The sequence below is a fragment of the Hyperolius riggenbachi genome, chromosome 1 (genome assembly GCF_040937935.1).
Source record: "Hyperolius riggenbachi isolate aHypRig1 chromosome 1, aHypRig1.pri, whole genome shotgun sequence".
Classification (NCBI taxonomy): domain Eukaryota; kingdom Metazoa; phylum Chordata; class Amphibia; order Anura; family Hyperoliidae; genus Hyperolius; species Hyperolius riggenbachi.
Genome location: NC_090646.1, coordinates 343,844,594 through 343,916,682, shown reverse-complemented (window position 1 = coordinate 343,916,682; position 72,089 = coordinate 343,844,594). Strand labels below are relative to the sequence as shown.

The 72,089-nt window shown below is 45.1% G+C and overlaps 1 protein-coding gene across 1 annotated transcript; it reads left to right on the top strand.

The window, feature by feature from the left end:
- Positions 1–21,262: 21,262 nt before the first annotated feature.
- Positions 21,263–59,923, top strand: WDR18 (WD repeat domain 18). Its single transcript, XM_068271228.1, has 10 exons — positions 21,263–21,636; positions 21,777–21,887; positions 27,697–27,830; positions 33,991–34,132; positions 37,758–37,901; positions 39,486–39,544; positions 45,657–45,781; positions 45,865–46,031; positions 58,956–59,024; positions 59,116–59,923. Exons 1-10 carry the CDS (start codon positions 21,427–21,429, stop codon positions 59,239–59,241), a joined length of 1,287 nt encoding a protein of 428 aa, XP_068127329.1. The 5' UTR covers positions 21,263–21,426; the 3' UTR covers positions 59,242–59,923.
- The last annotated feature ends 12,166 nt before the right edge of the window (positions 59,924–72,089 follow it).

Genomic DNA, 72,089 nt, shown 5'->3' with positions numbered 1-72,089 from the left:
AAAATGGCTTACCATGAGACATGCTCACGCAGAAATGCATCTGCTTTCGCATGCCAAACTTTGCAGGGTCAAAAACCAATACCGCGAAGCGGTTGCCCTGCGGGAATTAGTTCATGCTATACAGCACTATCCAGGAGCGCCTCGGGGAGGCTTCCCATTGCCCCCATACAACCGGGGGGGCTGCGGGGCCCCAGGCTCTCTCACTGCCTAGGGACCACAGCAACACCCCGGAGGTGGAGGCTGGGTAGCGCAGACGACCCCCCAAGCGTGGCCGGCGCCGGGGGGGGGGCCATCCGCACCCATCTCCCAAAAATTTAAAAACAGGCACTTACCTGAACGTCCATTGCGTTCTGCTGCTGCGCATCGACTCGGGGCACTGCATGGGAAAGGAGTGACGCATGGGTCACCCCGAGCTGTGGGGCTCAGGGCTGGCTCACACACATCACTCCAGAAGGGGGGGGGAGGACAGGCACAGACAGCCCACTCATAGAGCAAACCATCCACCACCTGCCTCCAAAGGACAGAATGCAAATATGCTCAATCACAAGAAAATGTATGCGTGCTCTACACCAAGCTTAACCCTTTCAAGTCTAGCTGTGCAAATCTGGCTAAAATGGCTTACCATGAGACATGCTCACGCAGAAATGCATCTGCTTTCGCATGCCAAACTTTGCAGGGTCAAAAACCAATACCGCGAAGCGGTTGCCCTGCGGGAATTAGTTCATGCTATACAGCACTATCCAGGAAACGCCTCGGGGAGGCTTCCCATTGCCCCCATACAACCGGGGGGGCTGCGGGGCCCCAGGCTCTCTCACTGCCTAGGGACCACAGCAACACCCCGGAGGTGGAGGCTGGGTAGCGCAGACGACCCCCCCAAGCGTGGCCGGCGCCGGGGGGGGGCCATCCGCACCCATCTCCCAAAAATTTAAAAACAGGCACTTACCTGAACGTCCATTGCGTTCTGCTGCTGCGCATCGACTCGGGGCACTGCATGGGAAAGGAGTGACGCATGGGTCACCCCGAGCTGTGGGGCTCAGGGCTGGCTCACACACATCACTCCAGAAGGGGGGGGAGGACAGGCACAGACAGCCCACTCATAGAGCAAACCATCCACCACCTGCCTCCAAAGGACAGAATGCAAATATGCTCAATCACAAGAAAATGTATGCGTGCTCTACACCAAGCTTAACCCTTTCAAGTCTAGCTAGGGGGCAATGGGAAGCCTCCCCGAGGCGCTCCTGGATAGTGCTGTATAGCATGAACTAATTCCCGCAGGGCAACCGCTTCGCGGTATTGGTTTTTGACCCTGCAAAGTTTGGCATGCGAAAGCAGATGCATTTCTGCGTGAGCATGTCTCATGGTAAGCCATTTTAGCCAGATTTGCACAGCTAGACTTGAAAGGGTTAAGCTTGGTGTAGAGCACGCATACATTTTCTTGTGATTGAGCATATTTGCATTCTGTCCTTTGGAGGCAGGTGGTGGATGGTTTGCTCTATGAGTGGGCTGTCTGTGCCTGTCCTCCCCCCCCTTCTGGAGTGATGTGTGCGAGCTAGCCCTGAGCCCCACAGCTCGGGGTGACCCATGCGTCACTCCTTTCCCATGCAGTGCCCCGAGTCGATGCGCAGCAGCAGAACGCAATGGACGTTCAGGTAAGTGCCTGTTTTTAAAATTTTTGGGAGATGGGTGCGGATGGGCCCCCCCCCCCCCCCGGCGCCGGCCACGCTTGGGGGGGTCGTCTGCGCTACCCAGCCTCCACCTCCGGGGTGTTGCTGTGGTCCCTAGGCAGTGAGAGAGCCTGGGGCCCCGCAGCCCCCCCGGTTGTATGGGGGCAATGGGAAGCCTCCCCGAGGCGCTCCTGGATAGTGCTGTATAGCATGAACTAATTCCCGCAGGGCAACCGCTTCGCGGTATTGGTTTTTGACCCTGCAAAGTTTGGCATGCGAAAGCAGATGCATTTCTGCGTGAGCATGTCTCATGGTAAGCCATTTTAGCCAGATTTGCACAGCTAGACTTGAAAGGGTTAAGCTTGGTGTAGAGCACGCATACATTTTCTTGTGATTGAGCATATTTGCATTCTGTCCTTTGGAGGCAGGTGGTGGATGGTTTGCTCTATGAGTGGGCTGTCTGTGCCTGTCCTCCCCCCCCTTCTGGAGTGATGTGTGCGAGCTAGCCCTGAGCCCCACAGCTCGGGGTGACCCATGCGTCACTCCTTTCCCATGCAGTGCCCCGAGTCGATGCGCAGCAGCAGAACGCAATGGACGTTCAGGTAAGTGCCTGTTTTTAAAATTTTTGGGAGATGGGTGCGGATGCCCCCCCCCCCCCCCCGGCGCCGGCCACGCTTGGGGGGGTCGTCTGCGCTACCCAGCCTCCACCTCCGGGGTGTTGCTGTGGTCCCTAGGCAGTGAGAGAGCCTGGGGCCCCGCAGCCCCCCCGGTTGTATGGGGGCAATGGGAAGCCTCCCCGAGGCGCTCCTGGATAGTGCTGTATAGCATGAACTAATTCCCGCAGGGCAACCGCTTCGCGGTATTGGTTTTTGACCCTGCAAAGTTTGGCATGCGAAAGCAGATGCATTTCTGCGTGAGCATGTCTCATGGTAAGCCATTTTAGCCAGATTTGCACAGCTAGACTTGAAAGGGTTAAGCTTGGTGTAGAGCACGCATACATTTTCTTGTGATTGAGCATATTTGCATTCTGTCCTTTGGAGGCAGGTGGTGGATGGTTTGCTCTATGAGTGGGCTGTCTGTGCCTGTCCTCCCCCCCCTTCTGGAGTGATGTGTGCGAGCTAGCCCTGAGCCCCACAGCTCGGGGTGACCCATGCGTCACTCCTTTCCCATGCAGTGCCCCGAGTCGATGCGCAGCAGCAGAACGCAATGGACGTTCAGGTAAGTGCCTGTTTTTAAAATTTTTGGGAGATAGGTGCGGATGGCCCCCCCCCCCGGCGCCGGCCACGCTTGGGGGGGTCGTCTGCGCTACCCAGCCTCCACCTCCGGGGTGTTGCTGTGGTCCCTAGGCAGTGAGAGAGCCTGGGGCCCCGCAGCCCCCCCGGTTGTATGGGGGCAATGGGAAGCCTCCCCGAGGCGTTTCCTGGATAGTGCTGTATAGCATGAACTAATTCCCGCAGGGCAACCGCTTAGCGGTATTGGTTTTTGACCCTGCAAAGTTTGGCATGCGAAAGCAGATGCATTTCTGCATGAGCATGTCTCATGGTAAGCCATTTTAGCCAGATTTGCACAGCTAGACTTGAAAGGGTTAAGCTTGGTGTAGAGCACGCATACATTTTCTTGTGATTGAGCATATTTGCATTCTGTCCTTTGGAGGCAGGTGGTGGATGGTTTGCTCTATGAGTGGGCTGTCTGTGCCCGTCCTCCCCCCCCTTCTGGAGTGATGTGTGCGAGCTAGCCCTGAGCCCCACAGCTCGGGGTGACCCATGCGTCACTCCTTTCCCATGCAGTGCCCCGAGTCGATGCGCAGCAGCAGAACGCAATGGACGTTCAGGTAAGTGCCTGTTTTTAAAATTTTTGGGAGATGGGTGCGGATGCCCCCCCCGGCGCCGGCCACGCTTGGGGGGGTCGTCTGCGCTACCCAGCCTCCACCTCCGGGGTGTTGCTGTGGTCCCTAGGCAGTGAGAGAGCCTGGGGCCCCGCAGCCCCCCGGTTGTATGGGGGCAATGGGAAGCCTCCCCGAGGCGCTCCTGGATAGTGCTGTATAGCATGAACTAATTCCCGCAGGGCAACCACTTCGCGGTATTGGTTTTTGACCCTGCAAAGTTTGGCATGCGAAAGCAGATGCATTTCTGCGTGAGCATGTCTCATGGTAAGCCATTTTAGCCAGATTTGCACAGCTAGACTTGAAAGGGTTAAGCTTGGTGTAGAGCACACATACATTTTCTTGTGATTGAGCATATTTGCATTCTGTCCTTTGGAGGCAGGTGGTGGATGGTTTGCTCTATGAGTGGGCTGTCTGTGCCTGTCCTCCCCCCCCTTCTGGAGTGATGTGTGCGAGCTAGCCCTGAGCCCCACAGCTCGGGGTGACCCATGCGTCACTCCTTTCCCATGCAGTGCCCCGAGTCGATGCGCAGCAGCAGAACGCAATGGACGTTCAGGTAAGTGCCTGTTTTTAAAATTTTTGGGAGATGGGTGCGGATGGCCCCCCCCGGCGCCGGCCACGCTTGGGGGGGTCGTCGGCGCTACCCAGCCTCCACCTCCGGGGTGTTGCTGTGGTCCCTAGGCAGTGAGAGAGCCTGGGGCCCCGCAGCCCCCCCGGTTGTATGGGGGCAATGGGAAGCCTCCCCGAGGCGCTCCTGGATAGTGCTGTATAGCATGAACTAATTCCCGCAGGGCAACCGCTTCGCGGTATTGGTTTTTGACCCTGCAAAGTTTGGCATGCGAAAGCAGATGCATTTCTGCGTGAGCATGTCTCATGGTAAGCCATTTTAGCCAGATTTGCACAGCTAGACTTGAAAGGGTTAAGCTTGGTGTAGAGCACGCATACATTTTCTTGTGATTGAGCATATTTGCATTCTGTCCTTTGGAGGCAGGTGGTGGATGGTTTGCTCTATGAGTGGGCTGTCTGTGCCTGTCCTCCCCCCCTTCTGGAGTGATGTGTGCGAGCTAGCCCTGAGCCCCACAGCTCGGGGTGACCCATGCGTCACTCCTTTCCCATGCAGTGCCCCGAGTCGATGCGCAGCAGCAGAACGCAATGGACGTTCAGGTAAGTGCCTGTTTTTAAAATTTTTGGGAGATGGGTGCGGATGGCCCCCCCCCGGCGCCGGCCACGCTTGGGGGGGTCGTCTGCGCTACCCAGCCTCCACCTCCGGGGTGTTGCTGTGGTCCCTAGGCAGTGAGAGAGCCTGGGGCCCTGCAGCCCCCCCGGTTGTATGGGGGCAATGGGAAGCCTCCCCGAGGCGTTTCCTGGATAGTGCTGTATAGCATGAACTAATTCCCGCAGGGCAACCGCTTCGCGGTATTGGTTTTTGACCCTGCAAAGTTTGGCATGCGAAAGCAGATGCATTTCTGCGTGAGCATGTCTCATGGTAAGCCATTTTAGCCAGATTTGCACAGCTAGACTTGAAAGGGTTAAGCTTGGTGTAGAGCACGCATACATTTTCTTGTGATTGAGCATTAGGCAAGAGTAATACAAGGGCTTTCTCCAGACAAGCTGGGGCCACTTGCAGGTGAGTAGCAGAGGTCCAAGCAGGGCCACCTTCAGAAATTTCTGGGCCCCATACATGGCAAATAAACTGGTGCCACCACCCATGCCAAAAGAATCTGCAGAAAAAAAAACACTTTGAGGGCCTGAACACACTAACGCCCTTGTGTCTGCTTTTTCTCGTCTGTAACCACTGCGCATGTGCTGGCCTGGGGCGTGCCTCCTTGACTCCCATACCCAGGAGCGCTCTGCACATACGCACTACATTGAGACTTAATGCTCCTGGAAACAAGTGCACCACCAGCCAAGCGCATGTGTAGTAGTGCATGGCTTAGCTAAATTACACACTGTACTTGACCAAAAAGCAAATCGAGGATGGGGACCAGGACAGTGAGAGACCAAGAAGCCTACGGGGGCTGAAAGAAGCCCCAGGCAAGTAAAATAAAAAGAACACTATGACTGTCACGTGGGTATCCTTTAAAAGGGTGAATATTCTAACATAAGAGCCATATAATAGGGAGGCACTGCAAGTACTGTTTTAACAATCAAAGGGCAGGCTCTTGAAGAAGGACACTGGCAGCAGAAGCGGTCTGTGCAGAATCCTGAAGGGAGACTGTACTAGAGGTAGCTATCACAGTACAGGCTCTTGAAGTGTATGTTTGGCAGCTGGGGATAAGAGATGTCATTCTATAATACAGCTCTTGAATGGTGACAGTGAAGTGGAGAAATAAGTGACCAGCTGAATCTCCTCTCTCTTTGGAAAGTGTTCCACACTTCTCCTCTCAGGAAAACTAAACAGTGAAGGTGCCAGAATCCCGAATGACAGAAGAGACAAATGCAGGGGAAAAGCAGAGCCAGCCAGTCACTCTGCTGTCTGTTCTTCCGGGTGTTGGGCTGTGTAGAGCTTGCTGCAGCCTCTGATTGGAGCTGGGAGCAGGTCTCTGTCTGTACACAAGACCCTGATGCACACTGAATAGGGACTGTCTAAAAAATCTTGGTCTACAAAACTTTGTATGATCCCTTATCAGTGACTGAGCAGATGCAGTCATTAGAACAATTGTGCAGGGAGCAGAAAGTTTTTCTCTCTGCACCCTTAGTTTTCAGTGTCTCAGGACAGGGAAAATAAACCTTTTTTTTTCCTGGACTGCCGGAAAATTTGCAGTCTTTGTAGACAGCCCTACTCCAAGGGGTGCCAGGAGATCTGTGTGACAGATGAAAAGCCAGTACTGCTATTGAATGACTTTTACAATCTACATAATACCAGCAAGCATCCCTCTCTAGTCAAGTGTCTGATAAGTGCCTTCATGTGCTTCATGGTAGGACCCCCCCCCCTGGTGGGGCCCCAGGATTCTCTGGGCCCCATACACTTCTCCCCTCACTGATGGTCTATATGGGTCCAAGGCAGCCAGAGTCAGTACTGCTTCCAGCAGGCAGAGAGTGGCAGGACATGGTTCCTAACAGTTTGCTTGTGTGGTGACTAGCATAGGTAGAGTGGGGAACAGTTATAAGGAAGGAACTGTGAAGGGACGGTCTGGTCAAGAACAAAAGATAATGCAGTCTTTTTTTGAAAGAAATATCCTCTATTTCCAGCCTGTTGGGAGCGTGTGTTTTGAGTGCGGAGGGTTAATGACTGTTTCAAGAACTAAAAGCAGTAGAGGGATTATTAGGCGTGGGATTCAGTGATAAAGTGATTAAAATGTCAGAGGCAAACTTAATGAAGTTCTCTGTTAAACACATTTCTCAACAGTTTTAATTTGTCTTGAAGCGACCTTGTCATGTAAAGGATATGGAAGCTGTAATTTCTTTCTTTCTAAGAGATGTCCGTTCCTTGGTTGTCCTGGGTACCTTTTGGCTACAGAACTTTTTGAATCACACAACCTAAATAAGCGGTGAGGAGAGGCAGTTTTTAGTCACAGCCCTGCATCTGCATTTTGGTTTATGGATTAAAGTATTAGATGCAGAGAATCAGTAGAAAACCAGTTGTATACATTTTCAAAGATGGTTGGCTCCATACTGTGCAAAAAGCTGCACATGGAGCTGCTCATCTTTGCATCTTTGGAAGCACTCGGGGGCACCAGTGCTTCCAAAGCCTTCCAAGGACTCCCGAAGACGTATTCAACCAGTCGGTCGAAAAGCCTCAACGGTAGAGGTTGTGGAGAGAGGACCAGAATAGCTCTATGGAATTCCTTCTCCATAGGCGAATACGTTTTTTCTTTCAGGTCACTTCTGTTCTACTTTAATAGCATTAAAGAGACACTGAAGCGAAAAAAACTATGATATTATGATTTGTATGTGTAGTACAGCTAAGAAATAAAACATTAAGATCAGATACATCAGTCTAATTGTTTCCAGTACAAGAAGAGTTAAGAAACTCCAGTTGTTATCTCTATACAAAAAAGCCATTATCTCTACGACTTTCAAAGTCGTGGAGAGGGCTGTTATCTGACTTTTATTATCTCAACTGTTCCTGGACTATTTACTTTTCCTCTGGCAGAGGAGAGGTCATTATTTCACAGACTGCACTGAAAGAATCATTTTGAATGCTGAGTGTTGTGTAATTTGCACATATTGTTATAATTTAAGTAGGCCTCAGTTATTTGGACTGAGTTAGTCAAAAAGGCTTGATGAGCAGACCTGCCCTTTAAGGGGATTTTCTCTTAGAGAGAAAATCTGCAGTTCTGTCAGCAGAACTAGAACATACCAAGAAGCTGTTCTATGAACAAGGCCAAAGGTCTCCCTGACCTGGGCATGTACTGCCACTAGAACAATAAACATCAGCCATGTTTTGTAAATATCCACATTCCTGCATGTAGGTCAAATGCCTCATTGACTATTAATCGAGTGGGTGGGTATTATGACACCACGAGGTGGCCCAACCAATAGTCTGGTCTAGGGGAGGGCGAATATGATGTCACATTTAACTCTTTCCTAGTCGGTATTAAAACCGAGGTGGGCGATCAGAGCGCATTCTGCTTCTGACCTTCCCACTAGATCTAAAGGCTGACTGGAACCTCTATTTCCATTCTATATGTAATCTGATATAATGTATGCTGTACATAGGTAGTCTAGTGTAACGTAGTGTAACGTAGTTAGGAAGAAGGTACCTGATTGACTTCAGCAGGAAGTCTAATCAAGAAGCTTGTAACGCAACATGAAGATTGGCATGGCTAGGATATGATAAACTGTATCTATCTGTATTTCTGTTTCCTGAATAAACTCCGTAAACATTGAAGAAGCCTGAGAAAAGTCTATCTCCTGCTTGCTGTGGTGAGAGCCAAGTGGTCTCACAGTCTGTGAGACGCAACTGTAAGAAGTTAATGGTGTCGAAGCAAGGTGATATAGAACAGTTTATAACAATGGTGCCGAAACCCTTCGCTGCCTAGCAAAACAGGCAGACGGGGCCAGGGGCCGAAGAAGTTTCCAAGATATTCCACAGCAAAACAAGCGGAATAGACGCGGACTGGAAAAGCTTATCAACCTGATAAGTGGTGTGGGAGTGTGTGGGAGCCGAGCACACACGGGCTGCAATTCGAGGAATCAGCGGCGAAACTCTTGGACGTGACACTGTAACTGAATGTGCACACAGTTACAAGCCTAAACCTGGGTCGGAAGGAACCCTCAGAGGCGACGGCTGCTCGCAACTGCCGCTGGAGATCGATCCACTGTGAGGGGAGGTGGGAGGCCCCCCCCCCCCAGACGTTCCGGAGTCCAATTTGAGTTCGGGGACAGAAAGTTGCGAGAGCTGGTGAATTGCGAAGAGTCCGCAGATCAGGCATGTATGATTTACGTTGTTATATTGCATTATCTTTATGGTGCAAGGAGTTGTTAATATGTGTACATTCTAGGTTAATTGCAGTTTGGAGGCTGCGGGCTTCTCATCTCTCCCGTGCGTGGTGGGAGGGGTGAGGATAGGAGCAGCTCCGTTGTAAATACATAGTGCTGTTTTCAGAGTTTATGTGCTTTGATTTTTTCTTAGGATTCAATGTTCCTGTGTTGCTAGAGCGTACATAGTATGGGCTTTAATGTTTCTGTAATGTTTGTTACAGCTTATATAGTGGTTATATCCACATTTGTCACAGGCATGTTTTTTTCTGCTGGTGGTATTTGCTGTGTTTGTTTTTTTTCTCTCTTTCGCTTTCACAGAGCAGCTGTCTGCGTAGGGGGAGGACAGCTTGGAGAGAGAAGCCAGCTGGGTTTAAGTCGGTTAGTAGTGGATGAGAGGGAAGGGGAGAGAAGAAAGGAAAGAGAGCACAGCCCTTGTCTCTGGGTGGCTGTGTAAGTAAGGTTATAGCTACAGCTGAGATAATGGGGGAGTTGTTTTTTGTTTGTCTCTCCTCGGGGCGTTTCCAGTCAGTGCTGCTAACATGTTTTCAATGTCTGCATCTGTTTTAGGTTGTGTGGCGAGCTCCGGCTGATAAATGTCTCAGAAGAAGTTCTAGCTGGGATGGTAACAGTTAAAGTGGTTTTAGAGTTATTCTGCGCGCTTTAGTAGTTCTGAGTTATGGCTGAGATAGGCTGCAGATGATTTGTGTAGAGAGGGAGTTTTCCAGGTTCCTGGGTGATTCTACTGTAGTATTGCAGCTGGGACAAAGTTTTCTCCGGTTTTGAAGACAGTGTGTGTGGCGGATTTTTTTGCACTATGTATCGATGCTGTGTAATTATGCATAAAATGTTTGTTCTGTTTGAATTTGTTTTTTCTCCTAATGTTTATAGGATTAAGTGGTTGCTACGGGAGATTGATAGCAGCCATCTTAGCTGGCAGTCCAGGACTCAAAATGGCGGCAGTGGAGAGGGCTCGCCCCCAAGAGTCATGGCTCCCACACGTCATGGCAGGGGGGAGGAGGGGCTGGGGGATCCACGTCACGTCAGGCTGTGCTCGCGGCTCCGGGCAGGGCAGCTGAAAGGAAGGGGGGGTAGAAATACAGAGACATTCTACTGAATGTCTCGGTTCTCAAAGTATTTCCCCAGAAGCTTTTCCCTGGGTCCATGGAAAGGAATGCCAGAATACGTGCACCAAGCTATTACTGTAAGACTAGCATGGTCACGGATAGGAAATGTTTCCCAGCTAGGTGCAGGGAGACAAGGAACAGCGCAGATCATGAAAGGGTCTGTACTGAGTTGCTTATGGGATTATTCCTGTAAGTGGGGCACCTTAATGGGTGTTGCAGCATGAGTTCCCAACAGTGCAGCAAGGGGGTGCCGGAGTTGGAAAAAAGGGAATTGACCAATCCGGGTTTCCGTCGCGTTTTTTGTCGTGGACAGGGCCAGAGCTTGACTAAGAGGTCTATGCTGGGCTGGGGCTGTTTTTTGTGCGTTTTTTTTCGTCCACTGATGGGTCAAATATGGTTTTTCCAGCTCCTATCAATGGTAGCACAAAGAACAAGAACTGACAGCAGTTCATGGGGCAATTATACAAATGAAAGAATTGCCATGTACAGAGTGACAGTGTATCAGTACGGTGTTTGCCATATGACTACCTACCACGTGGGCATTCAGGGATCTGCATACAGGCACGTGACGCTGGTATGCTTAGCCCTGCACCCTGTGTAGTTTAAGTGTTAAGTGCTCCTTCCTACAGGGAGGCAGCCATTTTTTTGTAGTTTAGGTAGTGGCACGGCAAACATTGATCAGAGGGTAACAACACACAGAACTTCTAGCAGAGCTGGTATCGCGATGAAGTTCTAGATAAGTTAATGCGAAAATGAGTAAGAGCATTGCAGGCTCACCTGCAAAGCAGCAACAGGTGTGGCATCTGTAATCTGTGCAGGCGACGGCCGCGCATGGACAGATAGGGGGGGGGATGTGGAAGGAGCTGCGATGAGGTGAGAGCTTCCAAAGGTGAAGTCTGCGGGAGCATATTTTAAACAGGTAAGTACTGAGGATAGTACTGAGGTAGGGGGGTGAAGTTTAACTCCAATCTACCAAAAAGAGTAAATAGAGTTCATGAGATGAGAACCATAAAGCAACGAGATCAATTACGATATATATTGATCAATTTAAAGTGTACAGAGTACAAGCCGCAGGGCGAATCCCAAATCATTAATAAGAATTGATTTGTTTGTATTTCGATTTCAGGAGTTTGGCAATATGGGCTCGAGACAGCTGCAGTGCTGGCAGCAAAGATGGAGATGTCAGTCGGATAAGCGAAAGGTTCCAGATGCCAATCTAAGTTTGGAGAAACACGAGATTCCTGAAATTGGAAAGAGACTAAAACACGAGATTCCTGAGATCGGAAAACGTCTAAAAAAACTGACTGAGCAAAGCATAGTGCAAATTGCTAATGTTTTTCTTTCCCAAGGTGGTGCTTTTATAATGAAGAGTACCATGCTGATGGTGATCCTAGGTTGCCATTTCGTCCTAGGAGAACGAAGAGAGGACATTCTCATGTATAATAAGGGGTTAATGAGAATGCAAGGCCCAAACATGTTACTGTTGGGTGACAAAAGTACTGATCCTTTCACAACTCCCTCCGCTTGGCACAGATGGACTAAGCGGGGAGGGAGGAAAAGAGCACTTGTGCCAGGAGAAAACAAATTTCATGGCACAAGGTGGGTGAAAGGTCTGAGGGGTCAGGTGTGCGGGCAGTAGGAATTGAATGGCAGTGTAAATCTGCTATTGAATTCCACACTCCCAGAATCGATGCACTGATCCAAAGGTTTGTTAAAAGGTACATTGCAGTACAATGGGTACATGCAAAAGGTGGTGTGATTCAGGGGTACCTTGTTTTGGTTATGCAGAGTGAGAGGGTTCCAGATTGGAGAGGAACGAACAGGAGGCGTCAATTCTCCTACCAGAGAGATGCAGGGGACAACATCACACTCTGGAGCTACCAACAGAGAGTGCCTCTGAAACAACTATACACACGTAAAGGCTGGAAAGCCGAGGGGTGGTGGTTCTCAAAACAAGAAGTAAAAATCGAGATCGAGCCACATTTCCAGGTGACAAAGAGGGTGGGGAGAGCGGTCCCGGGGGAGGGAAAGCCAACACAGGGAACCCCATCCACACTACACGGGTCACAACAGGGGACGATATTACACAGTCCATATGCAGCCGCTTATCCTCATGCTAGTTGGGTAAGTGAAGAGGTACTCTTAATTGAAAGATTGCAGAGAGTACAGTCTTTCCAACCTCTGGTACATAGTGTGCCTCAGGACATAAGGGGGGAAGAGGTCCAATCAGGACAGCTGGGGACATATTTTGTCAGGGAGATGCTTAAAGATCCTGTCCAACTGAGATTGGACAAGGGGAGGTATATCGATTTTTCTGGAGAAGGATCTTTTGCATGGAAGCTTCAAGATCTTTGGGTGAACAAATGGAAACGGTGCAACATTCCTTTAGGCACCGCCACTTCCTTAGTTCCCACCTCAACCCATGTCTTACACCAGGACCTGAGAGGTCAACCTTTTTTGGTGCTAGACGGGGAGGTGAAAAAAGTAGAGTTGTCCTCATGCAGGCAATTCTTGCAGAGGTACCTGTGTTTGCCGGGGCAAGTCAAATTTAGTGAAGAAGCCTGCAGGCTCAATAACGCCGAATGTGAGGCTACCATTCAAAAGATCCACCCGGAAGCCAAACCGACAGTTCCGGTGGCTGAAGGAAAGGTTTGTTTTAGCATCATGTCTAAGGACACATTCAAGGTACATTTTCATAATTGTTCCAATAAGGGGGATCTGTCAAGGGGAACATATTGGGGGAGCGGAGATCCCATATGGATCCAGTCATCCAGGTTTGATGACGTTATTTCTCAAATTGTTAAGAGAACTCTAAAGTTCAAAGTTTCACGGGAAGTTCCCATCCTGAAAGAGAACACGACATGGGACAAAGGGGAACAGGTTTTGACCCAAGACGACCACACTTTGTTACAAAGGTTAAACAAACAGTACACTAAGTTAGAGGTAAGATTTCACCATGATCCAGGTGATCTTAACGAGGTAGAACACAAAAATAAGCAGGTGAGTTCCAGTCTGACCTGGTGGAAAAGGTTTCCGGTGATGTTCCAGGGACACTCGGACTGGGCCTCTGCAGTTCCAAAGTTCTTTCTACACCCACTGGTCGTCTGGATGGGGATGACAACTTTAGGCATCATTATCCAGGTGAGGTTGCGTGTTAAAATTACGTAAAACAAATTAACCTGGTCCAGAGATTGGTGCCTCATAAACAATCTCATGAACCAATATTTTTAAATTAAGGGATATACAGGGTTATGGGTATAGGTTTAGTAGTACCGGTGATGGAGTTGATTGTATAAAGGCGCTCTTTTAGAAGGCACCTGGCACTGCTCCATTGAGTAACAAACAAACGAGTTTCACTTTTCTGTGGTCATGCAAGTTTGTAAGTGATACGCAAGTGACGCAAATGCTGAGCATGTGGTATAGAGGGACTTAGAAGTAGGGCCTCCCCAGAGAGCCTGGTTACAGGAAGACCAAGAGGTCTTGCTCTCTCTCTTCCAGGGATAACCGCCGAGAGCAGAGAAGTTGTGTGAGCATGAACATCGAAAAGTGAAACCTAAAGAAAAGAAACCAGGTACGGGTGGGTTCAGAAGCTGGGATCTGCGGGTCAAGCCTTTTTAGGGGGGATTGTTATAATTTAAGTAGGCCTCAGTTATATGGACTGAGTTAGTCAAAAAGACTTGATGAGCAGACCTGCCCTTTAAGGGGATTTTCTCTTAGAGAGAAAATCTGCAGTTCTGTCAGCAGAACTAGAACATACCAAGAAGCTGTTCTATGAACAAGGCCACAGGTCTCCCTGACCTGGGCATGTACCGCCACTAGAACAATAAACATCAGGCATGTTTTGTAAATATCCACATTCCTGCATGTAGGTCAAATGCCTCATTGACTATTAATCGAGTGGGTGGGTATTATGACACCACGAGGTGGCCCAACCAATAGTCTGGTCTAGGGGAGGGCGAATATGATGTCACATTTAACTCTTTCCTAGTCGGTATTAAAACCGAGGTGGGCGATCAGAGCGCATTCTGCTTCTGACCTTCCCACTAGATCTAAAGGCTGACTGGAACCTCTATTACCATTCTATATGTAATCTGATATAATGTATGCTGTACATAGGTAGTCTAGTGTAACGTAGTTAGGAAGAAGGTACCTGATTGACTTCAGCAGGAAGTCTAATCAAGAAGCTTGTAACTCAACATGAAGATTGGCGTGGCTAGGATATGATAAACTGTATCTATCTGTATTTCTGTTTCCTGAATAAACTCCGTAAACATTGAAGAAGCCTGAGAAAAGTCTATCTCCTGCTTGCTGTGGTGAGAGCCAAGTGGTCTCACAGTCTGTGAGACGCAACTGTAAGAAGTTAATGGTGTCGAAGCAAGGTGATATAGAACAGTTTATAACACATATTAGAGAATGTTGCAATGTTAGAAAAAACACTATATACCTGAAAATAAAAATATGAGAATACTTTCTTTGCTGCTAATCTTCTAGTAATTATTCATAGTACACAACCAATTCATTATATCATATATATTTTTTCGCTTCAGTGTCTCTTTAAGTACATAGTCGTGTCACTTACTGTCCCTCAGGGGAGGTCTCAATCTTTGTTAAAAGAAAAATGTATATTCTGCACAAGTTACATTGTGATTTATTGATATGAAAAGGTAGTTTTAATAATACTGTAGCTTTTTTCCTCAGAAGGACTCAGACACACGACTATTACACATGGTCGACAACACACTCTCATTAGATCCTATCTGCTAACATTTATCTGATAAATGAACATGTTTATTGGGGGACCAATAGCAGTATCATAATTTACTGACATATCTTTTCTTAATATTTATTATGTTGTGCATCTATCTCACACTCCCTGATATACAATGGCAGGTCTGAGAGTTTATGTACTCTGATGATTTTATGATTTTTACCTAGGTTAGATTTGGGGACAGATAAAGGAACAAAGAACGGGTGCATTTTAATTCGGCGCCGCTCAGTTTGGCGCGGTGAGAGCCGAATGACGGCTCTCACCGCTGCCGCTAAACTCAGAGGCGACATTAAATACTATTCCCCCTCCGAGTTGTCGCAACTCGGAGGGAGATGTAATTAGGGGTCTGGCAGCCGACAGAGCCCTGAATTACCGCTACGCACCCTGCGCAGCATAGCATTTCTGCTATGGGGCGCCCAGTTTCGGTGCTCGGCTCTCAGAGCCGCGTGCCGAAATCAGCTGATTCGATAAAGAACGGTTTGAAGTCCTGTAATATGATTCTTATGAGGTCTCATATCAAGTGATTTTTTTTAGCATAGGTAAAGTTGGACTGATTGTTCTAAATCATTTTTTTGCACAGAACAATTGCATATTGGTTATTTTGGCACATGCAAATATATTATTATATGCAGGCATCTTCTGGAACTGATATTTTTGCAAATTCATAAATGTTTAATGCTTTAAAAGTTTGAAAACCTACATATTTACACAACTCTTGTCCTATACAAATACTGTTCACAGTGTACCAGTAATTTCTTCTACAGGGATTCCTACAGGCTGTTTTGGTCTTAGTTTAAAGAATAATAATTCACTGATGTGACAGTCTGCTTGATACAAAATATTTTCAGTCCACTTATTTCCACACCTGTTCTGTGTCAATATTTTTCATAGTGTACCAGAAATACGTGTGCAATTAACATTCCTGTGAATCGCTTTACATTAAGAAAAACTGGTTTAGTAGTGTAGCAGTCTGCATGTGCCTGTCTGTTTGCTTCATGTTTTTTCCTTCTTTTGTCCTCTGCAATACATATATAGTTCAGGCTCTCAATTTTTTAATCCATATTGTGTGGTGTGGATGACACCCTAAGTTGATATCCAGTGTTATGTGTGTTGTATATAAACCATATTTCACATTATTATTTTTGACTCCAAATCCAGAAACCAAAAACTGCAACCGACTCCAAATTCATGATTCTAAACCCCCTTGAAAAAAAAACACGCATTTCCAACCACAATCCAATACACTGTAATGGAAGAGTATGCATGGTGTGTGGAAAACAGCATCATGCTGACATTAGATGAGAACAATTAGCAATTGCCTAATTTATCAATTAAAAACAGGAACCTAATTTGTAAAAAGTCTGGGGTAGGCACACTGCAAATCCGTTTTCCGATTCTGATACCGATTTTCAATTCCGATTTTTCCTGAATACATTCAACAGAAAAACAGATAAAAAAACGCAGCATGCAGTAAAGATTAAAAATCTGAATCGGAATCGGATGTAAAAACCGATTAAAAAGCGGAATCTGAATCGGAAATGCATGCAGTGTGCAAGAAGCCGTAGATTGTCAATACACCTGTTATGAGTAAACCTGGGGTGTCAAACTCGATCGCGTAACGGGACAAAATCCCAAAGTCAAAGCTGCGGGCCAAATTATTATGATGTAACATTTACTGTCTCAAATTAAATGGCGTAACTATAGTGACTGGGGGAGGGGGGGTCTCCTCCTTCTGCAGAGTAACACAGTGTAGCAGTTTAATATTTACCTGCCAGTGCTGCTTTGGAGCTCCTCTGATCTTTCTGAAAGCCTGTGCCAGGGCATAACTAGAAACATGTGATGGAGCCCCTCAATGTTCACTCCCTTTCCCTTACCTACTCCTGGTAACCCTCAATGCCTGGGGTTCAATGTTGCAAGGGTCATAAAACAAGTGTAGCCATCATAAGCTTCACACCCATAACAAGTTTAGCCACAAAAACACCTGATCTGAAGGATGGACCCCTTAATGGGAGGGACTGAAGTAGTAGTTGGGCTTCCTTACAGCTTTGAGCCTCCCTGTGATTGTAGGGGCTGCTCCCCTGTAGTTACACCCCAGGCCTGTGCTCTATGCTGCATACCGCTAGCTCTTGAATGCATATCACATGATCGGAAGCTGCAAGTATGGAAGCATAAAATGTGCAGCTGCTGAGAAGAAAAGAAGAGAGCCAAGGCTGTGCTGGAGCAGGTAAATATTACACTACTCTGCTGTGCTACTCAGCAATGTGGAGAGAGGGTGTTGGGGGAAAGGTGTGTATGTGTTTTACCAGCCACACAGGATGTTTGGATCCCAGGAGGGGACCCCATGGGTTGTTGCTCCTCCCCGGCTCAAACTGACAATGTTTCAACCAGAAACTCTGTCACTGGTGTGCTCCTCTGGATGGGAAGTCAGTGTCCTGCCATTCATTTACTGCTTACAATGATGCACATTTGAAGCTCTTGAGGACCGCATAAAATGGCAAGGAGGGCCGCAATCAGCCCGCGGGCCTTAAGTTTGACACCTGTAACCACACAAGAAGGTCATCCTACAGTTGTTACCAATATGCATAGAACCAAATACCTTATCAGGTGTATGTGTCAGCATGTAGTAATAGTGGTGTAACAAAAGAACTCTTTCTAGAGTTGGAAGGAACTGTTAAAATGCAAGAAAAAGGTTCCTGAGGATGGGCGTCCACCACTCTGGGTTTAGTAGCCAAAAGCAAAAGTGGTAAGGTCATGCAGCAGATGTGCTAACATTTTTTTGATGAATGACACTCATGCACTCCCTTGCAGCAATGGAATGGCTTGCCGGAGACACAATCCGTTGCTCTGACATATGTCACTGGAACACACTTCAAAATATCTTAAAATTACTTAAAAAAAAAGTTTAACTTACCTGGGGCTTCTACCAGCCCCCTGCAGACATCCTGTGCCCTCACTGTCACTAAGCGATCCTCCAGTCCTTCTCCAGCGAACCCGCTTCCAGCTGGCCGACTGACGAGTCAACGATAACTGCGCATGCGCAGCAACGCAGGTCCTGAATCAAGCTCCCATCGCTGGGAGTTCTCTGTGCATACACAGTGGAGATTTTTGCATACTGCGCATGCGCAGAGTGCTTCCGTACACGGGAGCACGGTCAGGAGCTGCACGGACCTAGGCCACGCATCAAAACTAAAGTAGGATGCTTTGTGATGGCGCGGGCACAGGGCGGCGCAGGGGACTGGTAGAAGCTACAAGTAGTTTCAACTTTTTTTTAATTTTAATTTAGGCTCACTTTACCAGAGCTGAAATCAACATGAAAAAAACGGGGAGAGAAGGCATGTATGGTGAACTGCCCTGATGCTCATTGCCCCCCCCCCCCCCCCCCCCGTTCTCCATTCTGCCCCTCCACTGCCTCTAAATACCCTCCAGTCGAACACTGCAAATGCAGCGCAGAAGACTTGCGGCTATAGTGGTGCACAGTCAGCAACTTCTGGGCCGTCAGAAGACGGAGCTAAAGTTACTTTTAAAACACTGTAATTCGGTCGCCAGCAATAGCTGGAAGCCGAATTACATAATTCCCCACAATCCACGTGGACCTAGAGGGGGAATAGTAATTAACGCTGCCTGGCCTTGTGCAACAGCAGGATAAGCCATATACCGGCTGTGTCCTGCGCCCAAGTCTCCCGGCGGGTGGATGCCCCTCCGGCACTCTCTTTCGGCCCACCTGGGTCGGGCATCACAGCGCCTGCACTGGCCCAGCTGCCCGCAACCACAGCCGAGAGCACTCTGCACATGACGTCAGGATGACCTAAAGGGAACCTGAGATATGAGTGATATGGAGGCTGCCATATTTATTTCCGTTTAAGCAATATCAGTTGCCGGCTATCCTGCTGATCCTCTGCCTCTAATACTTTCAACTATACACCCTGAACAAGCACATGCAGCACGTGTTTCTTACAATATTGTAAGAATTGACAAGATTAGCTGCATGCTTGTTTCAAGGTGTAATTCAGACACTACTGCAGCCAAATAGATCAGCATGGCTGCCAGGCAACTGGTATTGTTTAAAAGGAAATAAATATAGAGGCCTCCATATCACTCTCACCTGGGGTTCACTTTAAACCTCTCATTATTTCCAGCTCAAATGCTTTAATCTAGCCATTCTATTAACGCCTTTCCATTAGCAAAAACAACTCCCTGTTCAAAAAAAATGGGAATTATGCAAGGTACACACAATACAATTTTCTGAGATATTTACTGTCAGATCAATTATTTCCAATATGTCCAATCAGACGTCCGGTCGATTTTTCGAATGATTTTTTTATAGAAGTGAATGAAAAATCGATCAAAAAATTGATCAGAATTCAGATCGGACATGTTGTAAATAATCTATCTGACAGTAAAACTGTCAAAAAATTGCATTGTGTGTACCTAGCATTAGAGATAAGAAAAAAAAAACCACCACCTATGCCACAGTCTTCATTTTTCCCCTTTTCTGCCAAGCTATTAACTACATTACTGTCCCATTTAATCATACATAGTTTTGCTTGTACAATCTTACAAAATATATGTAGTAGAAGGGTAAACTGAGTGAATGTAATTAAAACGGATAATTTAGTAAGTGATTGTACTTTAATAACATTGTACAATCAAGATTGTATCATTAACCACTTCAGCCTACAGTGTTGTTTCACCTTATGCATCCGAGCAACTTTCACCTCCCATTCATTCGACAATAACTTTATCACTACTTATCACACTGAAATTATCTATATCTTGGTTTTTTTTCGCCATCATTTAGGCTTTCTTTGGGTGATACATTTTGGGTACGTACTTCCAGCTTCCGTCCATAGCCCTGCCCCTAGAAGCACCTATTACAAAATCATTTTATGGGGCGGGGCTACGAACGGAAGCCGACACCCAGTAAGTATAATAAAGTTTATTTAAATGATAATTTAAAAAATCGCTATACGAAAGCTTTCAGTGTCAGGCACCCACCACATCCTCCCCTCCACTTCTGTACCCGTATGTGCAATTTACTTATGAACACAATCACTGAAGGATACCAGATGTGAATCAAGCTAGAGAAACAGGGGAACAGGCATATACTGTTACCTGTCCTGATGCCTACCTCTCACCCGTTCTTCTCTCTGCCCCCACAGTCAACCTAAATGCCCGTCCGGCAGCCTCTTCCGTTGCCAGAGTCGGGTACTATTGCACTGGCCGGGCTGTGCGCATCCTACAGTGCGCACTCGTGCCCGGGAGCGCATTGTGCATGACATCATGTGCATGACGTAGTGACATGACACGAATGTGCAGTGCGCTCCCGGCAAGGCGCTGTAGGATGCATGCAGCCCGACCAATGCTTGCGCAGTAGTGCACTGGGGGCGATTCTGGGGAGCTTTTTGATCAGCAAAGCGCTGTGACTAATCTATCTCTATGGGATCATTCTTACCGCAGCATTTGTGATTAGTATGAATCACAAACGTGCTGCATTTTGCCGATCGCGATGCGACTTTCATTCTCCTGATCAGAAATTGCAGGAAAATCCTATTCCGCAAAATCACTGGGCGATTGCAATTTGCGTTCCAAGTGTGAACTAGTCCTTACAGATTTGGGATGTTCTTCCATACCACCAAGGCACCAACTACACCTCACGGAGTACAATTATAATCACACCAACGCATTTTTCTATCTTTCTTAATAAATAAAGAGTTGGTACTGAACATGGCTACAGCTTCTTCCAGAAGTCACTACAGGGTGAGCTAGCTGGGTGCAGAGGGTCAAAAGTGGAGAGAGGGGCAATGTTTTATAATACAGTAAAAGAGCTTTAGGTACTTTTCAATTAGCCGGGTGCAATTGCTAGGTGGCGTTAATTACTATTCCCCCTCCAGGCCGCCATGGATAGTAGGGAAAGATGTAACTCCAGCGATTGCTGGCAGCAGAGTTATGCTGGGAATACAACATACAATTTTCTGTTAGATTTTCTATTAGATTTTCTGTTAGAATGCTGAGTGTTCGAGAAAAGGACACATTGGGGAATGCTTTCTTTCACTGTGAGACGTTTGCATTCAAAGTATACAGATGCACATATAGGTGAAATAAATTTAAAGCATACGATTGCAACATGTGGGTAATGTGTGCAAAAAAACATTCCTGCTCTCTGCTCACCCCTCTTCGTCCACCTCCTCCCTTCTCTGTCTATCTTCTCCCCTTCTCTGTCTGTCCACCCCCTCTTCTCTGTCCACTGCAGGGAAAGTCCTGTCCTGCAGGTCATTTCACCCCCGAATGCTTCCCTAGTAAAATGATTCGAGATTCGGATCAAAGATCCGGATCTTTTCAATGATCCGATTCGAATCATCCGAATCATTGAAAAGATGCGGACTGTAAAATTCTATTACGGGACCTGAGAATAACAAAGAACGCCCTTGTGAGCGCACAGAACACGGTCACCACCCAGTGGCCAAGTAAAGGCAGGCAAACAATGAATGAATGAACGGCGCATCGTGACGTGAGCTCGGAGCGACCGCCTTGTACAACACGTGATCCGTTTGCCGGGCAAACATGGCGGCGCCCTTAGAGCTCGTGTTGAGTACCGATGCTTCTGGACAAGTGGCTAATTGTTCAGTATGGGATCCTCAAACGGGCTCCGTGTTGCTCACTTACCGTGGAGGTAACAGCACACCTCGCGCTTTGGCGTTGCTCGGTGGTCAATACCTCATCGGAGGGCAGCTAGGAAAGAACTACATCAATGTTTGGGAGCTCCAAAGAAAGGCAAGAAAGCTATCGCAGCCCCATCATTTCAGTACACCTCAGTTGTATAGTTTTATATATAAACTACGTCATTATAAATTGGCAATAGGTTTACCTAATGTATTCCAACTGACGTTCATATATTTTATACTCCCTTATAGGACCAGCTGCAGCAGAAAATTGTTTGTACGGGATCAGTGACCTGTCTAGCTGTGTCTCCCAATGGACTGTATTTGGTGGCTGGTATTGCGGAGAGTATCTACCTGTGGGAGGTAAAATGGACTAATTATTGTTTGAACGGAGTAGAGCACCATAATAAAAAAAAAAAATCAAACCCAAGGCCCCATTTACACTTATCAGTTGTTATGCGTTAACACGTGTTGGTACACCTTTTTCCATAGCAGTGCATTGGGAAGAAGATTTCAGTTAAAAACGCAGTAAGTGCAAAAGGTGCCATAGGAGAACATGGGCATTACTTTGAATTGAGAGCAACTGATTAAAAGGGAACCTGAACTGAGTAAAATTATTTAAAATGAACAAATGATGTACCTGCAAATGAATATTTATTTATTCAAGTGTTTATATAGCGCTGACATGTTATGCAGCGATGTACAGAGTATATTGTCTTGTCACTTAAGGTGGCAATACACTGGCCCGATTCGCGGCCGTTTCGAGAGCAGATTCGATCCTGGGATCGAATCTGCTGCCAATCGTTCGCGCTAAACGCACCCGCCGATCCGATTTCCTCCCGAAATCGGATCGGTCCGTCGATCGCGCCGTGCGGGAAATTACCCTCGATCGCCTGCGGGTAGGGAGCGCGTCGCTAGCGGCGGCCGATCTGATCAGGTATACATTACCTGACGCTGGCTCCCGGGCGTCTTCTCCGCATCTTCTCAGCGCTGCACCCGCTCCATCCCGGCGGTGACCAGGAAGTTCAAATAGAGGGCGCTCTATTTGAACTTCCTGTTCACGGAGTGACACAGGAAGCGCCGGGATGGAGCGGGTGCAGCGTGGAGAAGATGCCCGGGAGCCAGCGTCAGGTAATGTATGGGGGGGGGGGGGGGGACGGGCGGCAGCGGCGGCTCCACAGATTGTGATCGGTTTCAGGCTGAAATCGATTCACAATCTGTTTGCAGTAAAGGCAGCCATACGATCCCTCTCTGATCAGATTCGATCAGATAGGGATCTGTCAGCTGGTCGATCTAATGGCAAATCGACCAGTGTATGGCTACCTTAACTGTCCCTCAGAAGGGCTCACAATCTAGTCCCTACCATAGTCATGTCTATGTATGTATCATAGTCTATGGCCAATTTAGGGGGAAGCCAATTAACGTATCTGTATGTTTTGGGGATGTGGGAGGAAACCGGAGGGCTCGGGGAGATCATACAAACTCCTTGCAGATGTTGACCTGGCTGGGATTCGAACCGGGGACCCATCGTTGCAAAGCAAGAGCGCTTACCACTACTTACCTCACCGTCAGTGCGTACATTTGAATACGACGCTGGTAGACTTGGGCGCAGGATCCAGCTGTTAAATGGCTGGTCCTGCTTCTGCACAAGTCCGGGGCGTTTTAATTACTATTCCCCCTCCAGGCCGACATGGATAGTGGGGGAATGAAATAATTCGGCTTCCAGCGATTGCTGGAGGCCGAATTATTGTGTTTTTTAAACAACTTCGGCTCCGTCTTCTGACGGAGCCGACCTTCCTCACTGAGCGCCGCTATAGACTGATTCCCATTACAGTCTATGGCGGCGCTGGCTGCGCCCAAAGCTAGCAGCGCTGAAAAGTTCCTCTCAGAAGCTCACCATTTTCTTCTTACGGTGATCCCTTCCAGTTCTGACAATATTTTGTCAGAACTGAAATACACCAGTTGCTGACAGTTACAACTGAATGTGCAAGGTAATGTCCATGTTTCCCTATGGCTCAAGTGGGTGATATTACAGTTTAACAGTGTGCTGACCAGGAAGCTGTTATGCGGTAATGGCCATTTTCAATACGGAGGACAGAGAATTCCATTGATCACAGTGGACAAAAAGGACGCAGGAGAGGAGAAAGGGATTGATGAGGGGACTACACAGGAGGTAAGTATGATGTGTGTATGTTTATTTTGATTTTTAATTTTCAGTTCAGGTTCTCTTTAAGTGTAAAAGGACCCGAAGGGAGGTTTATAAATGTGTGTTTTGGGTGGTGGCGAACATTCTTACCTTCTCTAGCCACATCTCCACATGCGCTCTAACTTGTTTCTACCTGTGATGATGTACGTCTGCATTTCCAATGCATGCTGGGAAATTACCATTAAATGGAACTTCTTCTTCTGTGGCACAGGAAGAAGCAAGATAAAGGCGTGCGTATAGACATGGGGCTAGAGAGCAGCTATATATGCTTCTGCCCCTCGCCCCAACACCCAACACATCATTTTACAAACCTCCCTGAGGCCCCATTTACACTTAATCAGTTGCCCTCAGTTAAAACTGAAAAGACAACTGATTTTCAAAGTAATGCCCATGTTTTTCAATGGCTCAGTTCACACTATACGCGTGAAAGATTTAAAGAGGAACTTCAGCCTAAACAAACATACTGTCATTAAGTTACACTAGTTACGGTAATTAAAATAGATAGGTAATATAATCTCTTACCCACCCTGATTTAAAAGAACAGGCAAATGTTTTTGATTTCATGGGGGCAGCCATCTTTTTGGTTGAAAGGAGGTGACAGGAAGCATGAGACACAGTTCCAACTGTCCTAATCACCCCTCCCAGCTGCGCACTAGGCTTCAAATCTCAAATTCAAAATAAAAACAAATTTGCACCAAAACAGCAGAAGGAGAACAACAACATCAGAAATCCCATCATGCTTTGCACAGCATCAGGGGAAAATGCCCAGGCAGATTTCTTTGATGGGGCGGAGCTTAGCTTCTGTGCAGCTAAAAATTAGATGTGGGTAAGAAACCAATTTTTGATGTTGTGAAACTGTTAACCAAGCCTTTTCAGTGCTGCTGAGTAGTTTTTTAGTCTGGTGGTTCTCTTTTGTCATAATGCACTGCTATGGAGAAGGAAAACAAACGCGTACTAACTGATTAAGTGTAAATGGTGGCTTGGGGGGGTCATTTGATTTATTTTTGTGCTGCTAGTCTAGGGGACCCAGCAGGAAACCTCATAGGGAACAGTTCTCCGATCATCAATTCTCTTACAGCACAAAGTGTTCTGATTGGCCAAACAATGTGGGCGTAACTTACAACAACCGATCTTACTACAATCTGAAACCTAGCAGTTTGAGAGGGTGCTGTCCTCCCAACAACGTTAGAATTAACTACTTTTTGAAATCAAACTATTTCAGTGGTAGATAATATGTACATCATGGGGACTATATTGTAATTTGCTAGGTAAGGAGTCTACTGAAACATTTTCTTTTTTGTATTTCATTAATTTTTCACTACTTGGTCTGAAAAACTCATAGGCAGCTGGCTACACTGAATAAGTCTGTAAAAAATGTATTTAGAGAGTTTAGCTTGTCTAATTCCCCCTCATTTTTCACTAATCACTAGTGTAATTTGATCTCTCACCTTTGTCAGTTCAGGAATCTCGGTAGAGCAGCTAATTTGTAAACACGAAATGTTAACCCTATGTCTGCTTCCATGTAAGCAAGAACTACACACTGCAGATTTATTGCAGGATTTGTATCGGCATTAACAAATTTTTTATTTTTTTTTAAAGGGGAACTGAAGTAAGAGGTATACGGAGGCTGCCATATTTATTTCCTTTTAATCAATACCAGTTGCCTGGCAGCCCTGCTGATCATCTGTCTCTAATACTATTAGCCATAGCCCCTGAACAAGCATGCAGCAGATCAGGTGTTTCAGAATTTAAAGTCAGATCTGACAAGACTAGCTGCATGCTGGTTTCTGGTGTTATTCAGATACTACTGCAGAGAAATAGGCCAGCAGGGCTGCCAGGCAACTGGTATTGATTAAAAGGAAATAAATATGGCAGCCTCCGTATACCTCTTACTTCAGTTCCCCTTTAAATGATATTGCTGTTGCTTATATTTTAGAGCAGAGAGGAAGTTCTGAGTTCAGGTCTGCTTTAAAAATAAATATGGCAGCCTTCATATCCCACACACTACAAGGTTACTTGTAGTAACTGAAATGAAAAGGAGTAATTCAAACTCTTAATTTTTACGCCATTAAACAGTTCTACAATCTGTGCATCTATCAGCCTTTCTCAACCTTTTTACCATGGAGGAACCCTGTAAATAACTTTTGGATCTCAAGGAACCCCTGCAAACAATTTTTTGGTCTCGGGGAACCCCTACATTTTATTTTTCAGGAGGCATGGTCTTTAAGTAGGTTAGGCTGCTAATTTCACTATCTCCTATTACACTGCCACTCATTATACTGTCTCCTGACCCCCCAATTTAGTGCTTCTTGTTACAGTACCACCTATTATGGTGTGCTGTATTATACTTCCCCCACGATGGGGTAAAATGCCAAGGAACCCCTGCAGAGTCTTCAAGGAACCCTGGGGTTCCAGGGAACCCTGGTTGAGAAAGTGCCTGTGCTTGTAGATCAGGCTTAAAGTGTACCAGAGATGACATATGACATGGTGAGATTAGACGTGTATATACAGTGGCAAGCATACAGACACTTATGCTGTGCTCCTTTTCTTTTTTCCATGCCTAAAGGATTTTATAATTGGCCATGTAACTGACAGTTTTTCTCCAGTCAAGACTTTCATAAGCAGACACTTGGGCTTCTGAGAGGAAAATATAAAAAAGTCAATAGTTCATGCATTTTCACTCTGGGACTCTTGTGACACTGCAATTGAGCAGACTATGAAACATTACATCGGTTTTGTAAATGTTTATACATAAAATAAAACCTTGAGATATCTAAAAGAGTCATTTTTAGGAATAGGACAGATCCAATTGTTTATCTCATTAGTTTATTTTCATATCTGGTTCACTTTAAACTTTAAGGTGCTCAGTCAGTTAAGAAGAGAACTTTTTCAGCAAAATTTAATTTTCTATAGCTCAACACTTGCCTCATCTTGTCGCTGTTGGAGTGGAGGTAGGGTGGGAGGTGCGGAAACTATAATCGCCCCTTTTCATCAGTGAAGGTGTCACTATGCATATAACATAGCATTTTGGACTTGTGGTGGCTTCTGAAATGTGCTGAGGGAGGGAAGACGTTCAGCTGGCCTGCTGCTCAATCTCCCTCTGTTCCTCTCAGTGAGAGGTAGTTATGTCTTTGGGGGAGAGGTAAGCTGAAAGTTTGACTTAGAGACACTGTAAATTCAAAAACGTCCCCTGGGGGGTACTCACCTAGGGAGAGGGAAGCCACCGGATCCTAATGAGGCTTCCCCCGTCTTCCTCTGTCCCACGGGGGTCTCGCTGCAGCCTTCCGAACAGCGGCCCGACAGACCCGACATCCTGTTCAATATTTACCTTTCCAGACTCCAGCAGGGGCGCTGTTGCGGCTCTTCTGACGGAGATAGGCGGAAATAGCCGATCTCCGTCGGGTCCGCTCTACTGCGCAGGAGACTTGCGCCTGCGCAGTAGAGTGGTCCGACGGAGATAGGCTATTTCCGCCTATCTCCGTGGGAAGGAACGGATACTGCGCCTGCGCTGGAGCCAAAAGGTAAATATTTACGCCGCCGCGGGGCCGATGAGGACGTGGGAAGCCTCAATAGGATTCGGAGGCTTCCCCCACCCGAGGGGAGTTTTTTTCGTTATAGATTTTCTTTAAGACGTTTTTTTCTTGCTGCACATGAAGTGAAATTACAATTGACAGAACTGGAACTTTGTACATGACCAATTAGATCTCAAGACCATTGCTTAATTATCTGATAACTGAATAATCAAATACCAATAGGATATTTTTAAAATCTAAGTTGTCCTGTGTAAAGTACTTGTTCAGTCCAGGAGTGATAAACAATCAAGTATAGATCATAAAAAAACACATTCATATGTGTGGCCGTTTTTTTTTTTAGTTTGTTTGTTTTTTGAGGTATCATTTTTCAGTTTTTCCTGATATACAGTGTAACCCAGTTATTTCTTGCTTGTGTATCCAACCCATTTTCCAGGTTTGCACAGGGCACCTCCTTGCCATTCTTAACAGTCACTATCAAGATCTTACTTGCCTTACTTTCACAGATGACAGCAGCCATTTTGCTTCTGGAGCTAAAGATAGCTTAGTCCTAGTGTGGAACCTTTTCACGTAAGCATTTTTGAGCTTTACTTGAAATTGACAACTAGCGTGTCAAAATACTTGGTTTCTGTTTTAAATTGTGCATATTTTTGTAAAAGTCAATCCACCTCTATCCAATGTGATGTGTTCAATTTACTAGGTACACATGTTACAAACGCCTTTAAAGTAGAATTGCAGGAATTTTTGAGGAAGATATAATAGAACTTCACTGTAGTAAACCTGTTTTTTGATCCCTGTGGTATTCTGTATTCAGCTATAGTGGAAAGTCGTAGATGCATGAGCTGTGGGCGGTGGCGTGGACTGGCAGCGACTTGTAGCCTGCTCTCTATCTGCATGTTACTTTGTCTGCGTGCTTGACCTCAAAAGCACCGCCTGGTGTATTGTCTAAAGTAGTTGTCCTCAAACTAAGACCTGCGGGCCGAATGTGGACCCCTAAGGCATTTTTACTGGCCCCCAAACACAAAATGAATAACTTATAGATGTGGGCCACTGCATCTTTAAATATTGGCAGCCCACATATAGAATAATAGCAGCCCTGGCACCACCCATCCACATACTGTAGAAGCCAACGAGCAGTAATTCGCTGGCTTCTTATCCAACTCTGCATCAGGTGACACTGCTGTCCAACTGGACGCCGGCAGGTTGTCACCTGGGTATGCTTCACTGTCTGGTGCACAAAGACGTTCTTTGGGCGCTGCATGACTGAATGCTGGGGGGAGTTTTCCTCTGGGCAAGATTGGGGGAAATCAATACCTATATTCAATGTAAAGTATTTCAACATCATTTTATGTATGTTCCGTCCCCCCAGCAGTCTAAAGTATGTTGACCCTGCCCTTGACCAAAAAAGTTTGGTGACACCTGGTCTAAAGACTGCTAGCTGCATCTATTGTTGTGAGACCTATGCTTTCTGTGTAAGCTGCTGCCTGATTACGAAGGGAATTGCCTATCATTTGTGACTGTCTTGTGCATGGCTGCAATTCTACACTATCATTCAGGCTGCACAGAAATGTGGACAGAGGAGCACACTATCAGTACTGTAACTGCATTAACTGGTGAGACCTATGCTTCTTGTGAAAGCTGTTGCGTGATTATTGCATGCAAATCCCTGCATATTGAGCACTGAGCATTGTCGTCTAGCTTAGATACTGTCTGTGCTCCCTTGCTGAAGCACTGAAAAGAAAAAATGACTCCCAATTATTGACTGAATTAAGTTACAGTACTATGGTTTTCTTTATGTCCTTGAGTATGATCATTTCTGATATTGTAAGCTACCTGTCCCCGGTCCTTTGGAGTTTACTATAAAGGGATTCTACTGTATTGTGGTCACACATACTAAATTCAGCAGTACAATTACAATATTCCCAAACACATGTGCCTGGAAGGATGGCTGGTATAACTGCACAATCACATAAATAATACCTTTTTATCAAAGCATACAAATGACTGTATACAGAAACCAAATACTGGTATAGCTCCCTGGTCATTAGTTATAGTAATATTAGTATTTTTCTAAGATTTCAGTTTATGTATGCCAATTATTTATTGTTGTTTATGTTCCTTAATATTAGTAATTTATTCTAAAAAAATATATTGCTATGGGAATAGGCACTTGCATGATCATCTGATATCCATATTTTAATTGAATACATCTATTTACATTGTTTTCTTATGTTTGTCATGAAGTCCATAATTGTTAAATTACACTCACCAGTATTTATATCAGTAGGTGGGTTAGTAATGTCTACAGCTTATCCACAGTGGATTTTCATCATGTTGAATATTGCTCCAGCCTCCTATGTTTGTTTATTGCTTGTAATTTATGTATAGCGGAACTCCTTTGATCTGACCATGGGAAGACTTCACTGTCTTCTGTCCTTTTCAGGCCATGTTGTTAGGGTCAGCAGGGTGGCATTGTCTGTTATTACAAGGCTGTGGAGGTATCTGCTGACCTGGCTGGTAGGACAAGCTCAGGGAAAAGATCATTTATTGTATTTATAAAGTGCCAACATATTATGCAGCTCTGTACATTAGTTAAGGTTAAAGACAATATTTAGGGGTGACATACAGCAATAAGACAATTCAGGAATACATGCAAACCAGATCACGCAGCATCGGTATAAGTACAAGGTAATGAATAGTTACTTGATGGGAGCATGGAGATTAGGCAAGTCGAGTTCACTCAGATCCATAGGATGGGTGTACAGTAATTTAGGTGCATTAACAGGTAGGAGACTTGGGGAGGACCGTGCCTGAAGGCTTACAATGAGCCTTGCTGCAGATAAGATCAGGACTGAAAGTGGAATATGCGGGCTACAGAATAGCTGACTGGTTACTGTAGCATAGTAACACATTTCATGATGACCTTTTTGCTCAGGCGATTGTGAGGTCTATGAAACGTCACATAGGTAGCCGACTGTAAATCTACCACCTGTCAGCTGTTCCTGTACACAGTCTGCGAACTTGCTAGCTATCACTCTGCATGGGCAGTAACGAGGCATCCGCATTGAGTCACATCTGAGTGTGGCCACACTCGGGCGTGGTTCAGTTTCTGGCTGCCGGGTAACTGAACGGCGTGTTAAATCCTCTTGCTGCTTCTGTTTCTGCCCCCAACACAGGAACAGACTGATAAGTTAACTACGTTCCACCCAAATTTGAAATTTGAATAAGCCTTTTTTTTTTTTTTAATTACTCAGTTTATTAAGATATGTTACAGAGCAATAAAAACTGGATATAGCATAGTAATAAGGATAACCATACACAGTGTAAGTTATGCATGTTATTAGTAAAGACACGTATGGTAGCAGTAGTAAGTCATAAATTAGCACACATCATATAATAAACCAAGAACCTTTAACAGAAAACATTGGGGTCTAGCAAAGGTCGGGTCTCAATTAGCTAAGGGTTATACAATCCAATAATCACGATCCATGATTGGCCGGCACACCGTTGCTAATAATCCAAGATGCTTTTATTCCATCATAAAATGCACAATATGACAATTGTTTCGGGGCCGCGGAGGGTCCCCTTCATCAGATACAGTGCAGACATAAACGTGATCTGTGATACAAACTCAGTTAAATAACCTGTGACCCATTCCCAGGCATCCAAAGCACTTCCCCCTCATAATATGCAAATTATTACTAATACAAGCTTATTTCATAAACACCACCAGGTTAGGCATTAATCAGTGTTCTCCCCAGAATTTTTTTCCAGCCGGGTGGCATGAAAAAGTAGCCGGGTGGGAAATTATGGTCACGATGGGTGGGGAAAGAGGGTGATGTCTGCTACTACTAGGTGAGAATGGACAGGGAGGATCATGCTGGGGAGAAGAGTAGGTGGAGCATGCTGGTTGTTACCTGGTGAGGTAATCATGCTAGGCATTTCCGATAGGGAGAGAGGATTACTAAGTGATGCTAATGGAGAAAGGCATCTTGCACTGAATGGTGCCGTTTTGATATGCAATCCGATAAAGTGCTGCCAAAGCCGGATTGATACCAGAAAGGGGCTGTAGACAGGGTGACTAATTTAGGCCCAAAACCACACATCCCCACAGACTGTTTTGTTATCTAATTCAAAAAGTCTCACAATAGTTTTGGCTGTCATAGCAGTAGCAAACCCAGTGTAGACATGCTTGTTGTTTGTCTATGGCTAAACAGCATGCACTACAAAGGAAAATAAAAATGCTTGGGGGTTTGTGCTGTGACTTCTCCCCTTAAAAAAAAAAAATCAAGCACTGGTAAACAAACATACATACTGTATACAGGAAATACAGTATATAGAGGACAGAGGGGGGTTGAGTAGAAGAAGTGAATGCAAACTGAAGGGAAGAGGAATAGGTGTGAGTGTCTGGGAGGAAGATAGATTGTCTTTGAGGGACAGAGAGAGTGTGTGTGAAAAGGATTGGGAAAGGGGAAAGAAAAAAAGAGGGAGAAAGTGTGTGAGAGAGAAAGAGGGAGACAGACTAATGCAGAAAATAAAATGTTTGTGAGTGCACAGCACACTGCAGGAAGTCTGCAGACTGATGGAAGACTGACAGCTAGCCATGTAACGTCTCTGGCAGAGCAGTGGGGGAAGGGAAGCAGTAGTGGCTGTAAAGTTGTTTAATACCTGTCTCGGTAGCACAGAGACCGCAGCTGACAGTCATCACAAGGATTCCCTTGCTCGGGGACCATTACTGCTATCAGATAACCATCTGCCCTGCTGCTGCTCTCCCCGGCATGAACGAGCGCTGCTCCACGCTGTTCTCTGTGCTGTGACCTCTGATCGGGGGGGAGGCTGGGGCACGTGCTGGGAAATGTCCTGCATGGCCATGATGGGAAGACAGGAGGAGAGCCGTTCTCTGCACTACTCACTCAGGCAGATCAGTGAGTGACTCATCAGAGGGAACACAGCAAGCCCACGTTCTCTCTCAGTTCTTTCTCTGAGTGCTCCGACTCCTTCAAAGCTCCCGCGGTCTTGCTTTGTAATCAGGAGCTGAGGAGGAGGGCGGAGATTGTGTCAGAGTGACAGCGGGCCAGCTCTAATGCCACAGCCGCTGAGCACTGTGCTGTGCTGGACGAGTGTGGAGAACGGCAAATACGCTGCTGACAGGGAGTGATCACAGCAGCCGGGCGGGGACTGACCACCAGCCGGGCGCTCCGCCCAGTTAAAAGGCTCTGGGGAGAACACTGCATTAATGTTTACTGACCCATATATGATATATATCCAGCGCTGTCATAAGCATCATCATATGTCCCCTATGCGATCCAGAGTCCCCCACTTCGCTGCTGAGTAGAGACAGACTGCATAATTGCAGTCTGTAACTCCAAATCTCGCGCCAATCGCCGCCTGCTCGAAAAACACAGCCGTTAGGCTGATCGTGCGAGTCTCGGGGCAGTTCTCATGCATATTATGAGGGGGAGGTGCTTTGGATGCCTGGGAATGGGTCACAGGTTATTTAACTGAGTTTGTATCACAGATCACGTTTATGTCTGCACTGTATCTGATGAAGGGGACCCTCCGCGGCCCCGAAACAATTGTCATATTGTGCATTTTATGATGGAATAAAAGCATCTTGGATTATTAGCAACGGTGTGCCGGCCAATCATGGATCGTGATTATTGGATTGTATCACCCTTAGCTAATCGAGACCCGACCTTTGTTAGACCCCAATGTTTTCTGTTAAAGGTTCTTGGTTTATTATATGATGTGTGCTAATTTATGACTTACTACTGCTACCATACGTGTCTTTACTAATAACATGCATAACTTACACTGTGTATGGTTATCCTTACTACTATGCTATATCCAGTTTTTATTGCTCTGTAACATATCTTAATAAACTGAGTAATAAAAAAAAAAGGCTTATTCAAATTTCAAATTTGGGTGGAACGTAGTTAACTTATCAGTCTGTTCCTGTGTTGGGGGCAGAAACAGAAGCAGCAAGAGGATTTAACACTCCGTTCAGTTACCCGGCAGCCAGAAACTGAACCACGCCCGAGTGTGGCCACACTCAGATGTGACTCAATGCGGATGCCTCGTTACTGCCCATGCAGAGTGATAGCTAGCAAGATCCCAGACTGTGTACAGGAACAGCTGACAGGTGGTAGATTTACAGTCGGCTACCTATGTGACGTTTCATAGACCTCACAATCGCCTGAGCAAAAAGGTCATCATGAAATGTGTTACTATGTTACAGTAACCAGTCATCTATTGAGGGGGAGGTGCTTTGGATGCCTGGGAATGGGTCACAGGTTATTTAACTGAGTTTGTATCACAGATCACGTTTATGTCTGCACTGTATCTGATGAAGGGGACCCTCCGCGGCCCCGAAACAATTGACATATTGTGCATTTTATGATGGAATAAAAGCATCTTGGATTATTAGCAACGGTGTGCTGGCCAATCATGGATCGTTGTACTTGATGGATGTAGCTTTCTGCATCCAGGCTGTGCACCCACATTTACACGGTAAGGTGTGCCTTTCCAGAACCTTGATATTGCAATCCAATAATCAGAGAATAGTTGGGATTCCTAACAAAAAGCACAAATGAAAATTATTAACTGCGTCCTGTTAGGCAAGAAACAAAGCCAGGGTATATGTACTCGGATAAGCTTTGCATTATTATTTCTTTGTCAAAATAATTGACTAACCTAAAAAAACAGTGTTTAATGAAAGTGTGTTGTTCAGTGTCTTGCAGGCTGAGGGTTCCCGGGGTCCTGAGCCCCGACACATGTGGACCCAGCACACGCTACCCATCACAGATGTACAGTGTGGTTCTGGAGGTCCTCAATCCAGAGCAGCAACTTCTTCTTTGGACCAGACTGTTAAGGTAACCATATTCATATGAAAAATGTTACATGCACTGCTGTTGCAAAGCTCTTTTTTTTTTTTCTTTTAAGAATGCTGTCCATGGTGGTAAAATTAAACCTGTAGTCGTATTAGTAAAGTGACCTTTGTGATAAGCTGTACAATAAGCAGCCTTTACACTCTCTTTAGTGATCTTTAAAAGCTTGTACACACGCTAGATTAAAGTTGGCCGATAAAGATCGCCTCTGATCTGGTGTGTGTTCAGCAGCCCCCGACCGCCACTTGGCCAGCGATCTGCTAGGTGGATCAACTAGCAAGCTTTGTGCTCACCCTGCCCACTGTGTGATGTCACATCTGCACCGCTCCTTCCATTATAAAGCAGTAAAGGTCTTTACTAGAGACGACCTGCATTCTCCCAGCAATTCTGGGTAGATAGTAGCTACAAAGCCAGTCTTCGGTGTCATTTTTCTGACATCTGTTAATGGCTCAAAGAGTGTTTCTGTTAAAACCTGAAGGACTTTATTCAGATATCAAAATGGAGTTCTGAAGTACATCTAAAAAACACATTTTACATCTGAACCTTCAGGGTAAATAACTCATACCTTTCCCACTGCTTTCTTTGTATTACTGCTTTTTGGCTGTGCACTAGGGTTTTCAGATAACCCTTGTCTTTTTTACTATTTCCCACTGACGATCCAAGCTGAAAGTTGCAGGAACCTTGAACCTTAAGCCAGAAAAAAAAATTAGTTTTACTAACCTGGGGCTTCTACCAGCCCCCTGCAGCAGTCCTGTGCCCTCGCAGCCACTCACTAATCCTCTGGTCTCCCGCTGCCAGCTAGTATCGTTTTTGCCGAGAGGCCCGTCAGGACTGGCCACGCGTAGCTTTTTCCACATTCCCGACTGTAATTAGCTAATGCGGCAACGCGTATTTTTGTGAAAAAAGAGTGCAGCCTGTACAGGTAGGTCAGGCATTTCGAACTTAACAGATTCTTAATCATATCAGTCTTTGGACCCTGAAAGTTACAACCATTATTACCCTGGATCTGTACTGAATGATGTTGTGAAAGATCCTCAGAAATAGCACGACGGAGGAATAAATATAGGCAATAAGGGAACAGAACAGGTTTCATTTGGAACTGCCCTTTGTTGTAAAGCGGTCGCTGGAGACCCCCATCTCTTGTAGATCTGTTGGTATATAAGTGATCTGAAAACTTGGCTCTCCAGCTGTTAAGGAACTACAAGTCCCACAATGCATTTGCCTTTATGAATCATGACTGTGGCTGTCAGACTCCCGCAATGCATTGTGGGACTTGTAGTTCCTTAACAGCTGCAGAGCCAAGTTTGCAGATCACTGGTATATAAAAAAACGATCCTGATGGAGAGTCAACCTGCAGAGGTAATCCACTAAGCCCCTTTTACAGTTAATCAATTGCTCTCAGTTATAACTGAAAGAAAACTGATTTTCAAAGTAATATCCTATGGCACCTTTTACACTTAACGTGTTTTAACTGAAATCTTTTTCACAATGCACTGCTATGGAAAAACGCGTACCAACACGCACTAACGCACTCCAACTGATTAAGTGTAAATGGGCCCTTAGGCTTCCCACTTGCTATCATTGCCACTTCCACAGGAATATATGAGTATTCAAGCAATGCCAGCATGGTTCTGCAAACTTTTTTTTTACAGTAGCTCTGTTGTCAGTTTGATCATGAATGTATGTGAGATGTACATATATGTACATATGTGTATGTTATACGTATGATTGTATAAATCAAAAAATCCAAAGAAACAATGTAATGCAGCTACAGTTGTGTTCAAAATTATTCAACTGCCGATGCTGTAAATGGTTTTAGGGAATTGACAAAATTATTCAACCCCTTAAAGACAACCACTCTTAAGAACAGAGGTTCATTCACCTGTGGATGTTAAGGAGCAGCAATCAAGCATAATAAGCACCAATTAGGCAGATTTAAAATGACTGATACTCAGCTCCTTCTAGACATTTACTGGTGTGTTTACAAACATGGTGAAGTCAAGAGAATGGTCCAGGAAGACAAGAGAAGAGGCGATTTTTCTTCACAGGAAGGGCAATGGCTATAAGAAGATTGCAAAGATGTTAAACATACCAAGATATGGAGACAGAAAGGAGAAAAAAAGCGCACACTGCGATGCTGGTAGGTGAGGGCTCTAGGCCCTATAGGGCCTAGAGCCCTCACCTGCTAGTATCAGTGTGCGCTTTTTTTCTCCTTTCTGTCTCCCTATCCAGCACTGTTCTATACAGGTAACAGCACCTGTGATACAAGGGGACCCACAGATCGCTCTCTGATGGTAAACTATCAGAATTCACAGATCTACAAACATACCAAGAGACACCATAGTAGGCATCATTCGCAAATTAAAGGCAAAGGGCACTGTTGAAACGCTACCTGGTCGTGGCAGAAAGAAGATGCTGACTTTGACTGCTGCGCGCTACCTAAAGCGCAAAGTGGAGAAAAGTCCCCGTGTGACTGCTGAGGAACTTAAAAAAGATTTGTCAGATGCGGGTACTGAAGTTTCAGCTCACACAATAAGGCGCACACTGCGTAATGAAGGCCTCCATGCCAGAACTCCCAGGCGCGCACCCCCTTGCTGTTTCCAAAGAATAAGTAGAGTCGACTGCAGTATGCCAAAAGTCATGTGGACAAACCACAAAAGTTTTTTGGGATCGTATTCTGTGGACTGATGAAACAATATTAGAACTGTTTGGGCCCATGGATCAACGCTATGTTTGGAGGAGGAAGAACAAGGCCTATGAAGAAAAGAACACCTTGCCTACTGTGAAGCATGGCAGGTGGTCAATCATGCTGTGGGACTTTTGCTTCTGCAGGTACAGGGAAGCTTCAGCGTGTGCAAGGTACCATGAATTCTCTTCAGTACCAGGAGATATTGGATGAAAATGTGATGCAGTCCGTCACAAACCTGAGGCTTGGGAGACGTTGCACCTTTCAACAGGACAATGATCCCAAGCATACCTCCAAGTCCACTAGAGCATGGTTGCAGATTAAAGGCTGGAACATTTTGGAGTGGCCATCGCAGTCACCAGACTTAAATCTGATTGAGAACCTCTGGTGGGACTTAAAGAAAGCAGTTGCAGCGCGCAAGCCTAAGAATGTGACTGAACTGGAGGCTTTTGCCCATGAAGAATGGGCTAAGATACCCGTAGATCGCTGCAAGACACGTGTCAAGCTATGCTTCACGTTTAAAAGCTGTTATAACTGGAAAAGGATGTTGTACTAAGTACTAAGAATGAATGTCACTTGGGGGTTGAATAATACTGATAATGTGAGCACAGAAAAGACATTTGTGGTTATTTCATTATAAATGTTATGTTATATTTGTCTGGCTTACAAGTGCCTCTGATTTAATTGTAAACAAGATGACTGAAATGATCAAAATCAATGTCAAACTGGCCAAAACACTCAATTTCAGTGGGGGTTGGATAATTTTAAACACAACTGTACATGTTTTGTCTTCTGACAAGCTGATGGTATCTTATAGCAAGTATTTCCCACTTCTGCTTTTGGCACACTAATTCATACTTTGTTAGGAATCCTTTACTTATAGACCTGTTAACTTAAACACTTTTTGTTCTTTTTTTATCTTAGCTGTGGGACATTGCCTCTGGGGAACTTCTGGTGTCTGTTGTTTTTGATGTCCGGATAATGTCTGTAACATTTGACCCAGCTGAATATCACTTATTTTGTGGTGGTAGTGATGGCTCCATATTCCAGGTGGACCTATGTGCATGGGTAAGTATGCTGTGCTGAACTTTGAGGGTCCTTTTACACTAGTGTGCTGCGGTAGCCTTGCAGTTCAGAACAACCGCACCTCAGCTAAAAAGTTCCACCACAGCTATAGCTCAAGGTAAGATTGTTCTGAACAAGAAATAACATGCGACTTCTGGTGCATTTCTGAGAGTCGCACTGCAGCTTGTGCATTACTTCTGTGGCGCCTGGAGCACTTCCTTTGCGTTGTACTGCAAGCCATGTGGCGTGTCTCATACACTTTTATGGCCACTGTGACGAGCTGTGGCAGGGCAGAGTACTGCAACGTGACACAGTAAGTGTAAAAGGTGCCTAAAGCTTTAAAGCCTTGGCAGCATTGTCACTGGCAGAGTTTACTAACTGTTATTGGGCTTTAGTTGTTGCTTTCAAATGTGGCTCCTCTGAAAAGAAATCAACTTTGTTCAGCAGCACAAAAAGTGGCTTTAGTGACCAACAATGGACCTCCCATTGAGCTGAGATGTTTACTTGAGTATTGGTCGATTGATTGGCTCCTGTGTGACATTGAGCACGTAGTGTAACTGTAGTGATGGGACTCGCAATGGAAAAGGGTACTATCGGGTACTGTGTAGCTGCTATTCTAACAGAACTACAGACCTCTTTGAACTTAAACGCCCAGTTCACGCTTGAGCTGGATCTCCAACAGCCAGCCGGAGTGTACAGTACAATATCCGCTCTGTTGGTCTGTCGTGGTCCATGTTGTGTCTGAAAGGGATGCATTTTATACTTGGCCTAAACCCATCCTATTAACTGGCATTATGGTGTTGGTTGTGACTTCGCATTACAAAATGGCATGTGTGAACAAATCTTATTAATAACCTGGGATCCATCAACATGTCCACTTAGTAAAATGGAGTCCGTTATTCAGCTGTTGTGTAAATTGAGCGTTAGTCGACATAAACAAGCATTGAATTTGTTTTTAATTATGTATACAATACTGACATCTTCCTCAGGACTTTAGGGAGTAGATACAGTAAAGTCCCTATTACCTGGCACAGGTGGGGAGTGACTGATGCCGGATATGTGTTCTTGCCAGTTGCTTTAGAAGTTAAGAAAGCGGACCTAAAAATAACACTAATCTGCCCCATAGATGAAATGCAGCGCACAGTGGATACAACTTATAAAACCTCCGGGCGCTGGTCCTCTTCACTTCCTGGATCTCCCGGCTGCTCTGCTGCTTCTTGTCTGTAGGGCTCTGATGTGTGCACGTGACCTGATGAAGGTCAGTAGACATGCCTGGAGCCATACGAGGATGCAGCAGAGCAGTCGTTAGCTACAGGAAGTTAAGAGGACCGGCGCCCAGAGATTTTTTAAGTTTCTGCTGTGTGCTCCTCTGCATAATTAGAGGTGCTCCCATCATTTGACTGCCGGTTGGTTTAAATTGCTGGTTGGTTGAGACTGCCAGATGCCTGAGTTCTGGATAATCGGGACTTTACTGTAATGTTGTCACTAACTGTCCTTCAGAGTGGCTCACAATCTAATCCATACCATAGTCATATGGCCAATTTAGGGGGAAGCTAATTAACTTATTTTGTGTGTTATTTATTGCAGCCAGTGCAACGAGAAAAGACATTTAATACGGACCAGGAGAAAGTATTTAAGGGACACAGGTAGGAAACAATTCTGCTACAAAAATTATTACATCCCTTGTGTTTCTGTATATTTTGTCCTTACCCACTACCACTAGTATTTCCAGCCGGTTCTGGTTGCAAGCAGCCGTGGATGACCGCATCCATACTGGACATGGACGAGTACACCCAGTAGAACAAAGCGCAATCTTTCTTGCACATCTCCAGTACTGGTGCGCACAGGCAGAAAAGGGGGGGGGGGGGGAATCAAACCATCAGCAGGTCATAGTTTCTGCCTTTTTTTTTTTGTTTGTTCTTTTTTTTTATATAGAAAAAATGGGGTGCATCGGGTTTATACGTGCGTATATGCAGTATATTAGTCAAGAGGAATCCTAAGATGAAACTAATAAACATGAGGGAAGTGGAGGCTGACCCTTTTTTTTTTTTTTTTTTTTTTTTAATATATATATACAATGCACATTGCCTGGCTGTCTCCCTGATCCTGTGTCTCTTTATACTTTGTCATAGACCCTGAACAAGCATGCAGATCAGGTGCTCTGACTCAAGTATGACTGGATTAGCTGCATGCTTGTTTCAGGGGTGTGAGCAATGGCACTGCTAAGCAACAGGCATTGTTTAAAAGGGAAAAAAAAATATGGCAGCCTCTGTACAGCTCACCTTAGATTCATTTACAGGGCCATGGATAGCTGAAGTCTTTGTAGTGTAATCTGATTTCAAGGCCCTTTCTCTCTGTTCGTAGATAGTGCTGAATAGGTATTGAGTCGTATTTTGCACAGTAGCGTGAATATAACTCAACAACCAAAACCTATTTTGTATCATCACATAAAGACAAAACCTGTTACATAAGAATAAAGCCCCACATGCTATTGTCCGGTTAATGGGTGACATACGTTTAATCTTATGGACCCCCATACATCAGAGGAAGCATTCAGATGCACATGAATTTAATTTGTGTGAGCCTCTGTAAGTGTAATGTAGTTTTTTTTTTGCATGTTAAAAGTGAGTGATTGAAAATCCCAACACATATCACAGATACAACAGCCCTTTATCCAACGTTGGGCAGCATAATGCTTGTCATTATGGGTTTATATAGTTTAGCAGACCACTTGTTTGCTTGAAGCGGAATATAAACCTGCATTTCAACTTTGCTCTAACACATTATTTACAGCATATTGTATGCATCCAGCATTTTTTTTAATAGACCAGCATTAGAAGGGTTACACACAGAGCTTTAAAGTTCCCTGGAGAGAACTGCTGCCGCATCCGAAGTTTGGATAGATCGATTTAAGTAAACAAAATGTAACAAGTGTGGAATGTGACTCACTCTCTCTGACTGTGCAGGAGCTGGAGGACAGCCAAAGAGTGTGTAACGTTCCTCACTTGTTACATTTTGTTTATTTAAATGTATCTATCTAAACTTCGGCTGAGGGGAGCAGTTTTCTCCACGGAACTTTAAAGCTCTGTGTGTAACCCTTCCAATGCTGGTCTAGTAAAAAAAAAAAAAAATGCTGGTTGCATATAATATGCTGTAAATAATGTTTTAGAGCAAAGTTGAAATGCAGTGTTATATTCCGCTTTAAAGTGGATCTGAGATGAAAAACTAACTATAACAAGTAACTTGTCTATATATCTTATCTGAAGTTTAGATAGTTTACACAGCAAATCTAGCTGCAAACAGCTTCAGTAGAATATGATTATTTCTTCCTGTGATACAATGACAGCAGCCATGTTTGTAAATATTACACACAGGCAGGCTTATCTGCATCTTCAGCACTGTGGAAAAAAACCTAATCCCTCCTCCCCTCTGCCTCTGAAATCTTTGGCTAGTAATACCAAGTCGTCCTGCCCAGACTGAGCTAACATAAGCCCTTGCTACTGCTAAAACAAAGTATTTGGCTTGAGGAATGCCCTATAAACAATAGGAAAGGAACACACAATTATGCAATGAGTAAAAGTTCATCTCGGATCCACTTTAAAGAGCCACCTTGTGGTAATACCTTGCTTAATGTTAATTTTGATATTCTCAGTCTTTATCAAACAGAATTCCTTGGAACCCCAGGGTTCCTTAAGGACTTTCTAGGGGTTTTCTGGCATTTTTTCCTCTTCAAGGGGAGCAGCCATAGGAGGCAGGCAAGTTTCAAAATGATGTCCCTAGCTTATCAATGTCCTCTTCACTTATTTTCTGCCCATCCTGAATTCTAGCTTACCTACTTGCTCTTATCTGGTGCAATAGCCATGGGACTGTTATGAATAGGGCTGTGGAGTCGGAGAAATTTTGGGTACCTGGAGTAAGAGTCGGTGGTTTCAGTAAACGGAGGAGTCGATTTTTGTACCAACTCCACAGCCCTGTTTATGACACATTACATTGGTGATGAATAAAATGTGGCATGTGTTGTGTGATGCCAGAATGAATGTATGTACAGCAGATAAAAACCCTAACTTTAATGTTGTCTACGTTTCCCCTTAGCATGGCTGTGAATTACCCCAAATGTATGTTTTTAATCTGTGTTAAGTAGAAATCAGTTTTTGTATAGTATTGATTGAAAAATCGATCAGAATAATAATTGAAAATCAGATCGGACCTGTCGTAAATATTTGATTCAGCTCCTCTATCTGATGGGAAATTGCATGCGGTTTACCAAGGATAACTTCCAAGGCTCTGGCTGCTATGTGCTATCTATGCTGGGAGGGGGAGACACATTGATAAAGATGCTGATAATGCCATTGTGAGCATTCAGAGAAGTAAAGACAAACGCCCATTGCTGGAAACTTAACCCCTTACCACCACCTAAATAATATTATTTCAGCAAGGTGAATGCTAGAGTATACACTGAGTTGATGGCAACTCCCCTTTGCAGGAACATGGTCCAGTCCTGCAGGCCCCTCATTTTCTGTATCTGAAGATGTCAGATGATTTCACAACAGTGACACAAACAAGAACCTCATGACTTGTGTATATCTATGAAATCCAACCTGTAGGTCTTCAAAATACTACCACATAACTTAAAGAACAACGAGAAGACCTATTTAGGCCATATGAGATAATGATAATAATATTGTCACGTCAATGCTCCGGACACCAATGTCAAGTTCATATAGTTTTATTAGTTTAACAAGCAAATCTAAAAACAATTAAAATGCAACTCTCCTGGTCCGTGTCAGATGTAACTGGCACTACCCCTCACTTGGCAATAAGTATATACATACCACAAAATTAATTATACAGTCAATTATATCTCACCGGTACAGCAGAAACCCTATGAAATTCTGTTATAGTGTGACTCACACTACTTCCTGTGTCAAAAATACAAAGATATGTTGGGTAAATAAAGTGCACAAGTGCGTATTAACTGTGTGCATGCCTGCGCCCCACCATAAACAGTGCGGGCGCACGCATACACACAGTATGTGCAAAATCCATACGTGTCCCCTATGGACCTAAATCCTGTACAAAAGGTGCATATAAATGTCCCTGAGATGATATCGTGCTAACAATAAATACACACTAACAAAGTTACAAATACTACATAGGAAAACATCAAAACAAACAAACTTCAATATTAAAGTGCTTGGTGCACATCCATAGAAATACATACAATAAAGTGATCCGTGCAATCAAACTAGGGACAAGATCCCCTAGCCTCTCCAGAAGCAGCCGTTACGCTGCGACCGCGCAAGGCGTCCTCCTGGGTCCCCTCCTGGCTTCAGCTCTCTGGTAAGCAGGGCTCCTTTTGTTACACTGTGGGGATCTTGTCCCTAGTTTGATTGCACACCGTGGCGCAAGTGTCTAGTATAATATACTTTGCATGCAAATCATATTGGAAGCTAAAGTACCTCCTAGTTTAATAAATGTTAGCACTTGTCTTGGATGCAGGGCATGCATTTTTCAGTCTGGCAGAGGCGGTGTATGCCTGTGCGATTAACCATTCAATTGCAACATGTGTTTAGGGATGCGCAGCCTTCCCCCCCCCCCACCTTTCCTTAACTCTAACTATGTAACTGTCAGGTTAGCTGCTCCCAGCCCCTCCTCCTGAGTTTCCTGTTTGCATGATAAGTAGTAGCAGATTTGCATATGATTTGCATCTGAATTGAATGCGAAGTGTGCAGAAAGTCTATATAGGTGCTGCACACTGAGCTGGTGGTCATTTCAGATGCAGCCTTAGTGGTATGCGCTGGCGTTCTCCTTGCTGCTCTACCAAATGTAAGTTACACATTTTTTTGCATAGCTGCTCCCGAGGTTTTAAATTTAGGTTAGGTCACTTGCCCGGAGGTCTGCCTTACCGTGGCGCAAGTGTCTAGTATAATATACTTTGCATGCAAACCATATTGGAAGCTAAAGTACCTCCTAGTTTAATAAATGTTAGCACTTGTCTAGGATGCAAGGCATGCATTTTTCAGTCTGGCAGAGGCGGTGTATGCCTGTGCGATTAACCATTCAATTGCAGCATGTGTTTAGGGATGCGCAGCCTCCCCCCCCCCCCCCCCCACACACACACCTTTCCTAAGGCCCGGTTCACATTAGCGGTTGTTTGCCAAACGGACCGGATGACCTGACCGGATCCGGACCGGATCCGGATCGGAACCGTACGGTTCTGATCCGGATCCGATCCGGATCCGGTCAGGTTGCATCAGGTAGTAATCAGGATGCGATCCGGATCCGTTTGGCAAAGTTAACGTAAAAAAAAAAAAAAATGTTGGGGTCTGGGAGGTCAGCAGAAGGGGGACCTGTGGAATCAGGCCCTCTGCTGTTAGCACTCACCTCCACCTCCGACATGCTGCCAACATCCTGCCAACACCTCCAGCTCGTGCTGCTCCACTCCAAAATGCTTGCCCATGTGTCCCCAGCCAATATCGCCGCAAAAATCCGCATAGGAAGTGGGGTAGAACATCCGGATTTCTCAGCCAGTGTGTTGTGTGGCCTCCGGTTCCCATTTGTTTGTATTGGCCGGATGGTGCAGTCCGGCTCCGCCCCGGATACGGCTGCCGGAGGGGCCGGATGAAAAAATAGCGCATGTTGGAACGGAGGCCGGAGTCCGGATCCGGCCCGGATCCGGTCCGGCTCCGGTTCTGCAGAACGGACCCATGTGAACGGACGCATAGGCTTTAATTGCTATGCCGTGCGTCCGTTCCGTCCGTTCTGCAGGTGGTGCGGCTCCGGCACGGCGATTCCGGAGGGCCACCGCAAGTGTGAACCGGGCCTTAGATATAATTGACTGTATAATTAATTTTGTGGTATGTATATACTTATTGCCAAGTGAGGGGTAGTGCCAGTTACATCTGACACGGACCAGGAGAGTTGCATTTTAATTGTTTTTAGATTTGCTTGTTAAACTAATAAAACTATATGAACTTGACATTGGTGTCCGGAGCATTTACGTGACAATATTATCATTATCTCATATGGCCTAAATAGGTCTTCTCGTTGTACTTTAAGTTATGTGATTTCACAACACTGAGGCAGAGTTCTGTGAGGAAATAGCTCCTAGTACTTTTGGTTATGTGTGCCCTAATATACCAAATTTTAGGAAAAGTCATTTTTATCAATCGGTTTCCTTTAACCTGTGTCGTAATCCTCTGAAGTAAACCATTAGATTGCTCCAGGTCTGACTTCAGTGTAATTTCTCATTGCTATGAAGTTGCCTTTTTACTTATCTTTTGGAGTGAGGCTCAGGCCAGAGTCTTAAAGGGAACCTAAACTGAAAGGGATATGGATATTTCCTTTTAAACAATACCAGTTGCCCGACTCTCCTTCTGATCAATTTGCTGCAGTAGTGGCTGAATCACAGACCTGAAACAAGCATGCAGCTGATCCAGTCTGACTCCAGTCAGAGCACCTGAACTACATGCTTGTTAAGGGGCTGTAGCTGAAAGTATAAAAGACACAGGATCAGCAGGAGAATCGGGCAACTGGTATTATTTCAAAAGGAAAAATCCATATCCTTCTCAGTTTAGGTTCCCTTTAACTTTTTCCCACGCCTTCCTGGCTTGGCTACTTTTCTAGATTTATACTAAAACTGTTCTGGATAAAAAATAGATGTGACAGTGCATGTTCACCATTTGAAAAAGGGCTTGTTCACCATTTGTGAGTGATGCAAACATTATTAAGATCACGTTTCATTTTCTTTATTTATAGGGACCAGGTAACCTGTCTTTCCGTATCACTGGATGGGAGCATGCTGGTATCTGGATCTCATGATGAAACTGTCTGTGTTTGGGACATCCAGAGCAAGCAGTGTTTACGTACAGTCAACCACAGAGGTATCATCACCCTTCTCTTTGTGTGGCAGGTCAGAACTGTTTTGGAACTGGATTTTAATTTTCCTGGAAATTATTTTCCATAGGACCAGTGACAAACGCATTCATCATTCCTGCGCCAAGCAACATGTTACGACCAGACAGCAAGCCTAGCTTTCCCCTGCCTCGATTTAGTAAACATTTTCAGGGTGCTGAGGGCTATGAAGGTGCAGAAAACGATGGCATCATTCTTCGGCTTGGAAAGGAGCAACCTGTGAGTATTAAATAGGAGGGTTGTATGTGTTTTTTTGATGTTTAAAGAGTCACCATTAGTGTAAGAAAAAAGTCTATGTAACATATCACAACTATACAAGTCATTTTGTAACAGAATGGCATTACATATTCTCTTTCAGCTTCAGTCTGCTGCTGCTTTAAAAAAAATAGTGTGCCTCTTACGCCAGCCCCAGCCCATTGGCTAGGAGTGCAGCAAGCATTTCCCCACAAAAGAAATGCTGCACACATTGGCGTCAATTCACCAGAGGTTACCAACCTATTTATCTCTTGGGAGGTAATTTACCTCCTGTGATATCTCCAAATAGCAATTCTCCAGAACTATAGGGGAAAATATCGACAGAGAGAAATGCAAGAGATAAATGTGAGAGAAGTATGAGATAAGTAAGTGATAGTTAGTAGTTCACAATCACAATTCACCAGGGAAGAAAGGGGGTGTGGCCATTCGTTATTTTTTCATCTCTTTATCCCCTGAATGAACCTGGAGATATCGTGGTTTTCACACAGCAGCTGCGGCTGTGGAAGATGGAGCCTTTTGAGCTTACTCTGTTAGGCCTGGTGCACACCAAAAACCGCTAGCAGATCCGCAAAATGCTAGCAGATTTTGAAACGCTTTTTCTTATTTTTCGGTAGCGTTTCAGCTAGCATTTTGCAGTTTTGTGAAGCGTTTTTGGTGTAGTAGATTTCATGTATTGTTACAGTAAAGCTGTTACTGAACAGCTACTGTAACAAAAACCGCCTGGCAAACCGCTCTGAAGTGCCGTTTTTCAGAGCTGTTTGCGTTTTTCCTATACTTAACATTGAGGCAGAAATGCCTCCGCAATCCAAAATCTGCAGCAGCCCGGGAGTATGCGTTTCTGCAAAACGCCTCCCGCTCTGGTGTGCACCAGCCCATTGAAATACATTACCCAAGCGTATCCGCAGCCGCAAGCGGATCGCAAAACGCAGCCAAACCACTCTGGTGTGCACTAGGCCTTAGAGCTTGCTTCTATTATGAGGAGATGAAGGCGCAGGAGGAGGGTCTGTTTAATCGCCCCTCATATTTTTCGTGAGAGAACAGTTCTTGATAATTTTACTGAGACAGAGGTGGTGAAGAAGTTCAGACTCACTCGTGATATGATTTATGATATGATCCGGCAGTAAAAGGCGGGAATACTCTGGTCAGGTAGTGGTAAAACTCCGCCTCCTACCCACAATGCTTCACTTTCAAGCTTACAGAGAGGAAAAGTATCCCATGTAAATCATTAATACCGATTACCTGACTCTCTGCTTTCTCACACTTTCCTCATGCATATCTCTCCATTATCCCCTGCTATCGAACACTTTTCTCTCTGTCCTCTCACACTGGTGAATTGACTCCAGAGTGTTAAAATACCTCATGAGATAAACTACCTACCTTTTTTCTCTTAGTAAATCCTCTCTTTTGAATTGACGCCATTGTCACAGTATTGAAATGCCTCACACGCTACTATAAGTATGAATTGCAGCACATGCAAGTATTGGTACTCAACAGGCCTAAAAGCATGTGCCTCCTCCCCAGGCCTGGATATACATCACAGGAGCCTATAGGCACAGATGTCCCGGCACCCTAGTCTTCAACCTCCATGAACCTACAAACCACTGCACACCACAGGTGTGCTGGCTGGCTGAGCGGTCACCTGTCCTTTACTTCACTTGTCTGTCATAGGTAGCTACAGGTGTCTCTGAGCATTAGTTAGCCAGGGGTACCCTCAGTATTAAATTGCCTCCAACTGAAGTGAGGTCTCATCGGTGGAGTGCAGAGAGTCGGGTGAGTAACCTGTCAAATACACTTTACTCGGGACTCTGCTTAGAGAAGGAAGGAGGGAGGGAGGTGCTCGAGGAGCAAAGTGAGACGCCTTTCTATCATCAGGTGCCTGTAGGCACGTGCCATAGGGCTCATTTCCACTGTTGCGGTGCGGAATCGCCTGGATTCCACCGCGGACGAAATCGCATGCGGATGCGTTTCTGCATGCGGTTTTCCCCGCGATTTCGCATGCAATTTTGCATGGCTAAGAAGCAGGCGAATTTAACCATGTCACTGCCTGTGCAAAATTCCATAACATTACATGCGAAATCGCACGCAAAATCGCGGGGAAAACCGCATGACAAAGCCGCATGCGATTTCCCTATTTAAAACATTGCAGGTAATTCGCCCGCATTCCAGCCGCACGCGAAATCTGACGGCTCTGCCGTGCAGATTTCCCCCGCACACCAAAACGCACCCGCATGACGCACAAGTGGAAACAATCCCATCCACTTGTATTGCCTATGCGAATCCGCATGCAGTGCCCGCATGCAGATTCGCTATAGTGGAAACGAGCCCTTATGGTAAATCCGGCCCTGCTCCTCCCCATAATGCAGTGTTCTCCCCAGAATTTTTTTCCAGCCGGGTGGCATGAAAAATCAGCCGGGTGGGGATGGTCATGCTGATTGCCACTAGGTGGGTTATCGACAACGCGCCCTGACCCCCCCATAAAATTGACAGGCTAGGTTCCGTACTGGAATCTCTTAAAGGGATACTTAATTGAAGAAAAATTAGGCTAGTTATTTACCTGGGGCTTCTTCTAGCCCCTTAAAGTCCTCCTGCTGCCCTCATCGCCATTCCACGCTGCTCTCTTCCTTAGCCTCGCACCAACGTGATCATGCTGCCGTGGCCAGGAGCACTTTGCCTATACACAGTAGCAATTTTTCGTTACCCCGAAGTGCAGAACACTGCCGGTCACGGGAATGTGATGATGGAGGAGGCGAATGACACGTTGTGGCCATGCATGCAGCATTCAAAGGGGAATCACAGAGGTACAAAGCAGCAGCGCGAATGACTGCAAGACATTAGAACAATTTAAGAGGCTGGAAGAAGCCCCAGGTAAGTAGCTGGTCATTTTCTTTTAACAGGTAAAGTGTCTTTAAAGTTCTAACTACCCTTCTGCTGATTTGACAATGAAACTAGCAGCTTTTCCTATATACATGGGTGGTCCCAGTATGGGAAAGAGGATTTCTGGGCCATAGCATGATATTGATAAGCAGGCAGCTTATCCATATCATGCTATGGCACCAGATATCCCCACCACCCATGTACATAGGAAACATGGGGAAAAAAATCTTAGTAGTTTCATTTTCAAACCTGGCTGCTGGTTGTTACAACACTCAGTTACAAGGGATATTGCTGGCTATGTGGCTGTCAAGGGGCCAGGGTGCCTCACTAATCACTTTGTGTCTGCCTGCCTTTGTCCGTGGCTGTCAGTACAGCGTCTCACTCTCCCCCCTCAGACCAGTCTAGTCTGGCAAGAATCAGAGACCAGGGGACACAGTCACAGGACAGGATAATCAGGGGGTGAAAGGGTTAAGCATCTTGAAGTTCTAGCTGGCGGGAGGGTCTGCATTAGATAGTGAAACTCACTAACACAACACACAGCGGCTGGCAGAAGGATGAATACAGAGAGAGGAGGAGGAGAGCGTCTGGCTAAACATTCCACAGAGTACTGAGCCGCGCTTCCTCTCCGATCTCCTGCTCAGCTAAGCTGCGTGTGATGTCACCTGCATTCCCCGCCCCTCCATACAACTGCCGGGAGCTGAAGAGGAGGGCGGAGGCATCGTCCCTGAGTGACAGCGGCTGGCTGCAATGATACAGCCGCCGCTGCTCACTAATGAGCGACACAGAACGGGACAATTTCACCCCGGCGCTCAGAGGAGATCAGCCGGGCGCTCGGAGGAGATCAGCCGGGCGGCGCGCCCTGGTAAATGGCCCTGGGGAGAACACTGTAATGTACCCACATTATTTCGTTAGATTAGATCCTATAGATTGTAAGGTCACAAAGGCAGGGCTCTCTCAAACTTTTGTGTCTTTGAATTTATTATTTTGTATCTTGCGATACATTTTATTCATTGTGTTACATTAGCCACTGGATTTACCAATTCTGTATTTTGTACCAGTGTCTATATTTGGTGTACACCATTGTCTGTAGATTACGCCCATCTGTTCCTGCCTGCACCGCCCATATTTCAATATGCCCCCTTTGCTGTAGCCTGCACCTCCCCTCTGCTTACATTTCAATATTTAAAATGCCTTCTCTGCTGCTTGCACCCCCGCCCCTTATTTAATTATGCTTCCTCTGCTGCTCAGCCTGCACCAGCTACAAAAAAAAATTCTATCATGTTTGGTTAGTGCTACCTTTGTTCCTATTTGTGCTGCTTTCATTTTGAAGATAATAGCACTCATTATTTCCAAAGACAACACAGTCACCCAGCCCCCATACAACAACCTACAGACATGAAACTGGTATTGGTGGGTAGTGCGATGCATGTGCTCATTTTGTGCTGAAAAAAATCAACATTCTATCTTTTATAGTTTCTGAGATATTCATTTGTTTTTAAAGGTCGAAAGTTCACTTAGCCCCCCTACAACATCGCAAAGGCTGAGTGAGCCTGAGTGAACTTTTGACTTTGGGCAAAAACATTATTAAGAAAGGAATGAATAATTTCGGACTGGACTCTTTTTACTCAAATGTAAAATTAAAGCTGAGACATCCCCCCCACAATGATGGCTCTTGTACATCGTCGTATTATCTTTTGGCAGACACCTATGTCATTTCCCGTCAAAAAATGACTTGCTGGTTGAATAAAAGTAACTTTAAGTCAAAATTTGCATGGGGTGTGAATAATTATGGGCAGCACTATACATAAAATTTGCTAGTCATGATCATGTGCTAAAGCAGGATGTGATCACAGCAAATCAGTTTTGCAAAGAAAATGTTATTCATCAGATCAGGCAACCTTATTCCGTTGTTCTATGGTCCAGGTCTGATGCTCAAATGCCCACAGGCACTTTTGGCAGTGGTGGGGTTCAAAATGGGTACTCTTGACTTGTCTGCAGCTATGCAGTTACATATGCAGCAAGCGGTTTCACACTTTTTTTTCTTCTGGCCTAATTAATTTTACAAGCTATTTATGCTACTTTACTTATTTTGTGGCATGTGGCCAGACAGGCTAGCCATCATATGGGCCTTGGGTGCCCATGACCATGCAATTGCTTCTCCATTTGTCCTTTCACATTAGGAAGACATTTGCTAACCAATAAATAAGAGGAATACACCGCAAGACCTGCTGTTTTTAAAATGCTCTGACACAATTTTTGAGCCATCAACCACTGGCTGTTGACAAGTGATTCACGTCCTTACACTTTCCCATTTTCCATGCTTGTATCTTATCCTTCAAGAACTGACTGTTCAATTGCTGCCTAATATATCGCCCCCCCCTCGTTGGGTGCCATTTCAGCAGTCAAACAATTAACGTCACTTCAGTGCTTTCATGGTTGTGTCTGATGGTGGTTTGTGTAGTTGACGTCTTTATTGTTAGTTTCAGTGGACAAGACAAAGAACATTAATGTCGCGCTTTTTTCCTAGCGGACCCAAAGCACCAGAGCTGCAGCTACGAGGGCGTGTTCTACAGGCAGTAGCAGTGTTAGTCTTACCCAAGGTCTCCTACTGAAAAGGTGCAGGCATACTGAACAGGAAGAGCTGAGATTCGAACCCTGGTCTCCTTTGTCAGAGGCATTTTAATACTGTATACCAAATTTTATGTTTCACTCATCTGAGAATATTAACCTATTTTGGTTCCTGGACGTAGGACTCCCGGCCACGGATTCGGTAGCCAAGGAATCAATGTATCGGGCTATGGAGCCCGATCACTGATTCCTCTCCCCCGCTGAAAAAGCGACAGCTTCTCTCGGAAGCTGCGCCTTTTCTGGCCGTTCCCTTCCCAATGTGTCACTCTAAGCGCGTGCTACGCTTAGAGTGACGTCATGTAAACATACTCATAGCCGCCATCTTGTGGCCAAAAAGTAATACTACACCTGAAAAAAAAAAAAAGAATTAACACACATTTACATTATAAATCTATTGTTTACCTCTCACCCTCCCAAAAGTACCCAAATAAAATGTTTACTATAAAAAAAAAATCCATTACAATAAAAAAAAAATGTAAATATTTACCTAAGGGTCTAAACTTTTTAAATATCAATGTAAAGATCAAATATTTCTATATTTTTTTTTTTTATTTTAAACTTGTAAATAGTGATAGATGCAAAATGGAAAAAATGCACCTTTATTTCCAAATAAAATATTGTCGCCATACATTGTGATAGGGACATAATTTTAACGGTGTAATAACCGGGACATATGGTCAAATACAATACGTGAGTTTTAATTATGGAGGCATGTATTATTTTAAAACTATAATGGCTGAAAACAGAAATAATGAATTTTTCCATTTTTTTCTTATTCTTCCTGTTTAAATGCATTTACAGTAAAGTGGCTCTTAGCAAAATGTACCCCCCAAAGAAAGCCTAATTGGTGGCGGAAAAAACAAGATCTAGATCAGTGCATTGTGATAAGTAGTGATAAAGTTATAGGCTAATGAATGGGAGGTGAACATTTCTCACGTGAAAACGGCAGAACCTGAATGGGTTAAAGAGACTCCGTAACAAAAATTGCATCCTGTTTTTTATCATCCTACATGTTCCAAAAGCTATTCTAATGTGTTCTGGCTAACTGCAGCACTTTCTACTATGACAGTCTCTGTAATAAATCAATGTATCTTTCCCCTGTCAGACTTGTCGGCCTGTGTCTGGAAGGCTGCCAAGTTCTTCAGTGTTGTGGTTCTGCTATGAACTCACCCTTTCTGGCCCCTCTATGCACACTGCCTGTGTGTTATTTAGGATTAGAGCAGCTTCTCTCTTCTCTCTTATCTTTTACAAGCTGGATAAATCTTCCTCTGAGTTGGCCGGGCTTTCACATACTGAGGAATTACAAACAAGGGCAAAGCTGTTTGCAAGAGGAAAAGAGCAGCCTGAAACTTCAGTGCATGGGGGAAAGAAACACACAAATGATCTCTTGAGATTCAAAAGGAATGCTGTATACAGCCTGCTTATGTATGGATGTATTTTCTATGTGTGGACATACTGTACATCAACCTACTTCCTGTTTTGGTGGCCATTTTGTTTGTTTACAAACAAACTTTTTAAAACTGTTTTTAACCACTTTTAATGCGGCGAGGAGCGGCGAAATTGTGACAGAGGGTAATAGATGTCCCCTAACGCACTGGTATGTTTACTTTTGAGCAATTTTAACAATACAGATTCTCTTTAAGGATGTTCAAATATTATTATTTAGTATTTACTGTATATAGTGCAGATATCTTCCACAGCGATGTACAAGGTATATTGTCTTGTCATTTAACTGTCCCTCAGAGGGGCTCACAATCTAATCCCTACCATAGTCCTATGTCAATGTTTGTATCGTAGTCTAGGGACAATTTACAATGAAGCCAATTAACTTATCTGTATGTTTTGGGTTGTGGGAGGAAACCCTTGCAGATACAGGGAGAACATACAAACTCCTTGCAGATAATGCACTGACTGGTATTCAAACTGGGGATCCAGCGCTGCAAGTCAATAGTGCTAAACACTACAACACCAAGCTCTCCCCAGGCTCTTTTAGCCGGATGCTCCACCCAGCTAGTTTTGGTGAGCACCCGGCTATTATCAGCTCACCTCCTCCTATGCTTTAGGCAGAGTTGCGCACAAAAGCACCGGCCCTGCATTCTCTCATCTTGCCCCACCCGGCTACTTTTTCATGCCACCCGGCTGGAAAAATAATTCTGGGGAGAACACTGCACATATATATTAAGATCAAAACATTTGCATAATACAAGTGCTTAAAAGTGTGGGTCCACTTTACAGAAGAAAAATCCAATCCTATACCCATATTTTAAGTATTTGTATTATGGAGACCTAAAAGATCTGTTTTCTCTGGTGCTCTGCATATTTTGAGTGCAATAGCAGCTTGGCATTCCTACCACATGTTTCAGAGATTGGAGTTAATTACTCCAACTTATGCATAACAGCAGAATGTGCCCTCCCAAAATTAGGGAAACTATGTAAACAGATGGGTGAAATTTTACTCGTGTTTTGGGCGGACATCTATACCCGAGACACAAACTGTATATGGCTTGGTGTAAAATTACCCAGAACTCATTTGTCAGTCTCCTTAGTTTTCCTGCACGTTTCGCTAGAAAGTTATAGCAACTGTACACAGAAAGTGAAAGATATTTAAAGGCCCTCAGTTACGGAAAGGCTTGTGTAATGAGCACATTTTATTATATAGATTTTTCTACGAAGTGGTTCTTTATTTATCAAGCTGAAACACAAAAGGAGAATAGCTCTGGGCAAAGCCAGGAGACCTGCAAAAAAATCCCGTCTAATATTGTCAATTAAAAAAAGGATTAATTCCACATATTTGCAAATGCACGCGAATCTGTGGGGGTACAACATACCTTGTGTATATCTCCCTCAGACTCCTTTTAGCATCCTAAAAGTATGCAGAAAAACAAAAGAGCGCAAAATTGGATATGTAGTGCAGCCAGAGGCAGGGGCCAGACCCGTGGCCTGGATTGAGAAATGGTTATAGATGGTGGATAGCCTTAGCACACTGGTGAAGGAATGTAAGCCCACTAAATCATCTGTGTGGCATAAAGTGCAGAGGTAGTTGGGGTAATACAGTACCTCCTCCTGTAGTTACATCAACAAACGGACCAAAAGATGTACCGGTGGATTTTGACAAGCTCCTTTCATCAGCAACAACTTCCTGCAATCCTGAATGGACAACCGCTAATGGACGGCAACAGATGTAGACCCAGTCGGCACAGCCCGGCGTCGCACTGCCAGTGCTTCCTGATCACATGATGGCCAACTTCCTCTCTGTGGCTCCACGCGTTCCACCGCGCATATCTCCTCCTTCACCAGCAATGAGTCTGCTGCGACTGGTGTCTGGGGTATAGTAAAAGAAAATGGTGCACACTGTGGCGCTTGGAAGAACTACACGAAGTGATGAACTTACCCATTAATCATCTTGTTTATTTGCATATCAGAGACATAGTAGCTGCACTCCCAACTGTTGCCAATAGTAGGAGCTTGTCAAAATGCCACACAGGTGATATAGTGGGCTTATGATCTTTCACCAGTGCACCGAGGCTATCCACCATCTATAATCCTCCTAAAAGTATGATGGGTATTACAGTACACAAATATGACACTGGCTCGCATGGAGGCTGCCATTCACCTCCCCATAGGAAACCAGCACTGCCAGTTCTTGCTGCAGAATCCAAGGTAATAACCAATGCTAAAGGCCACACCCAGATAGGCAATTAGTCTAATGCTGAAATAATGCTGTTTCCTGCAGGTTTGCTAGAGTTCTATTAATACTGATGGATATTTAAAGGCATTTGGCTCCTGTATATTATATCTGGAATTCTTGGCTTCTGTTATACCTCCTACATGTAATCAAATAGTGCAACTTTTATAATTGTGTTATGAGGATAATTGCCTTGTATTTGGCAAATGTTTTGATTTTAAGACAGTATATGTTTATGTAGCTGTTTAGTCTAAAGGACCACTATCGCGAAAATCGTAAAATACATGTAAACGCATACAAATAAGAAGTATGTTTCTTAGAGTAAAATGAGCCATACATTACTTTTTACTTATGTTGCTGTCACTTACAGTAAATAGTAGAAATCTAACAGAACCAACAGGTTTTGTACTAGCCCATCACCTCATGAGGGGTTCTTAGGGTTTTCTTTATTTTCAAAAGCACTTAATGAATGTCAGTTGCTCCCTCCGACTGCCACAAAAAGTGTACGGTTAGCAGGGAGGTTGTCCAGCATCTTTGTATAAATCATTTTCAGGGAGGGTCTTTAAAAAGAATAAAAGCGATGCTGAGAATCCCCCATGAAGACGTGGGCTAGTCAAAAACCTGTCAGATATCTAATACCTACTGTGACAGCAGCATAGTAATTTAGAGCTCATTTTACTCAGGAAGAAGTGTACTTTTTATTTGTATATGTTAGCATGTATTTTAAATTTTCCAGTTTTTCGCGTAAGTGGTCCTTTAACTACAAAAGGGCATTCAGCTCAAGTAAGGCTTATTTACCTTGTACAGAATGTCATAGAATGTTGTACTAAATTGTTGCTTTTCTGATTTATTAATTTATTTGGTTAAGCACTTAAAATATATATTAAGTATTTTTTTTAATGTGGAAAATGTTACCACAAATAAAAATGCAGTAATAAAGGGCTTTTAAAGCATGTATATTGCTGCCAGCCTGTCCCTTCTGCAGCCTGTGTGTCTATTCAGTTCAGCATAAACTGTCCTTTGTACAAGTTGTAAGCCGAAAAAGCAGGTGGTTCCTAACTGCATCAAGAGACAAAGCAGTCAGATGGAAAATTCCACCATAGCCAGTAGCTTGTTGCACATTCTTCGACTAGGACAGAAGATGGAGATGTCAGCATAGACCTCACACAGATGGCTGAAATAATCATGAATGACAGTTAATTGCTGTCAAGTCTCATACCTGTACATACACTGAAGTACTGTTAACACAACATAGCTATCTGTCACTAAATAAATAAAAATCTACATCTCCCCCGGGTGAGTTAGAATCAAGTGTTTTGAGTAGTGACCAAACTTGTTATTGCTGTTTGTCTCTTTGAGAGATCTACCCTCATCTCCAGACCCTATATAGTCACTAGGAACTCTACTTATTTGTGATGTCATTACATATAAATGACAAAGTATAAAGTGAACCTTAGGTGAAAACAAATGTGTCCATTTGCTTACCTGGGGCTTCTTCCAGCCCCCTGAAGACCTCCTGCTCCTTTGCCATGATTCTGCACTCAGTCGTTCCTCTGCAGTCCCCCTCCGTAATCCGCGGGGCTGGCCGCGTGCGTCCTCTATTGTGCTTCCGTGATGGGGAGCATCCTGCGCATGCTTGGTAGCAATTTTTGCTTACTGCGCAAGCGCAGAGCGCTCCCAGCCATGGTAATTTAGGAATACTTTAACCACTTTGTCCTCCTTGACGTATAAAAACGTCAAGGAGGACAGGCGCGCTCCCGCGGCCGATCGCGCGCGTGCACGCGCACTCCCGGCCGCGGATTCGGTAGCCACGGAATCAATGTATCGGGCTATGGAGCCCGATCACTGATTCCTCTCCCCCGCTGAAAAAGCGACAGCTTCTCTCGGAAGCTTCGCTTTTTCTGAAGCTATGTCCCTCTAAGCGTACATTGCACGCTTAGAGTGACGTGAACAAAATCGAGATTGCCATCTTGTGGCCAAAAGTAAAACTACAAGTAAAAGTTAAAAAACATTACAATACACAAATATTTCCCCAAATAAAACACTTTTATATCCCACCCTCCCAAAAATGCCCACATAAAATGTTTAATTAAAAAAAAAAAAAAAAAAAATTACTATTAAAAAAAAAACAAACACATAAATATTTACCTAAGGGTTTAAACTTTTTAAATATCTATGTAAAGATGAAATATTTCTCTCTTTTTTTTTTTTTTTTTTTTTTTATAAGCTTGTAAATAGTGATGAATGCAAAACGGAAAAAATGCTCTTTTATTTCCAAATAAAATATTGTCGCGATACATTGTGATAGGGACATAATTTAAAGGGGTTCTTCCGCGAAATAGAAAAAAAAAAAAAGTGGTTTATTTATAAACTATTAAAAATCCTCTTCAAATAGTGTGAAAAGTGTTTTTAAAAAATGAATAGTTTCATCAAAGTAACACGTAATGTAATCAGTGACAGATGTCGGCCAGGGAGGCTAATCCATTTGTTAGGGGTTTTTTTTTTTGTACTATAATATCACAAACATAACTGCTGCGTACCTAGTTGACAGTTCTGTAGTCCGTTGCTGTCAGGAATGGCTCTTACAATTAGAATAACGGCTGTTATCTCCCGGAGCTCTGCGCAGTTATTTATTTTAGTTTCACGGAGGGAGAGCGAGGACCCCGGAAGCAATGAATCAGGCAGAGGGAGAGCAGCTGATCAGTGAGAACGTAATTTGTTGACGTCGTTGCCCGGCAACCAGACTACGGCGTGTATGCAGAATCCTCTTTATCTCCTGAAAGCGAGTGATCTCTTTGTCGCTGCAAGATTTATGGGTTTGTGTTTTCTTATTAACTTTTAGCTGCCTGGAGAACTCCACACAAACCAATAAATCTTGCAGCGACAAAGAGATCACTCGCTAGAGGATTCTGCATAGACACCCTACGTTCTCACTGATCAGCTGCTCTCTCTCTGCCTGATTCATTGCTCCGGGGTCCTCTCTCTCCCTCCGTGAAACTAAAATAAATAACTGCGCAGAGCTCCGGGAGATAACAGCCGTTATTCTAATTGTAAGAGCCATTCCTGACAGCAACGGACTACAGAACTGTCAACTAGGTACGCAGCAGTTATGTTTGTGATATTATAGTACAAAAAAAAAAAACCCCTAACAAATGGATTAGCCTCCCTGGCCGTCATCCGTCACTGATTACATTAGGTGTTACTTTGATGAAACTATTCATTTTTTAAAAACACTTTTCGCACTATTTGAAGAGGATTTTTAATAGTTTATAAATAAACCACTTTTTATTTTTTTCCTATTTCGCGGAAGAACCCCTTTAAACGGTGACAAATGGGCAATTACAATACGTGGGTTTTAATTATGGAGGCATGTATTATATTAAAACTATAATGGCCGAAAACTGACAAATAAGGAATTTTTTCATTTTTTTTCTTATTGTTAAAATGCATTTACAGTAAGGTAGCTCTTAGCAAAATGTACCCCCCAAAGAAAGCCTAATTGGTAGCGGAAAAAACAAGATCTAGATCATTTCATTGTGATAAGTAGTGATAAAGTTATAGGCTAATGAATGGGAGGTGAACATTGCTCGGATGCATAAAGTGAAAACGACTGAGAGCTTAAGTGGTTAATATTACTATAAGCATGCTACATTCTATCTTCATCTTCGTGTGACATTCTATAATATGTATACTTATTTTAGGGTGCAGAAGACACCTATCTGCAACGGGCAGAACATCTTCACCAACTTCTTGGCGAAAGTGAAGGCAAAGTGAGTTCTTCAGTCTGTGTGTCGCTGTGCTTAACTGAATTGTTTTTGGTTACCGAGTTTACTTACATTGTGTTTCCTCATCTCCACTTAGAATCTATCGGGTATGGTTGAGCAGCTCCGTGCTCGCACAGCAGAACTGGAAGAGGAATTGAGCATGGTGCGGAAGATAAACAAAGACCTCTTTGATTTCTCAGCCAATATTATAACCAAACCCTGAAGGATCATCTAGAAAACACACTAAAACGTGGACTTTTTTTTTTTTATGTATATAATACTCATTTTAAAATGTTTTTCTTGAAGCCTAGGTAGACCTTAAATAGGATTGCTGCCTGATAAGAATTATCAGTTTGTATTGGTCCCCAATAGGTTATTTGGGGTAACAAAACGTTCATAATTCACACATTTCAGTAGTGTGTGTTTGTATATAGCCAGGTTTAATTTACATGGCTTGATATGTCAGTCATGGCTCCTGTGAACACCCAGGAAAATTACCATGAGATAAATTGTACCTTTAAAGAGTCTGAAGCCTTTAAAAATATCTATTTTTACTTACAATTCCTCTAGAGTAGTATGGCGCTAGCTGAAAGGCCGCTATCCCGTGGCTGAGTGATGTCTCTTTCCCCCCAAATCCCCGAGGCAAAATCCGGGGATCACTTCCTGTTAGATGCAGAGCTTTCCGCTGTAGCTCTGCCTCTGCTGTGTTAATCTGCTCCGATCGCCGCCTTTCCCCGTCCCTCTGTCTTCACAGAGAGGGACGGGAGGAGGCGGAGATCCGCACGCACATTGAGGCGCCTGAGGCAGAGCTACAGCTAAAGCTCTGCCTCTCCAGGCAGCAAAATCCACGACCAAGAAAGTCATGCATTTTTGCCCCGGGGATTTGGGGGAAAGAAGCATCATTCAGCCACAGAATAGCGGCGTTTCAGCTAGCGCCATACTACTCAACAGGAATTGTAAGTAAAAATAGATTTTTTTTTTTTAAGGCTTCAGTCTCTTTAAGGGGAAAAAAATGCCCTGAGGCAGATACTTGCCTGTTGCCTCAATAGGGGGTAGCCTCTGAATAATCCAGAGGCTTACCCTCACCTCCCTCATAGCTTGTCATTCCAGTGCTGGCACCCTCTGAAACTATTCAGCAAGGGCATGTTGAATAGGTTCATGCAGCCACCAGTGTAGGAGTGCAACCACACTGCACAGGCTCAAGGTGGCCCATTCCTGCATGGCTTTGTCCACCAAGCATGAACAGTTCCATGCTGCTGTTCTTGCGCAGTGCACTTGCACAGTGTGGCCACGGACGGGAGCGCAGCTGCAAACTTTCATAGGGTCCCAGTCAGCGGTGGTGGTCTAGAAGGGGATGTGGGAAAACTCTTAATTTTTTTGCTCCCTAAGGTCACAAGTTTAAAATAAGATGTTTAGGCATTGTGGAGTATTTCAGAAGACAATGAATGCATTGTTCAATGCTCTAATTTTAGTGGACTGAACCATTGTCAGCTATTTACTTGCACTGGATTTTGTGCATCCGCTGTTCTCATTATACTCTTGTTAAAAAAACGCCATTTTTACAGTAGAATTGTATAATGACATTTTAGTGTTGTATACAGAGTTTGTGTAAGTAGGAAGCATTTGGTAGTACAGGTGTATTGTGTGTGTGTGTGTGTGTGTGTGTGTGTGTGTGTGTGATAGTTTACAACATATCACCTTAAAAACTGTAAATGTATCTTTTTTTCCCAAAATTACAATCTTTGGACATGGCGTAGAAAATGTTATGTAACAAAACTTGGACAATATTTAAGTTGTTAGCAATACAGAATCTCATTTCTATCTTTTTTTGTAATAAACTTTGTTCCAGTTTTTAATGATTTTCCCCCCCGAGTTTTAATGAAGAATGTGATTGTAACCTGTTCACACAAGTTAGATATATAATTGCACATGTCCAGTCTGTGCCTCAGTCCTGCAAGCTGGACGTACAGGCACTACCTGTCATTTTGTGGCGGGTGCATGCACATATCCGCCACTTGTTCACGGTGGAACTTAGAGGGGAGGGATTGGTGATGGGGAACATGGGGTTACATTTTATGAGGTATGCAAGAGTGACAATTGGTACACGGACTCCTTTAGAATCTACGAAGGCAAAGAGAGTGTTTTGCAGCCAGCTGGGCGCCCACAATACATTAACACTAGTGGGGAAACTTTTTAAGGAGCTGATAAATCCACTTCTCCACTGAGGCTACCACCTGTACGCTGACAATTACTTCTCGAGCATACCCCTTTTCAAATTTCTCCACTTAGACCAGACTGGTACTTGTGGGATGTTGAGGGCAAACCGTTTAGACCTCCCACAACAGGTGGTGATTGAAAAGTTGAATAGAGGAGAGTCCTAAGGCCTCAGGTGTGATGAGCTCCTTGCACTCAAGTACCAGGACAAGAGGGAGGTGAAGATATTGACATTGATCCACATTGAGGCTACAGTTCCTGTCACAGCAAGAAGGGAGCAGACTGTAAAGCCAGAGGCAATAATGGACTACAACACGAAGATTGGAGCAGTGGACTTAGACCAGATGTTGTCTCCTTATTTGCTGAAGAGAAAGCAGAGGGCCTGGTATAAAAATGTAGCGTTTTACCTGTTCCAGATGGCAATGTGTAACACATTTGTTGTCTACAAAAAAGTGCCAATGGAACAGCTTCTTGCATTTCGGGGAGGAAGTCCTCAAGTCCCTCATTTTTAACTGCCCAAACTTCACAACAAATTGATCCAATTAATTTGGAAAATACAATAAGATTGAAAGAATGTTAATTTCCTGCTGCAATCCCCCCAAATGATGAACCCCAGAGAATATGCAGAGTATGTGCCAAATACATGGACTTCTGCCCAGAATGCCCCTCAAAGCCAGCACTGTTTTGAGACACACCCACACTCACCAATTATTAGATGTCATATTTATTTTCTTTGAGGGCCGGGTGTGCGTAGGGACCTGATGTGGCAGCGCTGTCTCCAGCGCCGGAGGAGAATGTTAGGAGGCTGTAGATGATGCTGATGTAAGCGAGCAAATTTCTCTTTAGCTGTTACGGATACCAAGACTCAGAAGCCTAGGAATATCCTTGGGGGAGGAAACCGGTTTTAAAGGGGAAGCCCCATCTGTACCTGATTTTGGGGGCCAGGAGCACGGACGTTAAGGGCCTCCTCTCTCGATGCTTAGCTAGGATGAGACAAGAAATATCCTGGAAGACTTTAGGAAAAAAATCCAAAATTTCAATTGATAGTTCCTGGTTTTGAACAGATTGGCCTCCTTTGTGGAATAATAATGACAGCGAAGGATAATATTCCAAGGGAAATCCTCATCTTTGGATTTTGAAGATACTGCCCTGTGTATTCTGTCGAGTCGAAATTCCTTGTCTGATAAATCTGGCAGAAGTGAGCGGAAGAAAGCCTGTGCAAATTCAGCAAGGTCTGTCAACTGATTCTGGAACCGATCTGATTCGCAGATTGTTCCTGTGAGTCCTGTTGTCATGATCTTCCAGAATATCCTTCATGTGTGCCATCTCAGTCTTCAGTTCAGCTATGTCAGCCTCTGGTTGGTGGCAGTGGGCTTTGCATTCGTCAAGGCCTTCCTCCAGAGTATTAACTCTGTCCTCCAGTGCTATGATTTCAGCTTTGATCTCTATCACTATTTTGGGACAGAAAGACACTGCAGAGCTCTTTGTGATCTGTTTTCCGGGTTTAAAAACCCACTCCTATTGACTTGCATTAAAAACAAAAACTATGGAGCTGCCTCTGCCTGGCTAGCCTCTCAGGTCCTCCCCATCTATGTGCTCCCCCAGGCCATGCAGAGTGTTACAGCAGTGTGTCCAATCCACCTGTTTGCCTTCTCCTATGTCTACTCTCACATCGCTGCCGGAACCTGTACCCCGCGACCCAAGTGACACTTGTGTGGCCTCAAACATGACCTCAGGTCATGGAGTACAGGTGCCCCAGAGGTGATAAAGAGAAGACACAGGACACAAGTGTGTTGACAGGTGAGCTTAAACTCCGCAGGAACACTCACAATGGATGACCCTGGAGGAAACCCATTTTATTCTCGAAATTGAAAGCAGTTACTGCCACAAACCCGATCACACCCTTTTCGAGCAACATGTTTCTAGCGTGTCGGATCAATAGTTTTGATGCATTTCGGCCAGAATTTACAATTGGGTGTCTGCGTTGCAGCATCAATCCCTGGCAGATTTGGAAGAAATGCCTGAGAAAATCAAGTAATGTATGGGCACTTTAATGGCTATAAATGGATGACCATTCCATTCAAAGAAACGTGTCCATGGAAGGTGGAGTTATTTAGTACTGTTGGTTGGCAGCTTGTAAACTCTCAAGTTGAGAAAGTAAGCTGATTTTGCTTTACAAAAACATTTTGCGGAAGAGCCAATCTAATTTCCAGTGTGAAATATTAGAACCCTACATGCACCTAATCTGTGGCAGCAATTTGTTCATAAAATTGTATGATTTGCTAAAATAGACCAGTGGGTTCAGCAAGTGGGTGAAGCCCCATAACACCAACACTGGCTTCAGCCTCTGCTCTCTACAAGTTCATCAACCAAGCAAACCTTTGGATGGCAAACTGCTAAGGGCCCATTCACACGTGTAAATGCGTGGGTGATTTTACCGCGATTATTGCAGTACAATCAATCCAGAATTGCGGGGCAATCCCCAATGGCCTGTTTTTGAGGGTGCGGCCTGGCACCGCTGCCGCCAATCCATAGTCTGAAACCGGCGTGAATGTTTTATCTCTTCTCAGTGGCAGTCTGCTAGGAGTTCCATCTATTGACCCTTTTCCATCTCTCTCCTGCCCCGAGAAGTTGTTTTCTGCCGGGTGAGGTTTACTATATTCCGGACGTCCTGACAAGACAGAAGCTGTCGCTTGCATCCCTGAAAATAACTCAGGCAGCCAAATAAAAAAAGATAAACATCTGGTTATTGATAAGTTTGCACCGTAAATACACGTTTATCTCATCACATCACGTCACCTTGTGTAGACTTTTCAACTTGGACAAAAAAGGCTTGGTGTGTTTATATGGCTGGTTTGAGGGCATGAGCTCTATAAATTAACCACTTAAAGGAAAACTTAAGTCAAATAAAAAAAAATGACATTTACTCACCTGGGGCATCCCTCAGCACCCCGAAGCTGGATGGTGCCCTCGCAGCCCCGCTCCGATCGTCCTGTCCCCGCCGGCGGCTACTTCCGGTTCGGCGACAGCCGCCGACAGGCTGGGAACGCGGCTGATTTTCCGCGTTCCCAGCCGCTGCTATCACCCTCTATGCTGCTATAGCGTATATATAGACGCTATAGCAGCATAGAGGGTGATAGCAGCGGCTGGGAACGCGGAAAATCAGCCGCGTTCCCAGCCTGTCGGCGGCTGTCGCCGAACCGGAAGTAGCCGCCGGCGGGGACAGGACGATCGGAGCGGGGCTGCGAGGGCACCATCCAGCTTCGGGGTGCTGAGGGATGCCCCAGGTGAGTAAATGTCATTTTTTTTATTTGACTTAAGTTTTCCTTTCAGGACAGCAGTGTTAAGCACTACTAGTGACCAGGCCATTTTTTACTAAATGGGCCACTGCAGCTTTAAGGCCTCGCTGCAGGGCCGCACAACTTAGCACTCAAGTGATTCCCCCCCCCCCCCCCCCCCCCCCCCTTTTCTGCCCTTTCAACAGAGCTCTCTGTTGGGCTAAAATCGCTGCCAGCATGTTTTTTATTTTTTTTTATAAATATTTCTTAATATTTTTTAAATACATTTCCCAATTTTTCTTCATTTTTATAATTCCCCCCCCCCCCCCCCGCCAGCTAATCAGTGCGATCGGCTGTCATAGGCTTCAGCCTATGACAGTGGATCGCCTTTGTGCCTCTGTATGGAACAGCTGAGTGACACGGCTTTCCCCTGTACAGCGCTGCCTCAGATCGCAGCACTGTACAATATTAATATGTTAATAGATGGTGGGTTCGCTGTCTAACAGTCTCCGAGCGGGCAATTGCCGCTGGGAGACTGAAGGCGGAGCGGAGCTCCGTCATTGCGAGTATGCGCACACGATCCCCCTGCAATCACCGTCCACAGCCATTCACGCCAATTGGCGTGGAGTGGTCCTGGGGCTGCCGCCGTGTCCACGCCAATTGGCGTGGAGTCGGCAAGAAGTTAAGGGTATAAATGGGGATTAAAGGGAACCTTAACCAAAAAAAAAAGAGTTTCACTTACCTGGGGCATCTACCAGCCCACTGCAGTCATCCTGTTCCCTTCGCAGTCACTCATGGCTCCTCCGGTCCCCCGCTGCCAGTTAGTTTCATTTTTGCCAACTGGGAGTCGGCCGGCCACCATGCGTATCTTTTTACGCATTCCCTCAGGTGAATGAAGCTAACGCGGACATTAACAAGTACATTTTTCACCTTTGACTCTTTTATGAAAACATGGCAGCCCTGGATGAGCGCCTCCACCCTAATAGGCCTTCGATCCTGTGCATTCTGTATCTAAAACCGCAAACTGCCTTCTGCTCTGACCTCTGATCTGGTTACCTTATCTATCGTGTACAATTACAATGAAAGTAATTTGCATATGTAGTACCGTTATTCCGGTTTGACATGTTATGTTTTCTTCAGAGTTCAGCCCCTCTAGGGGCAATATTTCAATGCTGTATGATTTTTTGTTATCCTTATTACAATAAAAATATTTGAAACTAACAAGTAAATTTTTAAGCGTTACGAGTGTAATGCGTAAAAATATGTGTTAATGTCCGCGATACCTTCTTTCACCAGAGGGAATGCGTAAAGTGATACGCATGGCGGCCGGCCGACTCCTATTTGGCAAAAACGAAACTGGCAGTAGGGGACCGGAGGAGCAATGAGTGACTGCGAGGGTACAGGATGGCTGCAGGGGGCTGGTAGATGCCCCAGGTAAGTGAAACTCATGTTTGTTTGTTTGTTAGAGTTAAGGTTCGCTTTAAATAAATAAAAAAAAAAAAACTATGACCTTGTATAATTGATTGTGTTTGAATGTGCTTAAAGGAATACTGTAGGGGGGGGTCAGGGGAAAATGAGTTGAACTTAACCTGTGCTTCTAATGGTCCCCCGCAGACCTCCTATGCCCGCGCAGCCACTCACTGATGCTCCAGCCCCGCCTCCGGCTCACTTCTGGAATTTCAGACTTTAAAGTCTGAAAACCACTGCCCCTGCGTTGCCGTGTCCTCGCTCCCGCTGGTGTCACCAGGAGCGTACTGCGCAGGCACAGACCATACTGGGACTGAGCAATACACTCCTGGTGACGTCAGGGGGAGAGAGGACACGGCAATGCAGGCGCAGTGGTTTGCAGACTTTAAAGTCTGAAATTTTAGAAGTGAACCAGAGGCGGGGCTGGAGCATCAGTGAGTGGCTGTGCAGGCACAGGATGTCTGTGAGGGACCATTAGAAGCCCTGAGTAAGATTAACTCATTTTCTCCCGACCTCTTACAGTACTCCTTTAACCACTTGCCGACCGCCGTATATACAAATGGCGGCCGGGAAGTGCACCCCGCAAGGACCGCCGTATAGACAAATGGCGGCGGTCCTTGTAGGGGCATGGGCGGAGCGATCGCGTCATCAGTGACGCGATCCTCCGCCTGGCGCCGCTCACCCGCCGCAACATCCCGCCGGCCATACGGAAGCGCCGGCGGGATGTTAACCCGACGATCGCCGCATACAAAGTGTATAATACACTTTGTAATGTTTACAAAGTGTATTATACAGGCTGCCTCCTGCCCTGGTGGTCCCAGTGTCCGAGGGACCACCAGGGCAGGCTGCAGCCACCCTAGTCTGCACCAAGCACACTGATTCCCCCCCCCCTGCCCCAGATCGCCCACAGCACCCATCAGACCCCTGTTTGCACCCAATCACCCCCCTAATCGCCCATCAATCACTCCCTGTCACCATCTGTCAACGCTATTTTTTTTTATCCCTGCCCCCTGCTCCCTCCTGATCACCCCCCCACCCCTCAGATTCTCCCCAGACCCCCCCACCCCATGTACTGTATGCATCTATCCCCCCTGATCACCCGTCAATCACCCCGTCACTGCCACCCATCAATCAGCCCCTAACCTGCCCCTTGCGGGCAATCTGATCACCCACCCACACCAATAGATCGCCCGCAGATCCGACATCAGATCACCACCCAAGCGCAGCGTTTACATCTATTCTCTCCTCTAAACACCCACTAATTACCCATCAATCACCCCCTATCACCACCTGTCACTGTTACCCATCAGATCAGACCCTAATCTGCCCCTTGCGGGCACCCAATCACCCGCCTACACGCTCAGATTGTCCTCAGACCCCACCTTATCAATTCGCCAGGGAATTATTTACATCTGTCCTTCCCTGTAATAACCCACTGATCACCTGTCAATCACCCATCAATCACCCCCTGTCACTGCCACCCATCAATCACCCCCTGTCACTGCCACCCATCAATCAGACCCTAACCTGCCCCTTGCGGGCAATCTGATCACCCACCCACACCAATAGATCGCCCGCAGATCCGACATCAGATCACCTCCCAAGTGCAGTGTTTACATCTCTCCTCTACACCCACTAATTACCCATCTATCACCACCTGTCACTGTTACCCATCAGATCAGACCCTAATCTGCCCCTTGCGGGCACCCAATCACCCGCCTACATGCTCAGATTGCCCTCAGACCCCCCCTTATCAATTCGCCAGTGCAATATTTACATCTGTTCTCCCCTGTAATAACCCACTGATTACCTGTCAATCACCTATCAATCACCCATCAATCACCCCCTGTCACTGCCACCCATCAATCACCCCCTGTCACTGCCACCCATCAATCACCCCCTGTCACTGCCACCCATTAATCACCCGCTGTCACTGCCACCCATCAATCAGCCCCTAACCTGCCCCTTGCGGGCAATCTGATCACCCACCCACACCAATAGATCGCCCGCAGATCCGACATCAGATCACCACCCAAGCGCAGCGTTTACATCTTTTCTCTCCTCTAAACACCCACTAATTACCCATCAATCACCCCCTATCACCACCTGTCACTGTTACCCATCAGATCAGACCCTAATCTGCCCCTTGCGGGCACCCAATCACCCGCCTACACGCTCAGATTGTCCTCAGACCCCACCTTATCAATTCGCCAGGGAATTATTTACATCTGTCCTTCCCTGTAATAACCCACTGATCACCTGTCAATCCCCCATCAATCACCCCCTGTCACTGCCACCCATCAATCACCCCCTGTCACTGCCACCCATCAATCAGCCCCTAACCTGCCCCTTGCGGGCAATCTGATCACCCACCCACACCAATAGATCGCCCGCAGATCCGACATCAGATCACCTCCCAAGTGCAGTGTTTACATCTCTCCTCTAAGGGCTCTTTCACATTAGGGCAGATTTTCTGCGTTTCAACGCAAAGGATAAAGTTTGCGTTACCCAAGGTGAAATGAAAGTCCATAGACTTTCATTTTAGCTTTCACATATAACGCAGCCTTTTTGTGCGTTGCGTTCCACTGCACCCAGGCGCAGTTTTTTGGCCAACGCTAGCTTTATGCGTTACAATGTTAGTCAATGTAAAACGCACACTATGCGCGTTTTTAATCCGTTAACGCAGGCAATCAGTCCCAGAATGCAACAGAGGAACAATGTAGAAAGTTGACAAAAGAAAAAAAATTACCTGCGTTTTTCTATGTGCAGTAACGCATTGAAAACGGATTAAAAACGCACACTCACTGCAGTGCAACGCATATCAAAACGCAGTAAAAGGCATACAACAAAACGTATGCTTTGAGCGTTCTCCAACGCAAGCTCTGATGTGAAAGAGCCCTAAACACCCACTAATTACCCATCTATCACCACCTGTCACTGTTACCCATCAGATCAGACCCTAATCTGCCCCTTGCGGGCACCCAATCACCCGCCTACATGCTCAGATTGCCCTCAGACCCCCCCTTATCAATTCGCCAGTGCAATATTTACATCTGTTCTCCCCTGTAATAACCCACTGATTACCTGTCAATCACCTATCAATCACCCATCAATCACCCCCTGTCACTGCCACCCATCAATCACCCCCTGTCACTGCCACCCATCAATCACCCGCTGTCACTGCCACCCATCAATCAGCCCCTAACCTGCAATCTGATCACCCACCCACACCAATAGATCGCCCGCAGATCCGACGTCCGATCACCTCCCAAGTGCAGTGTTTACATCTGTTCTCTACCCTAAACACCCACTAATTACCCATCAATCACCCCCTGTCACTGCTACCTATCAGATTAGACCCCTATCTGCCCCTAGGGCACTCAATCACCCGCCCACACCCTCAGAATGCTCTCAGACCCCAGCCCTGATCACCTCGCCAGTGCATTGCTTGCATCTATTCCCCCCTCTAATCACACCTTGAGACACCCATCAATCACCTCCTGTCACCCCCTAACACACCTACCCATCAGATCAGGCCCTAATTTGCCCCGTGTGGGCTCCTGATCACTCGGCCAAACCCTCAGATCCCCCTCAGAGCCCCTTCCGATCACCTCCCCAGTGCATTGATTGCATCTATTTTCCCCTCTAACCACCCCCTGAGACACCCATCAATCACCTCCTGTCACCCCCCTAGCACTCTACTCCTCACGGTTTAGGGCCCCTAAAATGCCAGGGCAGTATAGGAACCCCACAAATGACCCCATTTTAGAAAGAAGACACCCCAAGGTATTCCGTTAGTAGTATGGCGAGTTCATAGAAGATTTTTTTTTTTGTCACAAGTTAGCGGAAATTGATTTTAATTGTGTTTTTTCACAAAGTGTCATTTTCCGCTAACTTTTGACAAAAAATAAAATCTTCTATGAACTCACCATACTCCTAACGGAATACCTTGGGGTGTCTTCTTTCTAAAATGGGGTCATTTGTGGGGTTCCTATACTGCCCTGGCATTTTAGGGGCCCTAAACCGTGAGGAGTAGTCTTGAAACGAAATTTCTCAAAATGACCTGTGAAATCCTAAAGGTACTCATTGGACTTTGGGCCCTTTAGCGCAGTTAGGGTGCAAAAAAGTGCCACACATGTGGTATCGCCGTACTCAGGAGAAGTAGTATAATGTGTTTTGGGGTGTATTTTTACACATACCCATGCTGAGTGGGAGAAAGATCTCTGTAAATGGACAATTGTGTGTAAAAAAAATTAACAAATTGTCATTTACAGAGATATTTCTCCCACCCAGCATGGGTATGTGTAAAAATACACCCCAAAACACATTATACTACTTCTCCTGAGTACGGCAATACCACATGTGTGGCACTTTTTTGCAGCCTAACTGCGCTAAGGGGTCCAAAGTCCAATGAGCACCTTTAGGCTTTACAGGGGTGCTTACAATTTAGCACCCCCCAAAATGTCAGGACAGTAAACACACCCCACAAATGACCCCATTTTGGAAAGTAGACCCTTCAAGGTATTCAGAGAGGGGCATGGTGAGTCCGTGGCAGATTTCATTTTTTTTTGTCGCAAGTTAGAAGAAATGGAAACTTTTTTTTTTTCCTCACAAAGTGTCATTTTCCGCTTACTTGTGACAAAAAATAATATCTTCTATGAACTCACTATGCCTCTCAGTGAATACTTTGGGATGTCTTCTTTCCAAAATGGGGTCATTTGGGGGGTATTTATACTATCCTGGAATTCTAGCCCCTCATGAAACATGACAGGGGGTCAGAAAAGTCATAGATGCTTGAAAATGGGAAAATTCACTTTTTGCACCATAGTTTGTAAACGCTATAACTTTTACCCAAACCAATAAATATACACTGGGTTTTTTTTTTATCAAAAACATGTTTGTCCACATTTTTCGTGCTGCATGTATACAGAAATTTTACTTTATTTGAAAAATGTCAGCACAGAAAGTTAAAAAAAATCATTTTTTTGCCAAAATTCATGTCTTTTTTGATGAATATAATAAAAAGTAAAAATCGCAGGAGCAATCAAATAGCACCAAAAGAAAGCTTTATTAGTGACAAGAAAAGGAGCCAAAATTCATTTAGGTGGTAGGTTGTATGAGCGAGCAATAAACCGTGAAAGCTGCAGTGGTCTGAATGGAAAAAAAGTGGCCGGTCCTTAAAGAGACACTGAAGCGAGACTAAATCTCGCTTCAGCTCTCATATATAGCAGGGGCACGTGTGCCCCTGCTAAAACGCCGCTATCCCGCGGCTAAACGGGGGTCCCTTCACCCCCAACCCACCCCCTGCAAAAGCTGGTCGGAAAATGGTCGCTGGCTGTCTCTTCCTGGAGGCAAGGGCTAACAGCTGCAGCCCTGCCTCCCAGCGCGTCTATCAGCGGCGCATCGCCGCCTCTCCCCCGCCCCTCTCAGTGAAGGAAGACTGAGAGGGGCGGGGGAGAGGCGGAGATACGCGCTGGCAGACGCGCGTGGGGCAGGGCTGCGGCGGTTAGCCCTGCCCCAACCAGGAAGCGCTCCCCCGCATTACGGAGGGGGTTTGGGGGGACAGGGACCCCCGTTAAGCCGCGGGATAGCGGCGTTTTAGCAGGGGCACACGTGCCCCTGCTATATATGAGGTCTGAAGCGAGATCTATTCTCGCTTCAGACTCTCTTTAAGAGGTAGAAAGCCCTAGGTCCTCAAGTGGTTAAACTCTGTAATGTATAATTTCAGAGCTCGTTGCAGCTGGTGATCTTTTGCCTCTACCTAATAATAGGTTTGCCAAAGAATTGCAACCATTCAGGAGTCTTCAAAATAGAATGAAACCTAAAGTACAGAACAGAATATATCCTTTTTTTTAGACTAATTGTTGTGCCATTGTAATGGTCCCTGTCTAATATAATTGGGTCTCTTGTCATGTAGCCATGCTCTCATATGATTTTAAATTTTCACTTTATTATCCTGGAGAATTGCAGAATCACAGAGAGTTGGTGAGGTAGACTAAATATAATTAAAGCACAAAGAAATATAAGTACCGGTAGGTATGAAAAGTATTAATGACCTAAATGGGAATTAAAATCGTATGCTTTCTCCAGCCACTTTACACTGAATTGAATG

Coding starts and splice junctions, on each gene's coding strand:
- WDR18 (XM_068271228.1), top strand. CDS start 21,427: ATGGCGGCGCCCTTAGAGCTCGTGTTGAGTACCGATGCTTCTGGACAA. Junction 34,133..37,757: donor CTTTGGACCAGACTGTTAAG/GTAACCATATTC, acceptor TTTTTATCTTAG/CTGTGGGACATTGCCTCTGG. Junction 46,032..58,955: donor GGCTTGGAAAGGAGCAACCT/GTGAGTATTAAA, acceptor TACTTATTTTAG/GGTGCAGAAGACACCTATCT.